Source organism: Diceros bicornis, chromosome 17, assembly GCF_020826845.1.
Source record: "Diceros bicornis minor isolate mBicDic1 chromosome 17, mDicBic1.mat.cur, whole genome shotgun sequence".
Lineage (NCBI taxonomy): Eukaryota > Metazoa > Chordata > Mammalia > Perissodactyla > Rhinocerotidae > Diceros > Diceros bicornis.
In genome coordinates, this window is record NC_080756.1 from 13,122,502 (window position 1) to 13,194,590 (window position 72,089).

General features: G+C 38.1%; 2 protein-coding genes and 1 pseudogene across 2 annotated transcripts; 1 reads left to right on the forward strand and 2 right to left on the reverse strand.

The window, feature by feature from the left end:
• Positions 1-23,603: 23,603 nt before the first annotated feature.
• Positions 23,604-24,533, reverse strand: LOC131415638 (olfactory receptor 6C4). Its single transcript, XM_058557465.1, has one exon. It carries the CDS (start codon positions 24,531-24,533, stop codon positions 23,604-23,606), a length of 930 nt encoding a protein of 309 aa, XP_058413448.1.
• A 17,267-nt stretch (positions 24,534-41,800) lies between these two features.
• LOC131416514 (olfactory receptor 6C4-like) lies at positions 41,801-42,730 on the reverse strand (annotated as a pseudogene).
• Positions 42,731-58,677: 15,947 nt separating this feature from the next.
• LOC131415639 (olfactory receptor 6C2-like) lies at positions 58,678-59,619 on the forward strand. The gene has a single exon (XM_058557466.1). It carries the CDS (start codon positions 58,681-58,683, stop codon positions 59,617-59,619), a length of 939 nt encoding a protein of 312 aa, XP_058413449.1. The 5' UTR covers positions 58,678-58,680.
• The last annotated feature ends 12,470 nt before the right edge of the window (positions 59,620-72,089 follow it).

Consider the following 72,089-nt stretch of genomic DNA (forward strand, 5'->3'; position numbering starts at 1 on the left):
GGGGACACAGCCAATTTACAACTACTCATGGAAAAATTAGCCCTGAGACAGAACTGAAAGCTCGATAAGAGGAACTCCTGCAACAAAGGACAATCCTAATTGAGATGGAAGAGGCAGAAACTCCCTTCTGGAGAGAAAAAAACGCCGCCTTCACAAGCTGCCAGCTTCACGACCTCCCGGGAGCAGCCCAAAGTTATGCAGCCTCCCTGGAGGAGCGGGGCCCTGAGCCGGGAGTGCGCCCACTGTAGGCACTTTGTGGACCCAGCACAATTGAGATGAGTGGCATATCTGACTTTGCCTGCTACTAAAACATTGGGGAGTAACCCCAGAAAAGCTGGTTCACAAAGAAATTAAAAGTGGCTCTTAAAGGGCCCATGCGCAAACTCACCCATTTCAGAAAGCAACCGAAAATGACCAGAAAGAAAGGTGCACAGTGCTTTGGTGAAAAAAGACTCACCTGATAGGCTCAGAGTGCATTGCAGTGACAGGTGAGACCTCTCCAGGGACTGGGACATTGGTGGCAGCCATTATTGTGGCCTGGTGCGGGTGTGCTGACACAGACACGATTGGAGTTCTCCCTGGGGCCTGCTAGCCCAGGGCTGCCCCACTCACTAGAGCACCGATTTAATCCAGCTCAGCCAGGGTAGGCAGCCCACCCCAGGGACTGGCCCCACCCAACAACAAGCCCTCAGGCAATTTGTGGGCCTGCATAGATTGGTGACTGGATTCTCTGCAGCCTGGCAACTGAGCTGACTTCAGCGGGGCAGGGCGTGCACAAGGAGTGGATGGAGAGTGTGGGGCCATGGTGGAGTGTGTGGAGCTCCCGCCATGGAGAGACTGGGTCCACTTCAGGAGGTCGGGGCGCACCCACAGGGCAGGACTGTGTTGACTGTGTGTGTGGACCTGTGGATGGCAGGGCTTGTCAGCTGCAGAAGACTTGTGCTTCTCAAAGACCCACATAGGGGGTTTGCCCCACCTTCCAAAGCCTGAAACAATTGGGTGCTCCCGTGCCTGAGGCCAGGCGCACCCAGCTGCAATCCTCAGAGAGCTGACAAGAGACCTAAAGGCTGGAGGCTTATAGCAATTGTAAGGCCCTGAGCCTAACAACCTGCCACGCTGGGGGCCTACTCACTTAAAAGAAATACTGCAACACAAATGTTGTATTAGAACTTGCAGCCAACTCTGCTCGGGCTCCCCAGACCTGATAAAGAGATTGAAGGGCCCACAACAACTACAAGCAGCTGAGCATTACAACAGCTGGCCAGAAGCATAACTCAGCCTCCCTGGGCGCCTACAGAGAGAGTAAACAGGCCACAACAGAAGGGCACACATAGCCCACATAGGGGTCACCCCTGGAACATTGAGAACTGAGGGAAGCACACTGCAGGCCTCCTAAGGCATCACTTATATAAGGTCACCTATCCAAGAGCAGGAGATGTAGCTGACCTACCTTATACGTAGACACAAGCTCAGAGAAAGAGGCAAAATGAGGAGGCAAAAGAATACATTCCAAGTAAGAGAACAGGACAAACCCCAGAAAAGGAACTAAGTGAACAGAAATGAGCAACCTACCCAACAGAGAGTTCAAACAAGAGTGTTAAGGATGCTCACTGATCTGGGGAGAAGAATGGATGAACTCAGGGAGAATGTCAACAAAGAAATGGAAGATATAAAAAAGAACCAATCAGAAATGAAGAATACAATACTGGAAATGAAAAATTCACTAGAGGGACTCAAAAGCAGAGTAGAGGATACAGAAGAATGGATCTGTGAGCTGGACAAAAGACTAGAAGAAATTACCCAAGCTGAACAGGTAAAAGAGAAAAGAATTAAAAAGAGTGAGGACAGTCTAAGGGACCTCTGGGACAACATCAAGTGCACTAACATCCGTGTTATAGGTGACCCAGAAGGAGAAGAGCGAGACAAGGCGGCAGAGAATCTATTTCAAGAAATAATAGATGAAAACTTCCCTAACCTAAGGAAGGAAACAGACATCCAGGTACGGGAAGCACAGAGAGCCCCAAACAAGATAAACCCAAAGAGGCCCACACCAAGACACATCATAATCAAAAGGTCCAGAATTAAAGATAAAGAGAGAATCCTAAAAGCCACAAGAGAATGTCAAGTTACATACAAAGGAAACCCCATAAGGCTACCAACTGACTTCTCAACAGAAACCTTATAGGCTAGAAGAGAGTGGCATGATATATTTAAAGTGCTAAAAGGAAAAAACTTACAGCCAAGAATACTCTACCCGGCAAGGTTATCACTCAAAATGGAAGGAAAGATTCAAAATTTCCCAGACAAGCAAAAATTAAAAGAGTTTGTCACCAAGAAACCAGTGCTACAAGAAATGTTAAAGGGACTGATTTAAGGGGAAAAAAGAAGACCACAAATAGGAAAAATTATCTATTTCCATGATAAGAGGGTAATGGATAAAAATGCACAAAAAAGAGGTTAGATATGATATCAAAAACATAAAAGGAGGGAGGAGGGGGGTTAAAGAGTAGAGTTTTCAGACAGAGGTCAAAATAAAGAGACCATCAATTCTGTATAGAAGGAGAAAGGAACAGAGAAGGACTGCTAAAACACTGAGAAAAAACAGTTAAAAAATGGCAGTAAGTACATACTTATCAATAGCTACTTTAAAAGTCAAATGGACTAAATGCTCCAATTAAAAGGTGTAGGGTGGCTGATTGGATAAAACAACAAGACCCACATATATGCTGCATACAAGATACACTTCAGACCTAAAGACACCCACAAACTGAAAGTGAAGAGATGGAAAAAGATACTCCATGCAAATGGAAATGAAAAGAAAGGTGGGGTAGCAATACTCATATCAGACAAAATGGACTTTAAAACAAAAACTGTAAAAAGAGACAAAGAAGGGCATTACATAATGATCAAGGGAACAATCCAACAAGAGGATATAACACTTGTAAATATCTATGCACCCAATGTAGGTACACCTAAATATACAAAGCAATTATTAACAGACATAAAAAGAGAAATAGACAGTAACACGATAATAGTAGGGGACTTTAACACACCACTTACACCAATGGATAGATCATCCAAACAGAAGATCAATAAGGAAAGATTGGCCTTAAATGACACACTAGAACAGATGGACCTAGTAGATATATACAGAGCATTCCATCAAAAAACCAAAGAATACATACTCTTTTCAAATGCACATGGAACATTCTCCAGGACTGATCACATATTAAGCCACAAAACAAGTCTCCATAAATTTAAGAAGATTGAAATAATACCAAGCATCTTTTCTGACAACAACAGTATGAAACTAGAAATCAACTATAGGAAGAAAATCAGAAAAGCCACAAATACGTGGAGATTAAACAAAATGCTACTGAACAACGACTGGGTCAACGAAGAAATCAAAGGAGAAAGCAAAAAATAACTGGAGACAAATGAAAATGAAAATACAACATGCCAGAATTTATGGGATACAGCAAAAGCGGTTCTAAGAGGGAAGTTTATAGCAATACAGGCCTATCTCGAAAAACAAGAAAAATCTCAAATAAACAATCTAACAATGCACCTAAAGGAACTGGAAAAGGAGGAACAAACAAAGCCCAAAATCAGTAGAAGAAGGGAAATAATAAAAATCAGAGCAGAAATAAATGAAATAGAGACCAAAAAAAAAAAAAAATAGAAACAATTAATAAAACCAAAAGCTGGTTCTTTGAAAAGATAAACAAAACTGACAAACCTTTAGCTAGACTCACCAAAAAAAAAAGAGAGAAGGCACAAATAAGTAAAATCAGAAATGAAAGAGGAGAAATTACAACAGATACCTCAGAAATACAGATGATTATAAGAGAATACTATGAAAATCTATATGCCAACCAATTCGACAATCTGGAAGAAATGGATAAATTCTTAGAATCATACAACCTTCCAAAACTGGATCAAGAAGAAGTAGAGAATTTGAGTAGACCAATCACCAGTAAGGAGATCGAAACAGAAATCAAAAACCTCCCCAAAAATAAAAGTCTAGGGCCAGATGGCTTCCCTGGTCAATTCTACCAAACATTCAAAGAAGACTTAATACCTATCCTTCTCAAACTCTTCCATAAAATTGAGGAGGGGGGGAAGCTCCCTAACTCATTCTACGAAGCTGACATTACCCTGCTACGAAAACCAGACAAGGACAACACAAAAAAAGAAAATTACAGGCCAATATCACTGATGAACATCGATGCAAAAATCCTCAACAAAATAGTAGCAAATCGCATACAACAATATGTTAAAAAGATTATACACCATGATCAAGTGAGATTTATTCCAGGGATGCAGGGATGGTTCAACATTCGCAAATCAATCAACGTGATACACCACATTAATAAAATGAAGAATAAAAATCACATGATCATCTCAATAGATGCAGAGAGATAGCATTTGACAAGATACAGCATCCATTTATGATAAAAACTCTGAATAAAATGGGTATAGAAGGAAAGTACCTCAACATAATAAAGGCCATATATGACAAACCCACAGCTAATATCATCCTCAATGGTGAAAGACTGAAAGCTATCCCTCTAAGAACAGGAACCAGACAAGGATGCCCACTGTCACCACTCCTATTTAACGTAGTACTGGAAGTCCTAACCAGAGCAATCAGGCAAGAGAAAGAAATAAAAGGGATCCAAATTGGAAAGGAAGAAGTGAAACTGTCACTATTTGCAGATGACATGATTTTATATACAGAAAACCCTAAAGAATCCATCAGAAAACTTTTAGAAGTAATAAACGAATACGGTAAAGTTGCAGGATACAAAATCAACATACAAAAATCAGTTGCATTTCTATACACTAACAAAGAAGTAGCAGAAAGAGAAATTAAGAATACAATGCCATTAACAATTGCAACAAAAAGAATAAAATACCTAGGAATAAACTTATCCAAAGAGGTGAAAGATCTGTACACCGAAAACTATAAAACATTGCTGAAAGAAATTGAAGACGATACAAAGAAATGGAAAGATATTCCGTGCTCTTGGATTGGAATAATTAACATAGTTAAGATGTCCATACTTCCTAAAGCAATCTATAGATTCAATACAATCCCTATCAAAGTTCCAACAACATTTTTCACAGAAATAGAGCAAAGAATCCTAAAATTTATACGGAACAACAAAAGACCCCGAATAGCTAAAGGAATCCTGAGAAAAAAGAACAAAGCTGGAGGTATCACACTCCCTGATTTCAAAATATACTACAAAGCTCTAGTAACCAAAACACATGATACTGGCATGAAAACAGACACACAGATCAATGGAATAGAATCGAAAGCCCAGAAATAAACCCACACATCTATGGACAGCTAATCTTCGACAAAGGAGCCAAGAACATACAATCGAGAAAAGAAAGTCTCTTCAACAAATTGTTTTGGGAAAACTGGATAGCCACATGCAACAAAATGAAAGTAGACCCTTACCTTACACCATACACAAAAAATTACTCCAAATGGATTAAAGACTTGAATGTAAGACCTGAAACTATGAAACTTCTAGAAGAAAACATAGGCAGTACGCTCTTTGACATCGGTCTTAGCAACATATTTTCAAGCACCATGTCTGACCAGGCAAGAGAAACAATAGAAAAAAAAACAAAAACAAATGGGACTACATTAAACTAAAAAACTTCTGCACAGCAAAGGAAACCATCAACAAAATGAAAAGGCAACCTAACAATTGGGAGAAGATATTTGCAAACCATACATCAGATAAGGGGTTAGTCTCCAAAATATATAAAGAACTCATGCATCTCAACAACAAAAAAACTACCAACTCAGCTAAAAAATGGGCAAAAGACCTGAACAGACATTTCTCCAAAGTAGATATACAGATGGCCAACAGACACATGAAAAGATGTTCAAAATCATTAACTATCATGGAAATGCAAATCAAAACTACGAGTTATCACCTCACGCCTGTAAGAATGGCTATAATTAACAAGACAGGAAACAACATGTGTTGAAGAGGATGTGGAGAGAAGGGAACTCTCATACGCTACTGGTGGGAGTGCAAACTGGTGCAGCCACTATGGAAAACAGTATGGAGATTCCTCAAAAAATCAAGGATAGATACCATATGATCCAGCTATTCCACTGCTGGGTATTTATCCAAAGAACTTGAAAACACCAATGTGTAAAGACACATGCACCCCTGTGTTCATTGCAGCATTATTCACAATAGCCAAGACTTGGAAGCAACCTAAGTGCCCATCAAGGGACGAATGGATAAAGAAGATGTGGTATATACACACAATGGAATACTACTCAGCCATAAGAAACGATGAAATCCAGCCATTTGTGACAACATGGATGGACATTGAGGGTATTATGCAAAGTGAAATAAGTCAGAGGAAGAAGTTCAAATACTGGATGATTTCCCTCATTAAGTAGTAGATAATAACAACAATAAACAAACACATAGAGACAGAGCTTGGATTGGTGGTTACCAGAGGGGAAGGGGGGAGGGAGGAGGGCGAAAGGGATAATTTGGCACAAGTGTGTGGTGATGGGTTGTAGTTAGTATTTGGGTGGTGAACATGATGTAATCTATGCAGAAATAGAAGTATAATGATGTACACCTGAAACTTATACAATGTCATAAATCAATGTTACTGCAATAAACAAAAAATTAAAAAAAAAAAAGAAAAGAAAATTTCCACGTATTGCTGCCAAAGATGACGTTGGTGATATAAGGTGTGAGCAGTAGATTTACACAATTTAGGAAAACACCATATTACGAGCCTAAATCCAATATCAGGCAGCAGGATTATTAGGAGACATGACAGACCGAATTTAAAAAATCCTGTAAGTGTGGATTTGAACCTACTAGGGATCCATGTGAACAACCCAGAAAACCAATCTTCTATTCCTGTCCTATTCAATACACTCCTTCAAGGAGTGGAGTGTAATGATCTAGGGTATACTGTAACCAGGTAGCCTGTTGGCGAATCTTCTCGATACTAGTTTCAACCTGGGAAGAAGTATTGATATATGTGCAGCAAGAGATGTCAGCTATGGCGCAGACTCCTTGCTCAGCCAATAGGTAGTCTAATGCCATTCTATTATCTAACACTACTTTAGCTAGAGAATCAAACGATTTCTGTAAGTTTGCAAGAGATCTGGCAGTTTCGTTAGTTAGGATTATCAGGGTGTGAGAAAGATTCCTAAGTACACATTGATGAGCTGCTACACCCCACCAATGTAGGAGGGTGTAACCAAAGAAATATGCATCCCCATCAGGAATATCCCCAGGAAGATCTCGGGCTGTCCTAGTAAAAAGCTTGAGAGAACTAGCCCAGTGCTTACTTTCATTAATAGGATGAACGGAGAAAGAGGTGAACAATGTGGTTAGAAAACATTGCATAGGAGTGGAAGTGTGTCTGATACAATCAGAGGCCCAAGGGGTTTTGCCTATCTTACATACGAAAACATATCCTACGGGGGCACAAAAATAAACTGAATTATTCTTACTAGGGTCTGGTACAACCTGTCCTACTATTAAGGCCACCCCTTCCATCCAGGTTGAGGCTGTGAGTAACAGATCCTGGATATCATATGATTTTGGGACCAGAAATGAGACACTGTTCTAAGCACACATAGGTAAGGCCTCTTCAGGCCCAGGTGGATGTATGTGGAAAGCTGTAGGAGCAAAAATGCCTGTCCCTTCTCCCTTAAAATAGACCTCGATAGTCTCTGTGAGTAAAGGTATAGTGAGACAAGCTAAGTTACCCATGTGTTCCCCAGGGAAATCAACTATTCTTACTCGGTTCATGAGGGTCAAATGTGTGGAATACCAGCGTCCTTCAGGAACTCCAGAGAAATTGATAAGTGGATGCGCTAAAGGATCATTATGCTCTGCCATGGACTGGGCCCTCGGGAGGCAACCCAAAAGTCAGTCAGATGAGAGTTGAAGCCAGAGTCTGGGTGACATGGACTAGAGCATTGTCCTTCCACCCCGAAGAAAGGGAGAGAATGATAGACAAAATTAGCAAGTATATAATCATTTTAAGAGGTATTCCATTTAAAAAGATATTTCAGGTCTTTTAAAGGGTGAGTCATCCACCGATCTATCAGTTCCACCGCCCCTTCAGGGCACTTCTTCACCCTGGTATGATGTGTCCACAGCTTTACTCCTGCCAACTTCAGAGAGGTGTGGGTAGTCAGGAGCACATCATAGAGTCCCTTCCATTTCTCCTCTAGTTGCTGTTCTGGTCCTCATTCCTTCCAGGTTTTCAGGAGGACACGATCTCCAGGTTGACAAGCATGTAACGAAACGTCACAGGAAAGAGGCACCCTAGAGGAGGCAAACCTATGAATAGAGGTTAATATTTGCTTATTTGCTGGACATATTGCTTTATCCTATTTTCTTCCAGTATCTGCAAAGCAGAAAACTTACCTTGTGGTGCTAGGAAGGGTCTCTCATATATTATTTCACATGGGCTTAATTTAAGCGGGCTTCCAGGGGCCACCCTAATTCTGAGTAGGGCAAACAGCAATACCTTGTCCCATTTTAGACTAATTTCTTGACACAATTTTCCAATAGTTTTCTTCAGAGTATGGTTCATCTTTTCCGTTTTCCCCATTGACTGTGGTCTCCATGAGGCATGCAATTTCCATTTTATGTGCAGGGCTTTGCCTACTTGCTGAGTTACCTCAGAGGCAAAGGACAGTCTGTTGTCACTTTGCAGAGATGATGGGAGTCCATACCTAGGGATTATTTCCTTGAGGAAGGCTCGTACCGCTTGAGCGGCTTTCTCTGTCCTTTCAAGAAAGGCTTCTATCCAGCCTGAAAAGGTGTCAATCAAAACTAACGGATATCTGAAGTTTCCTGTAGTCCTAGACATCTGGGTGAAATCAACTTGCCAATCATCCAGAGGACCATTTCCCGCATGTTGTACTCCTTTTTCCAATGCGGGTCTCTCAGCTTTGGGATTATTACAGGTGCATAATTCTCAATTTTGAGTAAGTTGCTGCACAGTCTTTTATAAATAAGGCCCTTTTAGGCATGGGGCTACTGAGTCCATCCAGGCATCCCATGCATAATGAGTACTATCATGCAATTTTCTCATTATGGGTTTAACCAGGGCTTCTGGAAGCAGTATTAGTCCATGGGGGTTTAATCTCCATGTGGAGTTCTTATCCCATCTATCAAAATCCCACTCTTTGCCCTGTTTTCATCTTTCTCTGTATAATGAGGTTTAAATTTGTCCAAATTCAATTTAGGTAGCAGGGCTCCTAAAAAGGAGTCCTTTTTAGCTGCTTTCTTTGCAGCTTTATCAGCTACCTGGTTTCCTCGAGCCACATAGCTGTCTAATTTTTGGTGTCCTGGACAATGCGTGATGGCCACCTTTTCGGTTTTGGCCGCTGCCTGCAACAATGCTAATATCTCGGTTGCATATTTTATGTCCTCATTTCCCGCTGCTAACAATCCTCTTTCCTTCCAGATTGCTCCATGGGCATGCACTGTCATGAAGGCATACTTAGAGTCTGTATAAATATTTACCTTCATTCCATGAGATAGTTGGAGCACTCTAGTCAGGGCGATTAATTCCACTTTTTGAGCTAAAGTGCTAGATGGCAATGCCGCTGCCTCTAGTACCTGCTCCACTGTGACCACTGTGTATGCAACTCTCTGGTGCCCATCTTCCATAAAGCTGCTGCCGTCGGTAAACAAGTCCCAACACGGCTGGGACATGGGCTGGTCAGTGAGATCCATTCGGCTAGAAAAGACTGTTTCTAAGATTTCCAGACAATTATGTTGTAATGGTTCTTTTTCTTGGGCAGGCAATAGAGTGGCTGGATTCAGAGTAGACACAGTCTTTAATCTTATGTTTGGGTTGTCAAGAAGGATGGTCCGGTATCTCCTTAGCCACCCTGCTATTAGCCAGTAGCCTCCTTTTTGTTCTAACAGGGTCAGAACCTGATGTGGGGCATAGACTACACTGGGCTGACCCAAAGTGACTTTTTCCACTTCCTGCAGCAAGTCACAAGTGGCAGCTACTGCTCGCAGACAGGGAGGAGCCATCCCTTCACAGTATGTTCCAGCTATTTAGACAGATATGCTACCGGTTGTGGCACATCGCCCAGCACTTGTATTAGTGCTCCTAGTCCTATTCCTTGTTTTTCATGTACTAGAGTTTAAATTCCTTTTTAAGGTTAGGTAGACCCAAAACAGGGGCTGTCATTAGGTTCTCTTTGAGGGTCTCAAATGCCTTTTGACACTATGTTGTCCAAACTAGAGGCTCTGCGCCTGAGCCTTTCAAACCTTCATATAGGGATTTTGCAATAAGTGCAAAATTAGGGATCCAGATATGACAAAAGCCGGCCATTCCAAGGAATCCCCTTAGTTGCCGTCTGTTTCCAGGGACCTTAAGATTTAGTATGACTTGCTTCCAGTATGCCGTGAGGCTTTGGGTCCCTCTACTCAATTGGAAACCCAAGTAAGTCACTTGTCGTCTGTATATTTGGGCCTTATGTGGTGACATCTTATATCCACAAGCAGTCAAGTGATTTAAAACCAAAATAGTATTGGCCAAACAATGTTCAAAGTCTGGGCTGGCTATAAGAAGATCATCCCCATATCGTAAAAGAATGCCTTGTTCTAGCTGTCAGAGTCTCAACTCTCTTGCCAAGACCTCGCTGAATAAGGTGGGAGAATTCTTAAAACCCTGTGGTAGTACAGTCCAACAGTATCGAGTAGTGACTTTAGTCTCAGGATCTTTCCATTCAAAGGCAAACAATAACTGAGCTTCCTCCTTCAAGGGAATGCAGAAGAAGGCATCCTTTAAGTCCCACACTGAGAACCACCCATAATCCCCTGGGATGGCTGTCAGGAGGGTATATGGGTTTGGTAGAGTGGGATGGATGTCCTGTACAATATCGTTAATGGCCCTCAAATCTTGTACAAACCTGTATTCATTGGTATGAGGCTTCTTTACCGGGAGAATTGGAGTATTGTATGCGGACCAGCACGGCCAAATCAAACCGTGTTCCAGAAATCTGGCCAAGATAGGTTGGATTCCTTCCAAAGCCTCTTTCTTTAGCAGGTATTGCTTCTTTCGGGGACGTCAAGCCCCTTCCTTTAAAGATATCCCTATAGATAATAGCTTTTAAAGCTTGCCCAGGGATCCCATCTGCCCAAACAGTTTTACTCACTTTCTCGTAGATCTCCACAGGAAAAAGATCTTCACTCTGTTGCTCCTCCGCTGTGAGCAAAAACTACAGGTGCAGAGCATGTTCAGAGGGAACCTCTAGGTAGAGCTGTTGCTCTTCTGGGGAAAAGGTTATTTGGGCGTTCAACTTGCAAAGCAAGTCACGTCCCAGGAGAGGTATGGGACAATCAGGCATACACAGAAAACTATACTTTAATGTATGTTCTCCCAATAGGCATTCTAGCAGTTGTAGTAAGGGTGTCATTTGGGGTTGCCCCGATACCCCCACCACAGCTGCTGAGTCTTTGCTCAGTGAGGCCAATTTTGAATTCAAAACTGAGTAAGTGGGTCCCGTATCAGTAAGAAAATCAATCGTGTCCCCACTATCAATCTTGCCCGGGGTTCCTGCGTGGACATCGGAATGGGAGCCCTCAAGGTGGACTGGACCCCGGGCCCCATCACTCGTCATCTGAGCCTGGGGTTCTAGCTGCCATTTGTTTTCTTTGGGGAGCTTTCATCTCCTTCCTTCCCTATACCTTCGGGCATTCCTTTCTCCAACGGCCTTCCTCCGGACAATAAGCATATTGATTCTTTTTGGGTCGGGTTGGCCACTTTGTCCGATAAAGGTCATGTTGACCATACCTAAGTTTTCAGGGGCTTTGGGGACTGTATCAGTATATTTTCTATAAGCCTGGTACACGTGTTCTAGAAAATCTAAGGGATCTTCACCTGGCTTTTGCTGAATCTCCTGTACGTTGTTCAAACTTTTCTGCTTGGGGACTCCCTTCTGGAGGCCGGCCAGAATGCATCTCCTGTAATGGTTTAGGGGAGCTTTTCCGGCCTCCGCATTGGCGTCCCAATTAGGCTCTATAATGGGGATGGCTACCTCAGGATCTGGAGTCTGGTTTGGATCCTCATCATGAAGATGTTGGGCCTCCTCCTTTGCCTTATCTATAACAAGCCTTTGCTCATCTGCAGTTAACAACATATTGAGTAGTGCCTGCACCTCCGCCCAGCATCCCCTGCCCAGGTGGGGCGGTGAGTAGCAGAAATTGTGGTGAAAAGTTCAGCCACCTTCGGGGGGTCCTGTCTATAAGTTGGATTGGAGTTTTTCCAACTCAGCAAATCCAACGTAGAGAAGGGACTATAAGTACAATAATACCCCGCTGGCTGTCCTTGCTGATTTAATCCTCCTATCAGGTATTGCTGCAAAGGAAATTGCCCTGCCCCAGAAGTGTGGGCTCCTTAGCCAAATGTGGTGCCCTGCTGGGTCTTAAAGGGAGAGACCATCCCTGTACCCGAGTCATAGTCAGGTGGATGTGGGGCTGCAGGAGCCACAGCCGTCGCCCCTTCTCCAACCCAGTGTCCCTCCACAGGCAAAGGTGGATGTATGGGCTGCAGAGGGTAAATTGGGACTGGCAGCTGAGACCCAAGTGAGTTGGGATTAAAGGGATTCATAAGATTTATATCAGTAACTTCCTCATCAACCTTTTCCTCAGATGTTTTAGCATCCTCACACACCCGTGCCTTCTGTTTCTTTGCACTATTAATTTAGAGCCTGTCTTTGCAGAATCCTTATTGTGGAGCTGCATAAAGGCTTGCATATAGGGGATTTCATCCCATTTTTCAGACCTTTGACAAAATAATTTCAATTGCAGAATAGTATAAAAATTCAAGGTCCCGTTCAGGGGCCGCCTTTCTTCGAATTCAAGTACATAACATTGGCCAAGCAGTATTGCAATAGAAAATCATTTTTTCCTCAGTTGTTAGCTTATAGCTATAAGTTGACCATTCAGCTAGAATACGTCCCAGGGGACTCTCAGATGGTATAGATATGACACTCCCCATTCTCAAGACAAAAAAAATAACAGATGACACAGACAACTAAACTACACCCAACAAGGACAAACCAACGCCTTTCTGGGTAACACAAACAGGCCAACAACAAAATGAAGACAACGAATACCAAGGGAATCCACCACCACATTTGGAACGAAAAAATCCTAGGCCAAAGGGTCAAATGGAACCCAATGTCCCTGAATGCAAACGGGGAATTGAACGATTCAGATACTCCCCTGTAAACCAAAAACCAAGGCAAACAAATCAAACGGAATCCAGCGTCCTTGAATGCAAATGGGGAATCAAACGATTCAAAAATTCCCCTGTCTCCTTTAACTGTGACTTCCATGCCAACTGGCACCACAAATGATCTTTATGGAGCCAAAAGGAGGAAACCTCCTCAAAAGTATAGAATCAAGGGTCTTGGTGTACACACGGGTAGACTTACTGAATTGGCCGAGGTACAGCAGCATTTCCAAAGTCTGTTTCTTTTCTACAAGAGGGCAGAGTAGAGGTGGCTGTGTCCCTTCAGAGAGAGAAAGAGAGTTTCCCTAGAGTGAAAAGAGCCCTGGCAGCTACTGGGACTGTCCCGTTTTCCTCTGGGGAAGGGGACTTACCACTGGCAGGGGCTCAAGCAGCTCCCAAGGGAACCCCCTTCCCAGCTTCTGCTCACAGCATGAATGGGTTAGCCCTGGTGTGCTGCTGCAGCCAATTGCTCCATCCCTTGGAAGTGGGAAGGAGAGGGAGAGTGCACCCCACTGGGGCATGAGCTGTTCCTGGCTGGCTCGCCAATTTTGTTGCAGAAAAACTGGGACTTTGTTGCTGTAGCCAAATCAATGAACACAATGACAAGGGATTGAGGAAAAGAAAGGGTAATTTATTAATTTGCCAGCAAATGAGGAAGTGGCAGGCTCATGTCTTGAAGACCACTGTCTTCCTGAAGCACTAGAAGTTAGGGTTTTTAAAGGGAAATTCATGGGAAAGAATGTGCTGTCTACCTGACTGTAGACATCTGGTGGGGCAGTTATGCAAGGGTCCCAGACGTTCTGGCACCAGTTCAGCTGTTATCTTCATCTGCAGCAGGAGGTCCTGCATTCCATTAATCAGTCTTCCAGCTGTTATCTTCATCTGCAATAGGAGGTGCTGTGTTCCATCCATCAATCTTCCTGTGTCACCACAAATAGGGCCCTGGGGGAGAAAGGAAACTGCCAAAGACAATTGCAGGCAATAGGGCATAAGGTTTCAATTAAGGAGAAGAGAGTTTACAGGACTTTTTCTGTTTTTCCTCTGTTACACAGATTCTTGGAGATAACCAAAGTTAGAGTTTTTATATTCCTCATTTTCCACTGAAATATTCTATGACAGTGGTTACTTGGTAAAAGCAAGCCATAAGAGCAGCACACATTCAACAGGTGACAAAACCCACCTACTTATAAGAGGGCTGAAAAGTATCATGGATATTTCTGCAAATTAACATTTAGTGTGTGCTTGACTCATGTCTAAGCTAGATTGCAAGATCTTGGCTGGCATCTTATTTCCTACAGGCCTTCCCTGACATTCCTGCCACCAACACCCACTCCAAATAATAATAAACTTCTATTAGGTTGCAAAGAGCGCTACTCATTTCGTGAGGTGAGGGGGCAAACATATGATGCTGCCAAACAAAAAGAGTTTTAAGAGGAGACAAAATTTAATCATAACCAAAGAAAAGAAATGTTTACAGGAATATTTAGAATAAGCAAAGCAGCAAGTTATGATTTTTAGTCACTCTAGATTTTCAAAAATCTAGAACTTTAGAAAATGTTTTAATATGAGGAAAAGAGCACAGAAAGATAATAGGCTCAAGCTGAAAGGGAGTAACAGGAAGCATATATGCCCTCCCAGCTCAAACCTCTAAAAATTCAAGCAAAATATATGAAATCAAAGTTTTTTAGATAACTGACATCAGACAATGAAGGACGGTGATCCCGGAGAGAGGATTACTTAAGCTTAGTTCCTGGAGACAGTGTGGGGTAGGGGGACCCACGTGGAGCCCGCCAGTCTGCCAGAGTTGAGAAGGTGTAGATGGTAGTCCAGGAAGGCTAAAGTTCACAAGACAGAGTACTGAGAGGTGGGAGAGGCACAGAGAGATATCTGGTGATCTACAGATGGCCCATCATGAGCATTCATCTGAGTGCTGATCAGCATATACACGTAAGGAAATTACCCAACTAAGGTAAGAATCACCCAACAGGATTGCAAAGAACAATAATATAAGCCCACAGAAGAATGGAAATGGTTCCTATCACACCAAACAGATTTAAAAATCTCATAGTTTATTGGGTATTATTCAAAAAGATTTGCCTCAGGTTTAGGGAAATAAACCATGAGGCTAAACACTGCTCTGGTCTAGTCTTACACAGAATAATGCAGAACCTGAAAGGAAAAACTGTTCCCAAGTGATTCAAATGATACCAGAACAAACATAAAGAATCTTTGCACGGATCCAAATACATCCAGCCTTCAAGAAGGTAAAATTCATAGTGCCTAATGTGATCAAAACTCACCAGGCATGCAAAGAAGCAGGAAAATACAACCTATAGTGAAGAGAACAATCAGTATAAACAGACCCCAAAATGGCACAGATGATACAACTAAAATAAAATACAGTAATTATAACTGTAATCAGTATAAAACAGTTAAAATTATAATTGTAACTGTGCTCCATGTGTTGAAGAATATAGAAGATTGAACATGTTAAGCAAAAACATTAAAATTATTTAAAAATTCCAAATCAAACTTATAGAGATGAAAACTACACCATCTGAGAGAAATATATATGGAATGGTTTTAATATCATTTAGATATTGCAGAAGAAAAATTTAGTTAACTGGAAGAAATAGCAGTAAAAACTCCCTCTATAAAACATTCAAAGAAAAAACTTTTTAAAAAATTTAAAAAAGCATCAGGGAACTGTGAGACAAATTCAAGAGTCCTGATATATTGTGTAATTATAGTCTCCTTAAAAAAGGAGAAGGGAGGGAAAGAAAAAGTATTTGACGAAATGAGTGAAAATATTTCAAATTATTGTAAAATTCAAAAGGTGGACAACAAAAAATCCACTGATCAGAGATGCTCAACAAACCCTAACCACAATAAATATGAAGCCACAACAATAAAAAACGTTGCTTAAAACTAGTTATAAAAAGAACATCTTAAAAGCTGCTAAAAAATAAAATCTTTTTAAAAAATTACTAATTATTTTTTTTCTTTTTATCCTTTGATCCCCTTCACCCGTTTCTCCTAGCCCCCATTCCTCACTTCTGGCAACCGCCAATCTGACTCTGTGCTCTGTATCTATTAGCTTGTTTTCCTGATTTATTTTTTGCTTAGATTCCACATATAAGAGAGATCATTCAGTATTTGTCTTTTTCTTTCTGACTCATTTCACTTAACAGCAATGCCCTTGCAGTCCATCCATGTTGTCACGAATGGTGAGATTCCATTCTTTACTATGGCTGAATAATAATCCATTGTATATAGGTGTATATATATGTATATATACACACCACAATTTCTTTATCCATTCATCCATTGATGGACACTTAGATTGTTTCCATATCTTGGCTATTGTAAATAATGCTGCAATGAACGTGGGGTGCATATATCTTTTCAAGTTAGTGTTTTCATTTTCTTTGGATAAGTACCCAGAAGTGGAATTACTGGATTGTATTACCTTTTTGAGGAATCTCCATAGTGTTTTCCGTAGTGGCTGCACCAATTTGCATTCCACTCAACAGTGCACAAGTGTTCTCTTTTCTCCACATCTTCGCCAACACTTGTTGTTTCTTGTCTTTTTGATAATAGACATTCTAACAAGTGTGAGGTGATGTCTCATTGTGGTTTTGATTTGCAATTCTCTGATGAGTAGTGATGTTGAGCATCTTTTCATGTACCTGTTGGCTGTCTGTATGTCTTCTTTGGGAAAATGTCTATTCAGATCTTCTGCCCATTTTTAAATTAGATTGTTTTTTTTGCTAATGAGTTGTATGAATTCTTGATATATTTTGGATACTAGCCCTTTATCAGATACAAGATTTGCAAATATTTTCTTCCATTGACATAGGTTACCTTTTCACTTTGTTGATGGTTTCCTTTGCTGTGCAGAAGCTTTTTAGTCTGATGTAATCTCACTTGTTTATTTTTGCTTTTGTTGCTTTTGCTTTTGGTGTCAGAGTCAAGAAATCATCACTGAGACCTAGATCAATGAGCTTACTGCCTATGTTTTCTTCTAGGACTTTAATGGTCTTACATTGAAGTCTTTAATCCATTTTGAGCTAATTTTTGTGTATAGTGTAAGACAGTGTTCAGTTTTGTTCTTTCACACAAGGCTGTCCAGTTGCCCAACATCATTTATTGAAGACTGTTCTTTTCCCATTGTATATTCTTGGCTCCTTTGTCATAAAATAAAAGACCATGTATGCATGGGTTTATTTCTGAGCTCTCTATTCTGTTTCACTTATCTATGGGTCTGTTTTTATGCCACTACCATGCTGTTTTAATTACTATAGCTTTGTAATCTAGTTTGAAATCAGGAGTGTGATGCCTTCAGTTTTGTTCTTCTTTCTCAATATTGCTTTGGCTATTCAGGGTTTTTTTGTGGTTCCATACAAATTTTAGGGTTATTTTTTATTTCTTTGAAAAATGTCATTGGAATTTTGACAGGGATTGCATTGAATCTGTAGATTGCTTTGGGTAGTATGGACATTTTAACAATATTGATTCTTCCAATCAATGAACATGAAATATTTTTCCACTTATTTGTGTCTTCTTCAATTTCCCTCATTTAGATTTTGCAGTTTTCAATATACAGGTCTTTCACCTCATTGGTTAAATTTATTCCTAGGTATTTTTTTTTGATGCAATTGTAAATGGGAGTGTTTTCTTTATTTCTCTTTCTAATAGGTCGTTATTAGTTATAGAAACACAACAGATTTTTGTGTATTGACTTTGTATTCTGCAACTTTACTGAATTTGGTTGTTAATTCTGTTTATTTATTTATTTTTGTGATGAGGATGGGCCCTGAGTTAACATCTGTTGCCAATCTTTCTCTTTTTGCTTGAGGAAGATTGTTTCTGAGCTAACATCTGTACCAGTCTTCCTTTACTTTGTATGTTGGAGGCCACCACAGCATGCCTTGATGAGCATTGTGCAGGTCCGCACCCGGGATCTGAACCCATGGACCCGGGGCCGCCGAAGCAGAGCACATGAACCCAGCCACTATGCCACCAGGCCAGTCCCTCTAACAGTTCTTTGATGGAGGTTTTAGGGTTTTCTGTATATAAAATCATGTCCTCTGCAAATAGTGACAGTTTTACTTCTTTTCCAGTTTGGATGAATTTTATTTCTTTTTCTTGCCTAATTGCTCTGGCTATGACTTCCAATACTATGTTGAATAGAAGTGGTGAGAGTGGTCATACTTGTCTTGTTCGTGATTTTAGAGGAAAGGGTTTCAGCTTTTCACTGCTGAGTATAATGTCAGCTGTGGGCTTGTCATGTATGACCTTTATTCTGTGGAGGTATATTCCCTTTATACTTGCTTCATTGAGAGTTTTAAAAATTTTATCACATAAAAAGAAGAAAATGTAAAAAGGACAGCACACTTCTTGGTAGAAAGAACGAAAGCCAGAATGTTTACGTTTGTGTGCTTTCTCCCGGTCCCATAGAGTCAGGCCAGCTTTGTGCACATGCTGACGAGCCATCTGCAAAGGCTCACTCTCACCACTGTCCCGGGAGTGCACAGGGAGCTAGCCACAGGGTGGGAGGGTCTGCAGTTGAGGCTTGTGGAACATTGGGGTTCCAGTGGATAAGTTGGGGGAACCTGCATGTCAGGAATCCCAAACACTCTTGGGTGGGCATCCTGATGGAGTCCTTGTAGTGGTTAGCAGGATCCACCTCCCTTTGGTATATTGCCTCTGTGCCCTGGCTGTTGCTCTCCTGGCCGCTCATTGCCCCCCCAATCATGCAGTTTGCAGCTCAGATTTCTGGATGGGGCAAGAAAGAAATGTACCTCCTTGGCAGTTCCTGCACAGCTGGGGAAGCTGGGTGCTCCCTCACGCACTCTCTCTTTCCCCTATGTGAGAAATCATGGGCCTAGAAGATCTCTCTTGGCACTGAGCTGTGCTACCTTGCAGGAAGGATGATATGGGCAAAGTGAAACTGTTCCTCTTAGCCTCTTCAAGCATTCAATCTCAGATTTTTTTTTTCCTCCAATGGTCTGCTGGAATTTCTCCACCGGACTCTCAGATTTCCACAAAGGCAGTCTTGTCAATGAGTGGTTGTCAAAATTGGTATTTGTTGAGGGGAAGATGGTAGAAAACCTCTTCCGCCATGTTGATGGTGTCACACATTCCTTTTATTTCCAACCTTTTAATATCCTACTGCTTTAAGTGTGTCTCTTATATACAACACATTGCTAGATTTACTTATTTTTATTTTTAATCCAATTTGAAGATCATTGTCTCTTTTGTTATGGGATTCACTGATACATTCTTTTTATAATTACTATTATAGTAGGACTGATTTCTGCCATCTTATTCTATATATTCCATGTATTCTACCTGTTTTTACTTTATCTTTTTCTATCTTTCATTAGATGAACACTTTTTATTTTGTTGATTTAAAAGTCATAAATTCTATTATATTTTCAGGATGGATACCTTAACTTAAGATTCATTTTTGTCCATTTTTATTTATTGATTTCTTAAACTTATACCTTTACTTCTTTCTTTGATCCCAACAAATAATTATTATTATTATTTTTGTATGTTAATTTGGACTGTCTTCACAACCCCACCATGTATTTGTTTTCTAGAATTTTAGTTCTGGTTATGGATACAGACTTTATCCTTCTTTGAGTCTTACCTTTTAAAAAGATAAAATTATATTTTATATGATTAATATAAATTATATTATCATGTTTATGTTTCATATTATTTGCATCATTCTTCTGAGTTTATTTATCCTCTTATTTGAGTATTTCCTCTAAAAGTGTTTTCAGATTTGACCTCTGTATGACAAACCTTCTGAGGTATTCTTTTAACATCACATTTAAATGTCTGATTTCTTAAGGTGTCTATTTTCCTTATATACCCCATCTCAACATACTCAGAGATATCCATCTTTATTAAAGAAACTGTTATTATTTCTTTCTTTTTTCTTTCCCCTACTCTTCACTTGTAACTCTTATTATCTTGGTTAAATTTGGCATCTGCTCCTGTGTCTACCTACGTCTCCTGTCTACCTACGTATCTAATCTCTTTATTGTTTTCTGTTATCTATTGAATTTCTTTATTGTTTTCTGTTGCTTTATGGGAGAGCTTATTAGATCTCTAATCTCAGAGAGTTTATCACTATTTTTGTTTTGGTTCTATCTCTCCTGGTATTAGCCTCATCTGTTTTGTTCTTTATTTTATTTATTATGTTTTTCAGCACTATTTTTTACTTAGTTATTTTTATTATTTTTTTTCCTTTGTCTTACCAGTATCATTTTTATATTTTTGAGGAAATTATATTTATTTTAAATTCTTGATGTTTCTGTTACGATAATTCTTCTTTGTATCATATGTTGTCTGGTGTGTAATCTGGTCCTCCCTGCCTCCGCAGTGGATATATTCCTCAGATGGGCGGTTATTTTGGTTTCTGAACTCATGACCTCTATAGAGCTTCAACTATACTGTCTAGTGATATCTACGGTCAGAAGCTTAAGCCTTGGTTTGTGACCTTTTGAATGAATTAAAAGAAATGACAAAGATGATCCTCAGGCCAGAGAGCCCAAGTCATTATAGAACTGTTCTTACCTTATTTGGCTTCTTAAAAAAATCTCTTTTTTTTTTTTGAATTTTATTTTAAACTCTTTGTAAAAAATAGCATTGGGAGAGAACTGTCTGTTCAGATTTGTAGTCTGTAAGTCCACAACCTGTAGGGGTTTAGGGAGAGAGGATAGAGGAACAAATGCCCAAGAGTGACAGATCAGCCCTCAGTTGTTTTCTTATCTCCTCACCCTAGCACTGCCTTGATATTATCTTGAGAATACTAGGCAGGTAAAGCTATTTCTTTTGATTCTGGTCTGCAGTGGTGACAGGTCAGATAAATCCCATAGACTTATACATTTAGACACTGAACATTCCAAGAGCTCAGCTGCAGAATCGTAAACTCATTCCTTTGCTTACCTATGACTTGGAGTGTGTTCCTAGTATGTATTAACATAAAACCAGCTTAGACGAACAGTTTCAGAAGAGCATGACATCCTGTTTTTCAAAAGCTCATTTAGAAGTCGATATATTCCTTCCCAAATTCATTTCTAAATGCTTATGTTATGAAAGCGAGTCAAGCCTGGGCTAGTGTTCCTGAACTTTGATTTACACCAAGTAGTCTTCTTCTTGATCGCAACATACTCAGAGATATCCAGGTTGCATGGAGTTGGTGGTAGCCCAGTCCTAACAATCTGCTACCAAGTGTTCTGATTGGCTTTATCTGAAGCCTGGGTAAGACCTTCCCAGATATAGCTATCCAAGGATGCAGCTGGACATAAGAGGAATGGAAATAAGCAGTTCTTGCTGCAAAGGGATTTGAAGTAGAATATCCAACATTTTTACAGTCCCAATTATATCACAACAGTCAATTTAGTACCTAGTCTGAAGAGTTAAGCACCAGTTTTTTGAAAAAGATATTGTCTACCATTATCATACAGTTATAATGGATATCATTTATTAAACACTTAATAAGTAATGGCTTTTTAAATATTTTACACCTACTAACTCATTTAATGCTCAAAACTATCCTATAAGATAGACACTATTGTTACCCACATTTTAGAGTTGAGAAAAGTAAACCTTAGAGAGGTCAGTAACTATCCCAAGGAGACTCTGGTAGAAGGTTCCGAATCTGGGGTTTGAACTAAAGCCTATATTTTTAACCACTGTATGGCATTGTCTTCCACTTCACCATAGGTTTTGGTAGAAATGTGGATTTGGGGGAACTTAATGATTCAGATGTGGCTGTTTAAGAACATTTCTCTATCAATTAATAGATAGTCAATGAATTTGGAATAAATTGAAAGTCATCACTAATCTCTACATTAGCCACCAAAGAAACCCAGATATTCAAAATAGCGATGGCTTTACATAAAAGACCTTTTATTAAAAATATTATACACTCTTCAATATTTTCTGTAGTTCTGGATATTTTTTCTCATGATCAATCCAATACAGCTTGTTCCTTAGATGCCTAAGTAGCATCACTCCACTCAATGTTATTACCACACGTAAAGCATGTGACTACACCAGATGATGTTCCACTTGTACCCCAAACAGTAAACACCATTCTACAGTGCTTTAGGATATAACTAAGCTACGTGCAAGTACTCAGATTTCCAAAATGCCCTTAATTCCACTGAAGTTGAGGCCCTACCACTACCTATTCATATTCCAGTTTTTATTACCTTGAATCCATGTGTGGAGTTCTTGGTATGGTAGTCTATTCCCAGTTGATTACTACGAGTCATTATTTAGAACATTTTAGATATAAAACTATATTGATATTTTATATTCTTTTTCACTTTATGAAACAGACATCCATGGCTTATGTTAAAAACAAAAGCAAAACTTCAGAGAAATGTCAAAAGAATGGAGCCATATCACAGAATCTGTCCTTCTAATATCTAACAAAAGGAAACAAAAAGATGAAAATAAAATCACAATAGAAAAAAAATCACCAGAAAGTACCCAAGAGAGAAAGTAGGAGATCTCAGCCACTAGCTTAAAAAGGTGTCAGCAGTGAAAAGCAACAATAGATCCTGTAGGGGGATTGAGAGACTTCTAACCTTGCCTCTAGAAACCTCTTCTAAGCCTAGCTTCTGAAAATGGACATATAAGTTGACAAACTGTTGAGACTCTTTGCCCCAGTTGGAGAAAAGTAGACCAATGTATATCCTTTTTAATATTGCTCCTTTATGGAAGGATGGCTACTGTTTAAACATAAATGAAAAATGAAGGAGAATAAAATTATTGAAACTGAAAGAAGCACAGTCTCAGGCTCCATGATGAAGAAAAATCCCAACGCTAGAGTTCCTTCAAAACAATGCTGGTAATATCATTTCCTTTCTTAAAACTTCACTTGACTCACCAAGTCCAACTAACTCCATATTTGTAATTAAATATGATCTGGCCTCTCTTCCTCACTCCAAATTCTTACCTTCATAGTCTCCTATATAAGCAATGTGTTTTGCCTCTGAAATTTCAAATCATTTCCAGAACACAGTTAACTCTTTCCAACTGTTCTTTTTATGGATTCTCATTCATCTTTTTCTAATAACATTTATCATGTTATTTTATTTTTGTAAACTTATAACACAAATTTGTAGTCTATACACTTTTTCATCGCACTTGACTGTAGATTCCTAGACATTAGGACATATGCCTTTCATATTTTTATCCTAAAGGGCCAGTTCAGCCACTGAAAAATAGTAGACACTCAATACATATTTATTAAGTGAAATATATTTTCATTGAAATGTATTCTGTTTTTAAATCTTCACTATCTTTTTGATGGTGTCTTTGAATGCTCGCTTCACTTGCTGATTTCTTAGAGTGTAAATGAAGGGGTTTAATAAAGGAGAAATTGAAGTAATGAGCACAGCTATTCCTTTGTTGAAAGCACCTTCCTCTTTTGCAGAAGGATTAATGTACATAAACATGCAGCTGCCATAAGACAGGGAAATGACAATCATGTGTGAGGAACAAGTGGAAAAAGCCTTTGTCCTTTGCTGGGCAGAAGGGATCCTCAGAATGGTCCTGATAATATATGTATAAGAAAGTGTCACCAGCACCAGAGTAACCACTAGAGTCACAACTGCCAAGAAGATGACCATCAATTCTAAGAGGCTTGTGTCTGAGCAGGCAAGCTCCAGGAGGGGCCCATAGTCACAGTAATAGTGATTCAGCACATTGGACGCACAGAAACTCACCTTGCTCATCAGGATGATTGGGGGGAAGATAGCTAGGAATCCCCCCAGCCAGGAGCAGAACACAAGTTGTAGGCAGACTCTGCTGCTCATGATGGTCAGGTAATGCAGGGGTTTGCAGATTGCCACGTAGCGGTCATAGGACATAGAAGCCAGGAGGTAAAACTCTGTTGCTCCAAGAAATATAGCAAAAAAATACTGGGTCAAGCATCTAGCAAAGCTGATGGCTTTATTTCCTGTTATCATGCTGGTCAGAAATCTGGGAATAAAAATGGATGTGAAGGAAATTTCTAAGAAGGAGAAATTCCGGAGGAAGAAGTACATGGGGGTCTGGAGGTGGGGGTCTACTAGAGTGAGTATGATGATGGTCAGATTTCCTAGGACACTTAGCATGTAGGTGAGGAACAGAAAGATGAACATCACAACCTGGACTTCAGGTTGGTTTGTGAGGCCCAACAGAATGAACTCAGTAAACGTGGTCCTGTTTTTCATTGTTGACCTTTAGTAGATCTAAAGGGAAAAGGTGAGAATGAGGAAAACCAAAGTTTGTCAGGGTGGGAGACATAAAGCTGATTGTAATCAACAGGATCAGGTCATATATTACTCTCCATCCCTTTGGCCCAAACCAATGTCCCATTGGACTGGACTCGTTTCCATGGAAGCCCCATATCTTCTATGTAAGTGACCTTATTCTTAAAGGCTTTGTAGTTCCTCAAATCAATCTATTCCGGGACACTTAACAGAATCTATTAGAGAATAATTACTCAGAATTTTTTCAGAGGAATATGTTTTTGAACCTATCCTTTCCTCCCAAAATGTTTATGAAATCTCCACATTTAAGTCACTTTCCTGACTCTCTTAAACTCTCCTGCTTCTGTGCTATTGTTAGAAATATCTCTAGCTGATTCTGTTTTCTGTGCTTTCCTTTCCCTTCCTTGGGCCCTTTTCCCTTTCTGTGCTTCTTTCTCCTCCCTGTTCTAATTGATGCTTCACTGGCTATATACCATAGACCTTCATCTTCATTCCTGTCCAAATTTCTGATTTCTTTATTTCAGAAACCAATAGGAATTTCCCCACACAGATGATACTGAAGTTCTTGATGCATAATTTTTTTTCTGCACCCTCACTTCATTTTTAGGATGGATTTGAAATAGGCCTTTAGGACTTGAAGATCTTTCGTTCAGTCCTATCTCACCGTATGTATATTGTGAGTTTTTTTGTCTAAATGAACAAGGCTTAGGCATGAATAAATCATATTAATTAGCATTTTCTTATATGTTTCTCTGCCACATTCACAGTCTCCTAGGCACTGATTTGGGATACATCTTTGAGAATAGAGATCTTGAGAGATCCACATGCGGCATCTCAGAGTGGATTTTGCTCAAAGTCTTAAAGATTCCTCAGTGGGAAACTCAAAATGACATTTTATCATGCCTCAAACTTTCTGATCCTCTATTCTTGCCATACACAAACCAGGAAGGATGACATCTATGTCTCTAACAATAAAAGTCTTTTACAGATAAGTTGATATTCCCCAAGGAAAGAAGCTTGGATGGTGGTGGTATCCTGTGTGCATCCTTAAATTTTCTGACGAAGAGGCAAAAACAATACAAAGGGCTCCTCTCATTCAAATGGATATGGTTAGAAAAATCATATCCTCACAATCATTCTTGTCAATCTCTCCATTATTCCATACAGCTTTTGGATGCAGCATGTGCTGGATCCACTACAGCCCTCCCTTCCCTGTTTGTACTAACCTGTGGTCTGCATTTCCTCCAGATTTTCACAATTGATTGATTTCACGATCCACATTTATAGAATAATAACATCAGTGACTTTAAAAACATACAGTGCTCACACAATCAACAATCTGAATGACTGCAGTGGGCTGTTTACCTTGTTCCTATGAGGTGAATCAAAGGTGAGATGTGCCATGTGAGTCTCCAAGTAGTGTAAAGTGTAGTATATTTTCTATTGGCTCCCATCCACATTCCTCCCTCCTCTTAATGGAAGTATCCAAGTTTGTGGGGCTTTACTAGGAAGGAAGTATATTACCTTCCATTCTATGAATCCAATCTGGAATCAAGCCATAGTTCCTGAGAGACATTGTCCTTCACATGTGTAATAAAAAACAAAAACAAAGAAACAAACAACCTCCTTGGCCACCCCCCACCTCGCCTCCAGAAATGATAAAATTAGAAGACAGGAATTTAATAGACTAAAATTTCCTTAATATTTCTGTTCTAAGAGAGATTGTTGTGAAGTCCTTAGAAGGCAGGGTATGGGCTTCTTTGCAGTTTCTATGTTAGCCAGAGTGACACAGGTTATATCTGCTCTTTTTAGAGAAGGCACATGGGGATCAATTTCCTGAAGAAGCTAAAGACGCCCTGTGGACCCAAGTTCAAAAGATACAAATAAACCTTAGTTGTTGACAACTTTGAGAACAAGTTGTAAACATACGGCTGAGGAGAGAAGGTCCAGAGAGACCACGACAAGGGTTCCATGAGAGAATCTGCCCCAGCCATGAGGTTTGCGAAGTTGAGAGCAATATAGTGAGACCTCTGAGGATTGGTATGCCTGGCCTAGTCATTGTTCCTGTTATTTCTTCCTTTAATAACTCAATTTGGCCAGTGCTCAAAACTGATATAAATGAATGTCACTTCACAGTGGATTACCACAACCTTAATGCCATGATATCCTCCAGTAAGATCTGCATTTGTATTATTACTGAAATTAATACTCCATCTAATCAGCAACTGGAAAATATTTTGCTGTTATGGATTTGGCTAACATGTCCTATTCCATGCATAGTTCTACAGCCTCTCAGAAGCAATTTGCCTTCATCTTTGAATGAACAATACGTTTTTACTTGCCTCTCCATGGGATATTTCAACAGCCTGCCAATGCACGTTAACTTTGCAGGCAAGATCTTAACCACATCCAACTTATTCTAGGAACACAGATATGACATCATATTGAGAACATCCTCCTGCGTGGAAATTCAAAGAATGCACTCACATTCGATATATAAACACCTGTCACAGAATTTTCCAATCAGGATTGGGCCTTTGCATCCTATAAAAACCAAGGCCCTGCTACTTCAGTAAAATTTCAGTAAAAACATTATTCATCAGCCCAGGAATGATTCACACTTGATGCAGTAAGTAACCAACTCTCACTTTCATCAGCACTTCCTGCTTTAAAGTAGACTCAGCATTTACTGTGATCTTTGGGTTTCAGAGGCAACATGTTCCTCATTTGCAAATTTTATTTAAGTCCATTATGCTGTTACTCAGTTTGAATGGGCCATCCAACAACAAAAGGCTCTAGAATCTGTCAAAATTGCAATAAAACAGGTACTCACATTAGTGTTCCACCCAGAGACTCCTTCACTGTAGAGGCTTCAACAACATCCTCTTAATCCTTCTGGATCAGCCATTATGGCCATAAACTGTTCATGGGTTTCTGATGCAAGAAACTATCTTCCCTGGCTGCACCCCACACACTATTAGGATGGCGACTGTTGGCTGCATACTGGGCCCTTCTTGAGATAAATGCTATCACAAGTCTTGAGTCTGTGACTCTCTGCACCCAGTTGTCCATTATGCCTTGGATCATTGAGGCAGCACCCCACAAATCTGGCATAGCCACAGACACCTCATTATTAAAATGAACTTACAGAGCGTACTCTGGGCCCTCTGGCATATCCTATGTACAGGAAGAAGTGGTTTCCATGTCCTTAGTCCTTTGCTAGAGGCAATGGTGGCTGAAGAGGTCACCCTCTCCCATATCCATTGGCCACCTGGGGAGCCCCTTTGGATCAACTAAGTGATCAGGAAAGGGAATTTGTACTTTATAGATGTCAGTACCACCATCATACATGATGGGGCCACTGAAGAGCTGCTGCATTGCATTTCCTAACTGGGACATCCCTAATCAAGGATGAGACCCAAGGGTGAGGACAGTCACTTTAGCACTAGAGGATGTCTTGGCCAACATTTGGCCCCTTCTGTACATTTTTATAGACTCTTGGGCTGTAGCAAGAGTTGGGCTGTCATCTGGTCTGCCCAGTGGCAACAACAATTCCTTATCCAAGGTGTTCCTGCCCCTCTGTTGGGGTAAAGAACTCTGGGAATTTCTTGCCTCGCAGATACTCAAAATACAAATCAAGGTCACGTGTGTTCTCCACATATGAAAATTCATTTTTCAGAGGCTTATTGCAATGTGAAAGCTAGTAAATTGGCTTGGATTCTGAGATACACACCGGCACAACCTCAGATGGATGCCAGTAACCTTGGCCTGGTGGGCCGAGGAAATATCAAACCATAGAGAGGCCTCTGTTCTAAAGGCCTAAGAAGAATGAAAGGGACTTCCCCTGTTCTCTGCCATGGATAACATAGTGACTAACCAATGCAACTTCTGTGAGAAAAGGTGCCACTGCAAATAATTGATGAGGCTCAGTTCCCTGAAGGCTGTCCCTTAGCCAATGGCAAATAGATTTTATGGGGTCACTGATTCCTTCTAGAAAGGGTACTTACTATTCTCTGACCATGGTAGATACTTATAAGGGAATATTACTCACCTATCCTTCTAGACATGTCACCACTGAAGCCATAATACGAGGCCTGAACAAGACACTTCTTATTACCTTTGGAGTTCCAGACATTATTGATAGTGACCTAGCCACTTATTTCACTTCTTAAAATACACAATGCTGGGGTCTTGAACAAGGCATTCGATGAAACTCCCCTCAGCTCCTCCTCCCCACCTTACCAGCCTCAGGCTGCAGGCCTCATAGAGTGCAATAATGACTTACTGAAAGAAACCTTGCTGAAATTACAGAATAATACACAGTCTTCTAAATGAGTCTCACTGCCATCAGCAACCTTAGTTATGCTCAACTGCTGGCCTTTAGGACCCATTACTTTGTCCTAATCATCAGGCTTACTGGCACCTCCCCATACAAGATATTTCTGTGAAAACAGTCACTCCTGTTTGGCTTTTGGTTTCATTGTTATAGTACCCCACTCTTATATCCACTCATATCCCACTCTCAGGCCTTCCTCCTTACATCACCTGTACTCTGTCTATGTTTTATGTCAATATTTTATTTTGTGCAACAGAACTTTCTTTGGTCTCTCTCAACACCAACATGCTGTTTTCCTACCAATCGCACTCACTTTGCTCAGGATTTTGGGAGTCACATGTATTACCTTGGGCACAGACACCACCACCTCACAAACTCACATTATCAATGCCAACCAGGAAATATCTAAGATACTTTCTAAACACATGCAACAAATAGCCAGTGCTTTGGCTACTTTAAATGAAGGACAGTGCTCTCTGGTGGCCATGGCAGCTGGTAATCAGCTGGCTTTGGATCATTTATTGACTACCCAGGGAGGGATCTTCTTATTGCATATGGATAAACAAGACAGGCAGTTACACTAGTAACCTGACAAATAAGACAAAAAGTCAAAATATTCAATAATATAACCAAGATATCTGAGCAAATGACCCAGACTCCTACTGATATATTTTCCTGGCTCTCCTCAACAGTCTGGGGTAATCAGATTTGGATACTTTTCAAGAGGCAACTCAGACTCATAGTACTCTGCTACATAGGTCCATAGTTTCTCACATTTGGAGTAAACTAAGTCCAAATTCAATAACATGAAACGATGTATTTCAGTCATCACACATGAGGGGTGAATTATGACCAAGAGGAAGACTCCATTTTTGATGTTTGACCACTGAAAGCTTTCAAGGCCAACATTTTTCCCTTTTGCTCCACATCTGGGCAAGCTGACAAGAAAGCCCACTGCTCCCTCCCCTGGTGCTGGGGAGGAGTGCCTGGCCCCACCTTCTAGCCATGAGAAAAGGCAAACCATTAGTTTCGTTCTTGCCATCCCACTGGCTTGCCCTGTTCTCCCTGAAAAGTCCCATTGTGTGAGTTACAAACCTTTTTAAAATCCTCTTGGTGCATATGGAGTCATTGATCTCTACATCCAAACCAACATTGGGTGGAGGGTTGATCCTGCCTTCTACTGGGCAACCGCAAAACACATCCCTTCTTGACTGTTCAAAAAGTGCCCCTAGCAATGATCTCCTCTTTCTCCAGCATCCTCACAAGTTTTCCTTCTCTACTGGATCTTTTCTATTAGCACAGAAATTTGCTGTTATTATTTTTTAACCTTAGAATACTGTCTTCACCTAACCTTACTTTCTAGCTAACTCCACATTTTTTCTACCCTTTAAACCAAAGTTCTTGAAAGTTTTCTCTACTTATTTCCAAATTTTTTTCTGTCCATTTATCATTTATAATGAGATTTGTGATCTATAATTGTGAAATATAACAAGAAATTTCCACATATTATGTGTGTAGTTTAATGAATAATTATAAAAGTGAACCCATTTGTAACCTCCACTCAGGTAAAGAAATAGAATATTACCAGCCCCTAGATGCCCTACATGGGTTCCTTTCTAATCACAGTTCTTCTTTACCCACTAGGTGTAATCATTAGCCTTATTTTTATAATAGAACTTCATTGCTTCCCTTTATAATTTTACTGAGCTTTAAACAATATAATTTAGTTTTGCTTGTTTTTGAACTTTGTACACGTGGAATTATAGTGTATCTATTCTTTCCTATCTTGCCTAATTCACTCAACAGCATGTTTTAAGAATCATCTATGTTATTGCTTTTAGCTGTGGTTCATTCATTTTTTGCTTCTACATAATACTGCATTGTATAAATTTACCATATAAATCATTTGTTCATTTTACTATGGATAGAAATTTAGATTATCCTCTTTTTGGGGAAATTTTGAACGTGCTGACATTAGCATTTTTGTATATGTATGCTAAAGCATGTATGGAGAAGTTTGTTTAGACAATATATCCATATTATTTAGTAGTGCATTTAAAAATTTTCAAACATATTAATATTTTCTGATTATATTTTTGATACTGATTTCTGGCTTAATTACATTGGGTCCAGAGAACAAATTCATGTTTCTGATCTTTTGAAATTTCTTGAGATTTGCATTTTGATCCTGTCATTATAAAAAATTTCTGTTTGTTCTTGAAAAGAAAGTGGATCCTGGATTTGCTGGGTGCAGTATATTTTTCATATTTTCACTAAGTCGAGATTTTAATCTTGTGCCTTAAATCTATATATATTTTTTGTCATGTCCTATTATTGATTTTATGGCTAAAAAAATCCCACCGTGATTATAGATTTAGCTATTTTTTCCTTATATGTCTACCAATTTTTATTTTGTTAATTTTGAGGCCTGGTTGTTAGGTGCATAAAACATGATCAAAGTCTAAAGACAAATCATTATCTTTACCCTCCTCCCTGTCACTAAAGGGAATGTAGGACTTTATCTCCATTTCATACTTCTTAATTAGCATGACATTTTTGTTTCATATTTTTATTCTCTATGTTTTGCTAAAACCCCATAGTATGTGACTATGATTGATTTTGCAGATGTTCACTTAGAGTTACCTGCATATTTACCACTTGACTTGTTATCCATTCTTTCTTTAATCTGATTCCTTCCATTTGAGACCCTAATACAGAGAGATACCTCAGAGAAATCTTGCGTACCCTTTACCAGGTTTCCCCAATTAGTAACATCTTGCAAAACTATAGTATAACCCAGATATTGCCATTACAATCCATTGACCTTTTATAACTTGTTATAGTCTGGTTCTTGTTGTAGTAAATATTTTTCAGTTTTTTCTGTCTGAAAATATCTTTATTTTATCATTTCTTTATTTTTAAAGTAAACCTTTTATTTAAATTTAACATACATAAGAAAAGTACACAAAAAAGAAGTACATAGATTGAGTAAATATCACATCTAAATAACCAGCACACAGAAATTTAATTGTGATGTCTCTTGGTGTGATTTCTTTGGCTTTGTCCTATTTGAGGTTTTCTCAGCTACTTGAGTTTGTGGGTTTATATATTTTTCCAAATTTGAGAAGTTTTCAGTAATTTTTTCTAGGAATACTTTTACAGATCCCCTCTCTTTTCTCCCTCTGGGACTCCAATTTTACCAATGTTGGCTCTTTTCTAATTGTCCCATGGATCCCTGAGGCTTTGTTTATTTTTGAAAAAACCTATTTATCCTCTATTGTTCAGATTGGGTAAATTCTACTCATCTGTCTTCAAGTTCACTGATTCTATCTTAGGTCATCTTTACTCTACTATTCAGACCATCCAATGAGTTTTTAAATTTTCTATTATTGCATTTTTCAGTTTTATAATTCCCATTTAGTTCCTTTTTATAACTTCTATTTCTTTGTGAGATTTTCTACTATTTCATTTATTTCAAGAGAATTTATAATTGCGTTGAAGCATTTTTATGATGGCTGCTCTAAAATCCATGTGAGATAATTTCAACATTTGATTCAACCCAGTGTTGGCTTCTATTGATTGTCTTTTCTCATTCAAGTTGTGGTATTTCTGGTTCTTTGTGTGATGAGCAATTTTTTATTGTATTCTTAATATTTTGGATATTTTATTATCATATTCTGAATCCTTCTCAATATTCTTTTTTAGCAGTCAGTCTCTTTGTTGAGGTGAAGCACAGGCCAGGTGGGTGTGTATGTTCAGCCTCTTGCTCAGCCCCACCAACACCATCCTGACAGAAGTGGAGTGCTATAGCTACATGGCCTTATTGCAGACGAGTGGGTGGAGGTTCAGCTTCTCTCTTGGCCTTGATGACATCTTCACACTGAAAGACGGGCACTGATTCACACTGTCTTTTTGCCTTTTAGTTGGGTGCACACTTAGCCCCCTACTGGACCCTGCTACCAGCAGGGAGGGGCAAGCAGAGAGCTGACTCACACCACTTTGTTGCTGCAGGGTGGGGCCTCCCAGTCCCATGCTAGAAAGAGACCAGGGGAAGTGGGTGAGTGGGAGACCAACTAGCCAACCTCACTCCACTTCATCCCACATCACTGATGGCAGGTGGAGGCGGAGGGTCAGCTCCCCACTTGGCCCTGCTCACACAGGGAAGGGGGAAGTGGAGTAGCCACTCGCCCCACCTCGCACAACATCATTCTGCCTTGTTGCAGACTGAGGGGAGGACAGAGTGCCGACCAGCCCTGTTTTACACTGTCTCGTTCAGTCTCGTTGCTCCCAGGTGAGTGTGGAGTTTCAGCTCCCTATTGGACCCCACTGGCAGCAGGGGTGGAAGAAAGAAGAGTGTAGCCCCAAATAATACCACCTTGTTCAGTCTTATTGTGGCAGTCTCAGTGATGCCAGGTGGGAGTGGAGGCCAGCTCACCACCGGACTCGGCTGTTACTACCTTGCAAGGGGAACCGAAGCGTTGCCTATTTCCACTGGATGGGGAATGAAAGATCAGCCCCACTGATAGCACCCTAGTAGCAAAATTAGAGAGTTATTTGCTTCCACTGAGCAGGTGATGGAAGATTCACCCTACTTGGCCCTGCTGACACTACCTGGTGGAGGAATCAGAGAATCACCTGCTACAGCCGGGTGGGAGAGGGAAGATAGCTACCTTCTCAGTCTTGTCAACATTGCTGGGTGGGCGAATCAGAGCACTGCCACCTGCTTATGCAGAGTGGGAAGGCGGAGTGGAAGATCAACTCCATGCCTGGCTCTGCTGAAACACAGAGGATAGGTGTGCAGTTTTCTCTTGGTGTTTGGCTGGAGTAGGGCAGGCATTGCCCAAAGGTTTTCCATTGTTAAGCTACCCTTTTCCTGGTCCTTTGTCTAGGAGAAACAGGCTTTTCTTGGAGTTTTTTTTTTTATTTCTGTGCCTGTTGGTGGTTCTGGATTGAAAGCTTCTGACGTTCCCTGAGTATACAAGAGACAATTAGAACACCCGGGGGACTCACCATCATGTTGTTCCTCAATTTCTGAGGTCCTTAGGTGGTCTTCCTTCTTCTTTCTACCTGCCAGAGTCTTCTTATACTTGTTTGTTGGGTTATGTCCAGGGTTTTTAGTTGTAAAGATCTGGGAGGAATGCTTCTATTCCAGCTTTGCTGGAACCAGAAGTAATCTTTAGTTTCTAAGGATATTTTCATTGAATACAGATTCTAAGCTGACAGTTTATTTATTTTTGTGTACACTTTTATTTATTTATTTATATTGAGGTGTGATTGACATACAAAAATACTGTGCATATTTAATGTATACATCTTGATGAGTTTGAAGATAAATCCACACTCATAAGCAAAGCCCAAAACTTAACTATCACCTCAAAAAGTATCCTCCCTCCCTGTTTTTTGTGTGCGTGTGATGAGAACATTTAACATAAGATCTACTATCTCAACAAATTTTTAAGTATACAATACAGTTTTGTTAACTATATGCACTATGCTGTACAGTAGGTCTCTATGACTTATTCATCTTCCATAACTGGAACTACACATCCTTTGACAAACACTTCCCCAATTCCCCCTCCTCTCAGCCCCTGGCAACCACAATTCTACTCTCTGTTTCTATGAGTTCAGTTGTTTTAGATTCCACATGTGAGATCATACAGTATTTGCCTTTCTCTGTCTGACTTATCTCATATATATATGTATATATATCTACATCAGATATCAGAGATACATATATACATTATATCCATATATAGATGTATATGAGATACATATTCCAATACCAAAATCAATCATTATTTATTACAGTATTAGTTCATGGCAATTGCATGGGACATTAATTTCAGGCAGAATTAGCAGCTTCCAGCTTAAAGAACTCATCCCTGCCCCAAAACCTAATTTACAGAAGTAAATATTAAAATGTATAAAAGCTCTCATGGGCAGCTTGTCAAGGGACAAATCTAGAAAACGCATGAATTTAATGAATGATAGCAAGTGTGCCTGTCCTAGAAAAAAGTTGCCAAACACATTTCTTGGCTCTACTGTGGATAAGCATGGTCTCTTTAACACTCGACACAAGTTGAGCATATTTTCACAAGTTGTTATACCAAATGTCAAAGCCGTTTAGGTTTTCAGAGTCCAAATTGATGGTGGCCACGGTGAATCCTTGGGACTTCAAATTCTGCCCTTGCAGCAGCATGTTGACCATCCTCTGGTACATTGCCTCTTGAGATGACTTGCTGCTGCTGCCGCCTGCTCTAACACTCTGTGCACTGCTGTTCACTGTTTTCCAGCTCTCAGTTCTCTAAAACCTCATGACAGGCCAACGCTGCTGTTTCTCATACTTAGCTGCTGGTGATCACACACTTGTGGGCCCTTCACTGATTTGCTAACTCATGGTGGTGTGCTGCTCCTGTCTTCAATACTCTGCAGTGGGTCTGAAATCCAGTTCCCTTGGGTTTATTCACTCTCTACTGTGGTCCTGGGGAATAGAGTTCTGGCCTTTGAGGAATCCTAACCTCCTGCACTGGCGGCCCTCCAGAAAAACTATAGTGGAAAGAAGTTCCAATGTTTGTAAGACATAAACTCTCCCCAATTCGATCTATATATTCAAAGCAACCCAGACAAAATCTTTGCATGATTTTTTGTGGATATTGACAAGTTGATTCTAAAACATATACAGAAAGGCAAAGGATCTTGGATAGTCTAAACAATTTTGAAAAAGAATAACCAAATTATAGCACTCACACTATCCAATTTCCAGTCTGAGACACACGATAGAACATTTTTATGTGTGCAGATGTGATCAATGCAGTTCTGCATTGCTGTCCAGTGGGTCATGATCACACACTGAGTTTTCAACAATAGTTGTTTCAATCTCCCTAACCATAGATCTTGTTTTTTATGTTGGATGATCGAGTTGCTAAGTCATCTGTCATAGCACACGCTGCACAACTTTTAAGACTCTGGAGATCACGTATTAAGGACTGCAAGGCAAACAAACTCTAAGACAAGGATTATTATTACAGTTTGCAAGACACTGGTTTCCCATAATCCTAGATTTCCAAATCTGAGCTACAGAAACATGTCTTATCACCTATTTGAATCTACCTTAGATAACTAGGTGTTTTAAAAAATGGATATGGATTTTTCAACCCTGAGAGTATAATTTATCAATGTACAGCACGATGTGTTTACTATAGCACATACATTCCTGTGGTTGAAGTAAATCTAAGGTTGTTTTGCTTCCATCACTGAGATAGCTTGTCCTTAAGTCTAAGTAAAACACAGTGTGAGGAACTCCATGAAGCCCTAGATTCCTTACTGATCAAACATTCCACTGACATTGGCACCATCATTGGAGCTGAGCCTATTGAGGTTCAGATTGATCTGTTTAAATTAAACCTCTTTCCAAATTTTCATAATACCTTCTAAAACCAGAAGCCAAAGAAAGTTTAAGGCCAACTGCGGAAGATGTAATGAAAAGAAATCTCATTATGCACCTTCCTTGCAACATTCTTGTCCTGACAAACAAACATAATACTATTGAGGAAACAATGCAACAAATCCAAAACACAGGGCCAACCAGTGAGGAAGGGGCATACAAGGACTAATTACTTGAACACTGGTCTGTTTGTTTTTATCTCCATCTCTCCAGCTTATCCTACAAAAATTGTATAACTCCACAAAACAAATATGTTCCCCCGTGGATCAAAATCCACGTGAAGGACCCTTGTGGAAATCAGTAGAACACTCTAGGCTTTGGATGTACACTTTCTGAGTCTGCTTACTTTGAAGGGACCAAACATTCTCTTGTTTGCCACAATCCAATCTTCATGAGTTTATGGGAACAATCATAGAAGATTTTCAAAATTTCATCCTACCAACTCTTCCAGTTGACGATGTGTACTGGATACCTGGATCAGTTATTGGTGAGTACCACTGACTTCCTCTTGAGGCATTTCTCTGGACAATAAAACCTACCATATTTGCAGCATCTAAAGTAATCTTTATCTGAGAATAGATAATCCTTGTCTGTGGGTCTCAGGAATTGTTTCTACATATTGGAATATTTTATTTTTTGATTTTATGATATGAAATTTATTCTGAGTCTCAGTTTTTGATTTATTGTTTCTTTTTATAATGTTTTGCCACTGCTGTATTTCTTGCTGGGGTGATATATCCTATTATAATTTTTTTTGAAATTACATCTTATTTGACATTTTAATCCATTAACCAACAGTAAATACAGGATAGCTGTTGAACATGTATAGAACGCCATTTGTATAGATGGGGTAGGGAGATAGAAGGCTTAGGAGTGAGGTCTTTAGAATGAAAGAAGACTCACTAGGATATCTTAATGGACTGAAACATTTGAAAATAAGACATGGAAAATAGCGACAAACAAAAAGGTAATTAAATGTTGCTAAAAAATAAAAAAGCTGTTAAAGAAAAGAATGCAATCATATGACACCACTTGTCTTTCAAGTGAACAGGGAAGAATATTTATATAAGCCCACTGTAAATACTGTTTAAAAATTACCTAATATTAACAATATTAGGAATATGTGGAAATAGGAGATGAGATAAGATAAGAGTGCCAAATCTTCATCTTTCATAACAGGAAATAATGTTTAAAATCAATAATGAGTTCAGAGAACTCGGGTGTAAACAAGACCAACAGAAGAAACAGCTAGAGTAATTGAAAGTGGTAGACTTGAGATATGTTCTGAGGAGAGAGAGGTATTGGTACTATTTGACTCTTTAATCATGCGCACTTACAACTTTGAAAAAATATATTATACATGTAATTGATTGGACCCATCTAAGATATAATTATCTGTCAGGTCTAAGGAAAGGCACATTTGCACATGCAAAGCCTGTCTGAGGCTTTCTATCTGAGAATAAATGCTCAGAGATGTACTTTAACCAAATTAAAATTAAATCACAACGGAGACATAAAGATAGATTAAATTAAAGAGAGGAAAGAGTAGAGAGACTAACATCTCGTGTGTAATATGCAATAGTTAAATTCAAATGGATGATGATAACATGGAATTTGTAATATTTGTTAGGCCAGGGTTTTTGAGACAGAAGATATAATCTGTAAGGGAAAATATATTAAAATCCTTAAACTGAAATTTCTCAATAATTTGAACAAAATTAAGAGTTTGGATGTCAAGAGCATAATGAGGAAATAACTTCTACATTTTTCATCTTGGTGGGAGATGAGAAAGTGCAGGAGTAAAGTTCTTAAAGTAAATCATTCTTCAAGTTCCCTCTCAAAGAGGATAGAGCGTAGTTATATAACGTGAACATAGGAACAGCTCAATTCACCTTCAATTGTTAAGAATGGGAAGGTAATGCTGTCAGAACTGAAAAATATAATAAATCTTACAAAATAACAGGTGAAAAGGGAGAATGATGAGAAATTTGACAAAATTAAGCGAGGAAAGGCAAAATAGAGAAACAACACCAAAGTAAAATGAATAGTAACTATAAATGAAATTAAGGAGAAAACCAGTGTATCTAATGTAAATAAATGTGCTGGGATAAATTTTCCTTCTAAAAGATAGACCACTAGATTAGGTTAAAAAGCAAATTCTAGCTGCATTACTTAAAATTGCGTTTGATTTCAAATAACAGAAATTTCAACTGGTCCTCTTTTTTTGAAAAAAAATAAGGGTTTATTTGTTTTACATTTCAGGATGTTTGGATGGGAGTCAGGGAAGGTATTTGACGACATTAAACAACCATTCCCAATAAAATTAATAGGAGATATTTATGCTTCTGAAAAGGTGATTAATTTGCTTCAGGTCAACTCTCTCACGAAGAACTAGAAAATCATATACCTGTATACACATCTGAAGAGAAAAGAGAGTTACACAGACAATGAGGATCTGTGGGGTTGGTATTGTGGGGATGCCAAAGGGACGCAAGAGGAATCACACGGGCACGTCTCCAGGACAGTGTGGAAACACCATCTTGGATCGATGTGAGGACAAGGCAAAGGACAAAACCTTGAACAGACCAAGAATTAAAATACACCAGAGCTGAGTTTATAAACTGAATTGTCACAGGACTTTACTAAGAAAAAACCTGGATTGGACTTAATTAAAAAATTTTCTACCCAGCAGAAATGGGAACTCAAAAGCTAGGTTCTGTTAAGATAGGAAAATAAATTGCCATTTCTAGACACCTGTTTTGTGGAATAATTAAGAAATATCTTACACATATGAGTTATCTAGAACTCTTATAACAGTACTACAAGGGAGAAAGAGTTCCTATTTTAGAGATGAGGAAACTGAGGGTCTGAATAATGAAGTAGATTGTGCAAGTTGACAGGTGGTAAATGGTAAATTCAGGACTCAAAAGAAGGTCAATGTGACACTGTGCTCTGCTCCTTCCTACCCAAAGTTTGCTGTTTCCCAAACCAAATGAGAAGTCTGCTGCTCTTACAAATCGGAGTGACATTTCCCTTCCACAGCATCCTTGTACGGCAAAAGTGATGCTTTCCAAATCTGGACTTACATTTTACCCATCGCAAAGAAAGGTAGTAGTTTGAGGCAATGAGAGAGCATCTCAGTTTCTATTTTTCCATGATTTTAGCTAATCTTTTTTAAATATTCAAAGTCTCCCATCTGTGAATTTAAAACACAACTGGGGAAACTCTTTAGAAAGAATCACGTGCAAACTGGTGCAGCCACTATGGAAAACAGTATGGAGATTCCTCAAAAAATCAAGGATAGAACTACCATATGATCCAGCTATTCCACTGCTGGGTATTTATCCAAAGAACTTGAAAACACCAATGCATAAAGATACATGCACCCCTGTGTTCATTGCAGCATTATTCACAATAGCCAAGACTTGGAAGCAACCTAAGTGCCCATCAAGGGACGAAAGGATAAAGAAGATGTGGTATATATACACAATGGAATACTACTCAGCCATAAGAAACGATGAAATCCAGCCATTTGTGACAACATGGATGGACATTGATGGTATTATGCAAAGTGAAACAAGTCAGAGGGAGAAGGTAAAATACTGCATGATTTCCTTCATTAAGTAGTAGTTAATAACAACAATAAACAAACACATAGAGACAGAGCTTGGATTGGTGGTTACCAGAGGGGAAGGGGGGAGGGAGGAGGGCGAAAGGGATAATTCGGCACATGTGTGTGGTGATGGGTTGTAATTAGTATTTGGGTGGTGAACATGATATAATCTATGCAGAAATAGAAGTATAATGATGTACACCTGAAATTTATACAATGTTATAAACCAATGTTACCGCAATAAACAAAAAATTAAAACAAACAAACAAAAAAAAGAGTTACGAGACGCTAATTCCAGGGAAAACATCAAACAACAGAGACGGTGGATTACTTTTGTGGAATGTGGCACATTAAACACTCTTACTTGCTAGGCAAAATGTTAAAATTTAATCATTTTACCTATAGCTTCAAGATTTATCTTGTTCTCATTATTTCTTTTAGCATCTACCTTGCATATCTAAAACTTTTATTTCCCTTTAAATTAGGCATGACAATCTTTTCCTTCTCCATATGGCCTCTAGTTTTCTGGCGGTACTAGATTGAAATGATTTTAGACTTCACTTATAAAGGTTTGAAGGAATACCAAAGCTTTATAGACATGATACTGCCAATCCTATTGGCTCTGCTTCTCGCTCTGACAATTCTTAAGCTTTTAATTCCTGACCTCCAGAGGAGCTTTTACTTCTTTTTCTATAACATCTTTTCCTTCCTTCCTTCGTTCGTTCCTTCCTTCCCTCCTTCCTTCCTTCCCTCCTTCTTTCATTCCCTTCCTCCTTCTCCTCCTCCTCCTTCATCTATCTGATGCCTACTATCGGCAGACTTTATTTCAGAATATCCTTGATTTGAAGCTTCTTCTAAGGAGATTTCCTAAGCCTGTGCTCTTAAGCTATTCTGAGAGGGAAGCCAAAACTTTCTCCACTTTATCTCTTGCATTGTTTGCCTACATTTATTGTTAAGCTAACCTTACTCACATTTCACATGTTCTTCCCAAGTTTGAGTCCATTTGCACACTGATAACCAAATACTTCTCGTATGCTTATTTTTTCGTCTGTGGTTTCAAACCAAACCTGATTAAATACAACTTGTTGTGATTATTAATCTTACAAATATTTTCCTCCTGAACCTTCATTTTGATTTATGGCTTTATCAACCATGCAGCCTTCCAAGTTAGAAAACTTCCTCACCTCTATCGTCTATTCACTAAATTGCTTGAATTAAGATTGTAATTGTGTCCCTTCTCTTTACCCTCACGGACCATGATAAGCTCTTTACCATCGTTTGCTTGACTGCCATTCTTGATTAATGGCTTACCACCCATCTCATATATAGGAGTAGATCTATTCTCTGCTCTACTATGTTCCCCTTAAAACGAATGTGATAATATCGCTTCCTTTCTTATAATTTCTCTTGGCTCAATAATGCCTAGCTAACTCCTTAATATGCAATAAATATCTTCATTCTTGGCCTTTTACCTTTCACTCTAAATCCATGTCCTCCTGCTGTTCCTATCACAGACTATGTTTTGCCTCTCACATTTCACCTCACAAGTGAAATGTCTCATGCAATCGGGAGTAAAGTTATTTGTCTCAAATCTTTTTTTATGGAGTCTCATTTGTCCCTCTGTAATATCATATAATATTTGACTATAATTTATTTTTTTTCATATCTCTCTGTGTTACTTGACTGGAGGTTCCTAGAAATTGGGAACCATGTTTCTCTTATTTCTATTCTCAGTGTCCAGCGTATCACTTGAAACACAGTAGACACTTAATACATATGTATTAATGAAAATATTTGTTAAAGTTTTATTGACTAAAAATAATAAATTCTAATTATTAAAACTTTACAATTTTTTTTACTGTGCTCCTAAAAGCTTGCTTCACCTGCTGATTCCTTAGGGTACAAATAAAGGGGTTCAACAAGGGGCTAACTGAGGTCATGAGCAGAGATATTTCCTTGTCGAAGTTACCTCCTTTCTTTGGTGATGGATTAATGTATAGAAAGATGCAGCTGCCATAAGAGAGGGAGATGACAATCATGTGGGAGGAACAAGTGGCAAACGCCTTTGTCCTTTGCTGGGCAGAAGGGATCCTCTGAATGGTCCTGACAATGTATGTATAAGAAAGTGTCACCAGCACCAGAGTAACCACCAGCGTCAGAACAGCTAAGAAGATGACTATTAATTCTAAGAGGCTTGTGTCTGAGCAGGCAACCTCTAGGAGGGGTCTATAGTCACAGAAATAGTGATTCAGCACATTGGAGGCACAGAAATCCACCTGGCTCATCAGGATGAATGGGGGTAAGATGGCTAGGACTCCCCCCAGCCAGGAGCAGAACACGAGTTGTATGCAGACTCTGCTGCTCATGATGGTCAGGTAATGCAGGGGTTTGCAGATGGCCACATAGCGGTCATAGGACATAGAGGCCAGGAGGTAAAACTCTGTTGCCCCAAGGAGTATAACAAAAAAATGCTGAGTTAAGTATCCAGCAAAGCTGATGGCTTTATTTCCTGTTGTCAAGCTGGTCAGAAATCTAGGAATAAAAATGGATGTGAAGGAAACTTCTAAGAAGGAGAAATTTCAAAGGAAGAAATACATAGGAGTCTTGAGGTGGGGGTCTACTAGAGTGAGTATGATGATGGTCAGATTTCTTAGGACACTAAACAAGTAGGCGAGGAACAGAAAGACGAATAGCCAAACCTGGACTTCAGGTTGATTTGTGAGGCCCTGCAAGATAAACTCAGTAAATGTGGTCCCATTTTTCATTGTCGATCTCCAATAGATATAAAGGAAAAAGGGAAGGTCAGTAATGAAAACTGAAGAGTCTCTCAGGGTAGGAGAAACAAAGTTAACCGCAACCAGCAGAATGGGGTCATATTACCCTTCATCCAGCTGGCCCGAACCAGTGTCCCATTGGACCAAGCTTGGCTCTTTGGAAGCCCCAAGTCTCCTATGCAAGTGGCCCTATTCATAAAGCCTTTGTCATTTCCCCTCAAGTAGGCCTACTCCTGGGTTCTTAGCAAAGATATGTCACACAAGAATGACTGTCTGTACTATATTTTCTTATGAAATATTTATAAATTTCCTACATTTAAATAATTTTTATATGACTTCACTTAACTCTTTTACTTCTATGTCTCGGCAGAAATGCTTCAGTCTGTTCCTCTTTCTCTTCTTTCTGTGTTCCCTATTCATTTACTAGTCTCTGATGCTTCACCATAGATCTGTCACTGACCCTCATTTCCTTCGCAGTCTAGCCCCTGGAGTCCTCTATAAGCAACCTGTGGAAATTCTCCCAATATAGGCAATGTTATGGACTCCAAATCCAAAGTTGATTTTTTGCTACATCTTCACATTTTTCAGGATGAATGTCTATTTGGGCTTTAGGATTCTGAGACTTGTTTCAGGACCCTGTCGTTTTATACTTTAAGTCTTTTCCCATACATGGTCAGTGCTTAGCCATCACCAAATCATATTAATAAGTATTAAGCCTTATGCTTCTCTGCCATATTCAGAGTCTTCTGGGCACCGATTTGGCACACCACTAGGAAGAGAGAGCTTGTGGCAGCCACAGGACACATCTCTCAGAGTAGATTTTGCTCAAAGTATTGAAGACTCCTGAATGGTATCTAGGGGTAGAGGTTAGTTATAACCTCAAACTTGTGTGTTTCCACTATGCTTAGAACATAGAGACCAGAAAATAGACACCAGTATGATTGATTACAGTTGTCCTGTGTAGATAAATTGGTGGTCCACCAGGAAGGAAATTTTGATAGTAATATATTTTTGCCGTCTTTAGCCTTATCTGATTATGAAGATTCCTGTGGTAAAGGACATTTTAAGGGATCCTCTAACCCACATGCACAGTTAGAACAATCACATACTTTCAGGTGTCATTGATAATTTTCCCATAACAGCCATATATGAATTTGGAGGGACCAGGTAAGGTTCAACCTTGATCTGGTTTTCTCAGGGTCTGTCACTTCCCTGGTTGCTCTCACCTGTGATTTTTAACAGCACCTTTGCATCTTCTTCCAGAACTTCACAATGGTATAATTTCATGGTCCATGTCCACAGAATGATAGCATCAGTGATTTTGGAAGCTGGAGACATAAAGTGCTCATACTCTTTACAATCTGAATGACTGCAGAGGTCTGTTTACTTTGTTGATTCTAAAAGATGAATCAAAGGTGAGAGGTCACATGCAAGTCTACAAATAGTAAAAAAAATTAGCATGTTTTCTATACACTATCTGACCACACCTGCCATGCTCTTTCATGGAAGTACCCAACCTCATAAGGCTTAACTAAATAAGAAATGAATTATTTCTCTATTAATCCAAATAATTCAAACTAGAATTAAATCTCAGTTCTTGAGAGATAGAGTTCCACCAAAGAGGAGGAAAAAGGCAAACCAAAGAATTTAAAAAGTAGCAGGACCGTATGATTTCCTTCATTAAGTAGTAGATAATAACAACAATAAACAAACACATAGGGACAGAGATTGGATTGGTGGTTACCAGAGGGGAAGGGGGGAGGGAGGAGAGTGAAAGGGATAATTCGGTACGTGTGTGTGGTGATGGGTTGTAATTAGTATTTTGGTGGTGAACATGATGTAATCTATGCAGAAATAGAAGTACAATGATGTACACCTGAAATTTTTACAATGTTATAAACCAATGTTACTGCAATAAACAAAAAATTAAAAAAAAAAAAAGTAGCAGGGATAGAAGTAAAAGAGAGGATTTATCAGACTGACTATCCCCTAAGTTTTCTGATCTGTGATAAATTATGTTGCCGTCCTTAGAAGCCAGGATATGGACTTCTTTGCATATTCTGTGTTAGCAAGAGTGATCCGTGACCCAGAGCTTATCTGCTCCTTTTAGAGTAGGCGCCTGGGGACCAATTTCCTGGAGAAGCTAAAGGTGCCCTGTGGACTCAAGTTTGAAAGGTGCTAATGAACACGAACTGTTCACAACTTTGTGAGCAAGTTGTGAATACATGTCTGAGAGATGAAGGTCCAGGGAGACTATGTTAAAAGTGCAAGGAGAGAATCAGCTACAGCCTAAGAGTCTGAGAGAAGCTGAGAGCAATGGGGTGACACCTCTGAGGATAGTTAGAAAAATTATCACTTGGTCATCACTGAAATATGCTGCTGCATTGGTGACACAGTTTGAGGGTCATCAAAGAGCCCTACATTCTGAAAAGATTTCACAGATTATTTTTCAAGAATCAACACAATCAGGAGTCCTTGCATTTGTAGGCGGGTGGGTGGCCCGATATAGTAATTGCAAACCATCTCTCAAATTCTGATTAAATCATTAATCCACCACCTACCTCAAAATATAAACATATATTATCTAATTTTCTTTCCATTCCTTTCTTCTTGTTCATCACCTGATATTACAAGAATGAAGTACAAAGATCATACTCAAAAAGGGAGAAAATGTGGTTAAAAACTTTGTTTTGGATACAGGTTTATGTTCTCAGAAGATAAAAGATAAAAAAATCAACAGAAATACTAACACCAAGAACATTAACAGCAAGACTGAGGAGAATAATATGAATAACTAATGCTTATATAGTGCTTTCTATTTTTTTAAAAATCAGGGGCTGAGTCTGTTACATGCAATAACTTATTTAATCATCACAGAAATCTTTTGAGGCTGGTCTTATTTTTATCAGCATTTACATAGGAGAAAATTTCAACAGATTAAATTGCTTACATTTATAATTTTCACTTAAGTATGGATCCATAAGAAATATAGTTTAGTGTTGCCTGTTTTTGAACTTTATAAAAATGGAATTACATTGTATTTATTCTTTCCTGTCTTGCTTCTTTTGTTCAATTTTATGTTTAATATTTCTCTGTGTTGTTACTTGTAGCTGCGATGCATTCATTTTCATTATGGTGTTCAATTGTATGAATTTACCACAATTTATTCATTTGTTCAGTTGATAGGATTTTTTTCCATTTGGGGGAAATTATGAAATGTACAACTATACTGACACATGTCTGAAATTTTCTCTGTGAAATATATCTGGGTGTGGAATTGGTCAGTTACTGGTATGTATAACTTCAACATTACTAGTAATGCCAAACTGATTTCAGAGTGGTTATTGTTTGCATATACCATCTACTTTTCACTCTGTTGATGGTGTTTTTTGATGGTAAATTCATACAGTTGAATACCATCATGAAAATGAATGCATCACAGCTACAAGCATCAACACAGATAAATATTAAACATAAAACTGAACAAACAGAGTCTTAATTTTAATACAGTCAAATTTATCAATTGTTTGTTGTATCTAATTTAAGAAATTTTTCCCTGCCCCAAAGCCATGAAAATATTCTCCTATATTATCTTCTTAAATATTAATATTTTGCCTTTTAGGAAAAATTAATATCTAATTTCACTTTTCCCCCATATAAACACCAAATATTCCCAGCACCATTTGTTGATAGGATTGTCCTTTCCCCATTGAAGTTATAACTTCATCATAAATCAGGGGCCCACATATACATGAATCAGTTTCTAGGTTCAATTATCTTCCATTGGTCTATTTGTGAATTCCTGCACCAATACTGTACTTTCTTAACTAACATAGTTTTAGAATAATTATTGACCTCTGGTAGAGTAGTTCCCCTCATTTTGTTATCCTTCTTTTAGAGTGTGTCATTATTTTTGGTCCTTTGTAACTCACCCGAAATTTTCCTTATCACCTTTTACAAAAAAATCTACTGGAATTTTTATTGAGATTGCGTTGAATGTATAGCAAACTTGTGAAAATTGATATCTTTAAGACATTCAGTTTTCTAGCCCATAAATGTGGTACACCTCTCCGCGTATTTAGATCTTTAAAATGTCTCCAAATAAAATTTTATATTTTTCTCCAAGAACTCTTGCATATATTTACTCATAACTACTTGCTTTTTAGATGGTATCTGTTTTTCAGTTTCAAATTCAACTGGCTTGTTTTTGGCATATAGATAGGCAATTGATTTTTATATGTTGATGTTGTATAGAGTAACTTTACTTAAAATTGAAACTAAGATATTAAAACTCTAACGTTCTATTGTTGAGTTTTTAAAATTTGTCTCTATTAATTTTATCCTGAATGTGCAATGAGACGTTCTAGACCAGAGACAGATTTCTTATTAATTACATCTCAGTAAATACTTAGTATATCGGACTGCCTTACCCTGTCTTATCGCAGGAGCTACATGATGACAGCCAGGTCAGGCATCCTATGTGAATAGCTATATGCCCACAGGCAAGGGGTGAGTAAAAATGATTCTTCCCTGCTTATAAAGGGAAAGAAGGCAGCTGGCCCCTCCTCCAGAAAAGGTCTTCTCCTTACTTTAGCCATTTGATATGTAAATAAAATGTCTCCAGGAACCAAATAGCCCCTTGTGTGTCTTAGCTTTTTTAGAGATGTCTCTAAGTTCCTGAGCCTCAGTCCTCCTTGAAACATAAATACCGGAAAATAGTCCTAGTCTTCCTGGCACCTGGGGGTTTAACCTAGGGACCTAGTCCATGGCTGTAACCATTTGACTCTCTAGGGGAGATCAGATATTTTTGGATCAGAGCAATTAACTAGACAAAGGGCTATAGATCTAATTCTCAAGGCAGGTAAAGAGTCTTAGGAATCTACCGCTTTTTACAGGAACAATGAGACACCCAGGGAAATTTTATATCCCCACATTTATCTGTATATTCTTTTAGATTCGTCTACATATATATATCATATATATATGCTTTTCACTCTCTAGTGTTTCTTGATGAATGGAACACTTTAAGTAAAAACATTAAAATTATTAAAAATATTCAAATCAAACTTATAGAGATGAAAACTACACCATCTGAGAAAAACATATGTGGAATAGTTTTAATATCAAGTATTGCAGAAGAAAAATTTAGTTAACTGGAAGAAATAGCAGTAAAATTCTCTCTATAAAACATTGAAAGTAAATACCTTTAAAAAAGCATCAGGGAACTGTAAGACAAATTCAAGAGGCCTGATATATTGTGTAATTAGAGTCTCCTTTAAAAAGGAGAAAGGAGGGATAGAAAAAGTTTTTGAAGAAATGAGTGAAAATATTTCAAAATATTATAAAATCCAAAAAGTGGACGATGTGAATCCACTGATCAGAGATGTTCAACAAACCCTAACCACAAGAAAAACGAAGGCATAACAATAAAAAAATTGCTGGGAACTAGTTATAAACAGAAAAATTTAAAAGCTGCAAAGAATAAAATCTTTAAAAAAATTATTGATTTATTAATCTACTGGTTTTTTTTTGTCTTTTGACCCCCGTCAGCCATTTCTCCCACCTCCTACTCCTCATCTCTGGCAACTACCAATCTGAATCTGTTCCTTCTATGAGCTTGTTTTTTTTTGTTTTGCTTTCTTTTGTTTAGATTACACTTATAAGGGAGATTATAAAGTATTTGTCTTTCTCTGTCTGACATTTCATTTGGCAATAATGTCCTCAAGGTACATCCATGTTGTTGCAAATGGCAAGGTTTCATTCTTTTTTATGGCTGAATAATATTCCATTATATATATATGTATATAATATATATAATACAATTTCTTTTTCCATTCATCTTTCGATAGACACTTAGGTTGTTTTCATATCTTAACTACTGTAAATAATGCTGCAGTCAACATGCGGGCATATATCTCTTCGAGTTAGTGTTTTCATTTTCTTAGGATAAGTACCCAGAAGTGGAATTGCTGGAATGGATGGTAGTTTTATGTTTAATTTTTTGAGGAAACTCCATAGTGTTTTCCATAGTGGCTGCACCAATTTACATTCCCACAGAATGCACACTAGGGTTCCCTTTCCTCTGTGTCCTCACCAACGTCTGTTATCTCTTTTTTTGGTGATAGCCATTCTAACAGGTGTGAGGTGACATGTTAGTGTTGTTTTGATTTGCATTTCCCTGATGATTAGAGATGTTGAGCATCTTTTCATGTACTTGTTGGCCATCTGTATGTCTTCCTTGGAAAAATGTCTATTTAGATCCTCTGCTATTTTTTAATCAGATTGTTTGTTTTATTGGTATTGAGTTGCATGAGTTCTTTATATATTTTGGATATTAGCCCCTTCTCAGATATATGATTTGCAAATATTTTCTCCCATTCAGTAGGATGTCTTTGCACTTCGTTGATGGTTTCCTTTGCTGTGCAGAAGCTTTTTAGTCTGATGTAGTCTCCATTTGTTTATTTTTGCTTTTGTTACTTTTGCTTTTGGTGTCAGATTCAAAAAGTCATTGCCAAGACCTATGACAAGGAGCTTACTACCTATGTTTTCTTCTAGGAGTTTTATGGTTTCAGGTCTTATGTTCAAGTCTTTAATCCATTTTGAGTTAATTTTTGTGTATAGTCTAAGGTAGTGTCCAGTTTTATTCTTTTGCATGCGGCAGTCCAGTTTTCCCAAGACCATTTATTGAAGAGACTCTTCTTTTCCCATTGTATATTCTCGGCTCCTTTGTTATAAATTAATTGACCATACATACATAGGTTTATTTCTGGGCTCTCCATTCCATTCCATTGATCTATGTTTCTGTTTATATGCCAATACCGTACTGTTTTAATTACTATAACTTTGTAATATAGTTGGAAATCAGGGAATGTGATGCCTCCAGTTTTGTTCTTCTTTCCCGATTTTTCTTTGGCTATTCAGGGTTTCTTCTGGTTCCATACAAGTTTTAGGATTATTTGTTCTATTTCTATGAAAAATGCCACTGGAATTTTTACAGAGATTGCATTGAATCTGTAGATTGTTTTGGGTAGTATGGACATTTTAACAATATTGATTCTTCAATCCATGAGCATGAAATATTTTCCCATTTATTTGTGTTTTCTTCAATTTCTTTCATTAATGTTTTGTAGTTTTCAATATACAGGTCTTTCATCTCATTGGTTACATCTATTCCTAGGTATTTTATTTATTTTTTTGATGCAATTGTAAACAGGATTGTTTTGTTTATTTCTCTTTCTGATAGTTCATTATTTGTTATAGAAATGCAACAGAGTTTTGTGTATTGATTTTGTATACTGCAACTTTATTGAATTTGTTTATTAGTTCTAACAGTTTTTTGATGGAGTCTTTAGGGTTTTATATATGTAAAATCATGTCACCTGCAAATAGTGACAGTTTTACTTCTTCTTTTCCAATTTGGATGGGCCTTTTATTTCTTTTTCTTGCCTAATTGCTCTGGCTAGGACTTGCAATATTATGTTGAATAAAAGTGTTGAGAGTGGGCATTCTTGTCTTCTTCCTGATCTTAAAGGAAAGGCTTTCAACTTTTCGCCATTGAGTATGATGTTAGCAGCGGATTTGTCACATATGGCCTTTATTATGTGGAGGTACACTCCCTTTATACTTGCTTCACTGAGAGTTGTTAAAATCTTATTACATAAAAAGAAGAAAATGTAAGAATGACAACACACTTCTTGGCAGAAACAGTGCAAGCCAGAAGACTGTAGAGTGACATCTTTAAAGTAGAGGGGGGGAAATGACAACCCAGAATTCTACAACCAGCAAAAATATTTTTCAAAATTGAAGTTGAAATAGAGACTTTCTGGAAATAGAAAACCTAAAAGACTTCATCACCAGCAGACCTGTCCTCCAAGAAAAGTTAAAGGAAGTCTCTCAGACGGAAATTTCTACCAGATAGAAACATGCACCTACCAGGAATACAGAGCACCAGGAAAGATAACAACTGGGCTAACTATATGAGGTTTTTTCTTATTATTTAAATAAACCAAAATTATAATTGAGAGTTTAAAGCCAAAATAATAAAATATTTTTGGTTTTATAAAACATTTCATATTTTAACATTCTTTTTTTATTGTGGTAAAATATACATAACATAAAATTTACCATTTTAACCAATTTTAAGTATACAGTTAAGTGGCATTAAGAATATTCACATTATTATACAACCATCACCACCATCTATCTCCAGAACTTTTTCATCTTCCCAAACTTAAATTCTGTGGCCATTAAACAATAACTCCCATTCTCCCCTTCCCCCAGCTTCTGGCAACCACCATTCTACTTTCTGTCTCTATGAATTTGACTATTCTAGATATTTCATATAAGCAGACTCATACAATATTTGCCCTTTTGTGTCTGTCTTATCTCACTTAGCAATAATGTCTTCAAGTTTCATCCACGTTGTAGTATGTGTCAGAATGCCATTCCTTTTTAAGGCTGAATAATGTTTTCTTGTATATGTATATACTACATTTTCTTTATTCATTCATTTGTCAATGAACATCTGGGTTGTTTCCGTCTTTTGGTTATAGTGAATAATGCTGCTATGAATATTGGTGTACAAATATTGGTTCAATCTTCTGCTTTCAGTTTTTTTAAGTGTATACCCAGAAGTGGATTTGTTGGATCATATGGTAATTCCATGTTTAATTTTTTGAGGAGATTCCATACTGTTTTCCACAGTGGTTGCACCATTTTACATTCCCAGCAAAGGCAAAAGTGTTACAATTTCTCCACTATTTTGTGAGTTTATAACATATGTAAACTTTAAATATATGAAGACCATAGCACAAAAGCCAGAAGAGAGAGACAAAGGTCACACTTTCACGGTTCTTAATTATATAATGAAGTGGCATATCATCAGTTGAAGGTAAAGTGTGATAAGTTTAACATGTATGCGACAAAGAAATCCAAAAAAAACATAACACAAGTTTATAGCAAATTTGCCAACAAAGGAAATTAACTTCAAAGAAAGCAGAAAAAGAAAAAAAAGAGAGACAAACAACAAATGGGAAAAATAGAAAACAAATAGTACATTAGATTTAAACCCAACTGTATCAATAATCATATTAAATGTAAAAGATTTCGACACCAAACTGAAAAGGCAGAGGTGGTCAGATTAGAAGGAAAAAAAGAGGCAATTCTTTGCTGCCTATAAGAAAGCAACCTTTAATATAAACACAGAAATAGGAAAAAAAGTTTAAAAATGGAAAAGATATACAATGATGACTAATCAAAAGAAGTTGGAGTGGCCATGTCAACATCAGATAAAGTAGATTAGAGCAAAGAATATTAATTGGAATAAAAAGTGTCATTTTTTTTTTTTTTTTTTTTTTTGTGAGGAGATCAGCCCTGTGCTAACATCCGCCAATCCTCCTCTTTTTTTTTTTGCTGAGGAAGACGGCCCTGGGCTAACATCCGTGCCCATCTTCCTCCACTTTATATGGGATGCCGCCACAGCATGGCTTGCCAAGCAGTGCGTCAGTGCGCGCCCGGGATCCGAACCAGCGAACCCCGGGCCGCCGCAGCGGAGCGCGCGCACTTAACCGCTTGCGCCACCGGGCCGGCCCCAAGTGTCATTTTTTTAATGACAAAAGGATCTATTCTTTAAGAAACCATAACTATCCTAAATACATATGCATATAATAAAGAGCTTCAAAATACGTGAAGCAAAAACTGATAAAACTGCAAGGAGAAAAAGAAAAATCCACAAGTATAGTCAGGAATTTCAAGATGCCTGTCTCAATAATTGAATCATTACCCAGAAATTCATGAGGTATACGGGAGACTTAGTCCTATCTATCAACTTGATATAACAGACATTTATAGAACACTCCAACAACAACAACAAAAGCAGAATTGTTCTAAGGTTCACAGATAGTATTTACCAAGACAGACAATATTCAGGGCTCTAAAAGAAGCCTTGTTAAATTCAAAATGACTCAAATTATATAAAGTATGTTATCTGACAAAATGAAATTAAATTAGTAATGAGTAACAAATTTTCCTAAGAAACACCCATCATTGGAAGAAAAATATCAAAATTCATGGGATACAGCTAAAGCAGTATTTATAGAGAAATTTATGGCTCTACAGCGGTGATAGTGATTAAAACAGCAGTGATGTGTAACATTGGCTGTAATCTTAGTCACACTACCATACCAGCTGTAAGGGAGTCTGGGTAGTATTATTCTGAGTACTTTGCACCCTGTATAAAATTTGGGTTCTGTCACTGTGAGTAAGGAAAGAAAAATACCAGAAAGGAAAGTACCAGTCTCTGCCACAGCCAATCAGGATGTTCTTCAAATATTTACTCTAAATATAGAGACATATCTCCTTTTTCCCCAGCTTATCTGTCTGCCAGGGAAATAGTCAGTCACTCTCTGCAATAGTGGTGTGACAGATAGGCATGATGCGACACGGCTCATCAGTGTGAGAAACCTCAGTGGAGGAGTCGTGAGTGGACATAGTGAAGAGGCAGCAGAGACACCCGCTTCAATAGAGGCAGTAGGAACACACCTCTTCTCCATCATTTGACACCAGGATTCAACATGAGCAGCGAGAGCGAGGAATGACATGAAAAAGAGATAGTCAAAGAAAAAGCTTTATTCAAGTTCACTGGACAGTAACAAGCCATAACGAAACAACAAACAAATCCTGGAACCAGAAAATTTTTATCCAGTGCTTGAGATGCAAAACTCTCCATTGCTTCAAATACCAACAGTAGTTTCATTGCCTATGTGAAAAATCATAAGTAGAACGAGAAAGGATGAAAATAAAGGCCAGGTAGCACCAGGATAACATCAGGTTTGAAATTTAAATGCTGGCAAGTCTCTCACGTATCGGGACAAGTAGCTAGGGCAGTAAGGGGGAAGAAGCAGGATCTTTGTATTAGGATAAACTTTTGATCAATGTCTGCACCGCCACTATGGGGCATTCTGGCCAGTCATTTCTCTGCTCTTCAGTTTCATCATCTATAAAATGAAGACAGTTTTTTGTTTTTTTTTACTTTATCTAAGATTTATGTCAAAGATGAATAATATATAATAAAGAAAAACATATAATAAAAACAGAGTGTCTAATTCTAGGAGAAATATAAAGATTTAACAAAGAAATTGGGGGCTGGGCTGGTGGTGTAGTGGTTAAGTTCGTGCGCTCCACTTTGGGGGCCTGAGGTTCACAGATTTGGATCCTGGGTGTGGACCTACGCACCACTCATCAAGCCACGCTGTGGCGACATCCCACATGCAAAGTAGAGGAAGATTGGCACAGGTGTTAGCTCAGGGCCAATCTCCCTTACCAAAAAAAAAAAAATAACCCCCAAAAATCGAAATTGAATTCAATGACATCAGACCACCCTCAATGTCTCTGAGGATATTGTTCCCACTGCTACAAGTGTTTTTACATTGTTGATTAGACTGCCACCAATTCATTACTAATTTTTGAAACTGGGTCGCCAAGGACCAATTTGTTGTTCACTCAGATGTTCCCTGTGCACTGGTAGCCAACTAAACATATAAAAGAAATGTTGCTATTATCAAATTTGCAGGGAAGCTTGCCTCCCTGCCTAGGAAGATCAGATGTGCTCTCTGGCAACACTGGAGAGAAACCTTCCTTATCTCTGCACCATTCTTTTCTTCCTTTGAACTAACAGAGTAACTGGAAAATCTAGTATCAGATGCCATTTTCAACTTGGTGAGGGAAGAGGAGACTGAGACCAGGCTCATTATATCAGGACCATTAAAATCTAGGAGAGTTCTGTCCATTATCAGACTTGCCTGTGAGAGGGTGTACGTGTGTGTGATTGTGTGTGTGGAGACGTGTGTGTTTGAGTGCATCTGTGTGGAGGGTGAGACTGGGGGTTGAGACAGGTGGAATGTGAGAGTGGGAAGAGAAGTACACACGAAACTTCTCACCAACTTAATGCTCCTCAAATTGTGGTTCCCTCAAGGGCCTCTGATAAAGAACTGTTTGAAAAGTAAGTATATAATTGTCATGACATATTTTTCCACATTCTCTAAACATAGGTAGAGGGTGAATATAGTCAATTTTAAAATTTGGAATTCAGTTCATTATAATTGATACTGCAGGAAAATATTCAACAATCATTTCTGACATGTTGTTAGTCTGAAGGAACATGAAATTAGAATTTTCTGCCATGGTCACTTTAGCTTTTGAAAGAGCCAGTCATAACCTCAGTTGAGGAGGCTGTTACTGCCTAAGAGACAGAAAAATAAAAGGTGATGGAAGAGACACCACCACCCAATAATATCCACTAGTGTCACACAAATCAAATAATACCAGTATTACAAATTGCCATCCAGGGAACCTCACCTTATTCTCCATCTGTTATTTAAGTCCTTTTTGCCACTTTTTGGAAGGGAGAGGAGGGTGGGGTGGGGAGCATGCAATATTTACTCTTCTTGAATCTCAGCTATCTAGTCCACGGGGAGCCTCTGTCCCAAATGGAGAATGAATGAGGTTGGTTGCAAAACATAAGTAAGGTCAAAGTGTCTCAAATATGTTTTTTTAGTTCAGTAAATAGGGAGTCTATGAAGGAAAAAACTGAATCTCCATCACTCATCTAGCTCCCAAAGTGACAGTGAGAGGGGCTAGTTTTGCATAGGCTAAGTCCTCAAGGCTAACTGGTGAACGTTAATGGAAGACACTACTTATGGGAGGAATGTGGTAAAATTTATTTAGTGAAATTGTTTCAAACTTTAATTGATCCAAACTCAAAATAAATAAACAACTCTCAATCTCTCAGCGAAATTTCCCCAATATAACAGAGAACGTTGGTATGATTGCTGGTAAGGGACACAATGAAGCAGTCTTACCCCCAAATGATCTGCCACCACAGGCTCACTGCATTATTAGAAGCAGTGTTTGTTTAACGTGCTTCATAAATTAACACACAATGTCGCTGCAAGTTAACACATATTATGTTAGGCATTTTAAAACATTAAATTAATGATCATTCAAATGCTAATGTGATTGGGTTCACCAGTCTTTCCTATCAATATAGAAGAATAAAAGTTTTGATAGGAGAAGCAGGGAATAATTTTTGATCCTAGGAACTTCGTAGGAGAGAGAGAGCTGGAGTTGCAATGTCAATAGCCAGTACAAGGATTTAAACTCTTCTACAATGGAAGGGAGGGTGGAAGGGAGCAAAATTAGCAGGGCAGAAATGAGCCTGACTTATCATTTAGTTTGGCCTATCAGAGTCTTCCCCTGGCAAGTACATGGCAAGATACTACCTCTCCAGTAAGCTATTTCTCCCACGAGCTAAGGGGGGGTGGTTCTCTGCTCCAAAATCGTGCCTGTGAGCTCCCAGCATGCACTTTGATAACTCAGCTTATGGTGACAGATGATGCTGACAACTTGAGTACAAAGAAAAGAACATAGAGAAACTGAATGAACATAGGAAAATAGGAATAGCTACCAATATAACTAAGAGTGATTGCCAAGGAACAAGCATGGAGATGTTATTAGCTCAAGTCTAAAGTTGCATTTTTCAGTTATCTTGTGTTACCATGTCACTGAGTATGCACTAAAATGAGGCATTATCTCTCACTGGTAGCCTGAAAGCTTCTTGAGGGAGCAACTTGTTAATAGTTGGATCTCCAACCTCTATGTTATGCTCTTTAAATAATAGATGCTTATTAAATATTTATTTGAATGAATAAATGTAGGTTATTTACTTGAGCAACAGGAAAAACTGTAACCTAATGGATTTTTGATTCTCTATTCAGAACACACACATTGGGTACAATTGGGACAATTGTTTAAACACATAAAAAATGAGTATTTCCTCTCATGTAGAAGGGTGTAGTGTTTCCCTACCAAACTTGAGTTATGGCTAAATTTGCTCATTTAACAATCTTCCCTAATAAAGCACAAAGACACATTATTGGTTAATATATTAATTTATTATTAACTATGATGTCCCCAGTAAGAATACATTTGCCAGATCCTCTTTTACAGGATGGATACCTGAGAGTAGCTGCTTGAAATCTGAATCTCAATGAGGGGAAGTTTTGACATGAAGGAGAGGGGAATTCCTGAGCCCCTATCTAATGGAATTCCTGAGAAAATGTAGAGTACAAGGAGGCTTGAAACTCCTGGGAAGTGCTGAAATGGACAGCAGTAAATGTCAGTGAGAAAGGTAGGGTAATTTATAATTTGTTTACAAAGATTGGCTTGTATGTGTCCATTTGTTTCTGAATGTTGCTTGGGCAAGTTACATACATCAAAACTCAGAGAACATAAGCAATAGGGTTAGGGAACTGGTTAGTACATTAGCGGGGAGAAGTGATTTGAGGAGGGGAGCAGCAGAAATTGTTCAAAGAAGAGATCACGAAGATATATCCTGAGACAGACGGCTGTGTGCTGCAAAGAGGACAGAGTTGATCAGGCTGACAAAGAAAGCAGATACCATAGATCATTCTCTCTGGGCTCTGTCCATGACCCAAAGCACCACAGCAGGATTAAATCTGATTTATATTAAGGTTCCAGAAAAATTTTCTTTATACCACTTCAGGAAACCCTCTGCCTAAGCAACCCTCAAATTGAAATACTTTCATTAGAAATTAGAAATACTTTCATTTGCCTAAATATAAGGTGAAAATGCAAAGATATATATTTTGTCTCCCTATTTAGATATAATTTGAACTGCAAAGATCAGAACTAACACTTTTAAATGAATGTGCTGCTGTTAAAATTCAGCATAACAACATAAGACAATCAACATAAAATACTGATTAAACATTTGTCCAAGGTACAACACCAAGAGTGAACCATAACGTAAACTATGGACTCTGGGTGATTCTGATGTGTCAGTGTAGGTTCATCAGCTGTAACAAATGTACCATTCTGGTGGGGAATGTTGATAATGGGGTAGGCTATGCATGTGTGGGGGCGGGAAGTATATGGGAAATCTCTGTACCTTCCTCTCAATTTTGCTGTGAAATTGCTCTAAAAAAGTTTTAATGTAAAAACAAAAAAAAAAATACTAATTACCAGATCCTTCTTGGTTTTCAAAATGGAGCATTTCAAGATGGTGTGGAAAAGTAAAGAAAGATGAGGATGAAAGAAAAAAACTTCAAAAACGATATAATTTCCTCCAGGATAAGGACAAATAAAATTTGTACCACAAGGCAATATTGTTGAGAAACTGCAAATCAGACATATAATTTATGTTTTGTTTTGCTGTTACTTGATATCTTTGTAAATATACTTTCTAATCACAGAATTAGAGGCATAAGATCCATATTAGATATTTTCTATAAATGTGTCCTAGTAAGATGTCAAAGACACTGCTTTGTTAACAAATTGATTATTAAGCAGAAGAAGAAAGTGCATTTGAGCTAGCTTGCTGGGATGTTTTCATTCAATTTCTAATACTAACTTCTTTTTTGTTTTATTGCGGTAACACTGGTTTACAACATTATATAAATTTCAGGTGTACATCATTATATTTCGATTTCTGTATAGATTACATCGTGTTCACCACCCAAAGACTAATTACAATCCATCACCACACACATGTGCCTAATCATCCCTTTCACCTCCCTCCCTCCCTCATTCCCCTCTGGTAACCAGCAATCCAATCTCTGTCTCTATGTGATTGTTTTTGTTGTTTTTATCTTCTACTTATGAGGGAGATCATATGGTACTTGACTTTGTCCCTCTGACTTGTTTTGCTTAGCACAATACCCTCAAGGTCCATCCATGTTATCACAAATGGCCAGATTTCATAGTTTCTTATGGCTGAGTATTATTCCATTGTGTATATGTACCACATTTTCTTTATCCGTTCTTCCCTTAAGGGGCAGGTAGGTAGCTTCCAAGTCTTCAATACTAACTTCTTATGACACTTCTCTCTTCAGGTAGAATCGCTCTTGACTCGGCGTGAGGCAGTGATGAGAAATCACACAGCAATAACAACATTCGTCCTGCTGGGATTGACAGATAATCCAAAACTACAAGTTTTGCTTTTTGTATTTTTATTTCTCACCTACATGTTGAGTGTGGCTGGGAACCTCATCATTATCACCCTTACACTTTTGGATTCTCATCTTAAAACTCCCATGTATTTTTTCCTCCGAAATTTCTCTTTCTTAGAAGTCTCATTCACCACCGTCTGTATTCCCAGATTCCTGTATACTATGACAACTGGGGATAATACTGTGACCTATAATGCTTGTGCCACCCAATTATTTTTTATTGTCCTCTTTGCAGCAACAGAATTTTTTCTCCTTGCTGCCATGTCCTACGACCGCTGTGTGGCCATTTGTAAACCCCTGCATTACACAACCATCATGAACAACAGAGTCTGCACTACACTCGTTCTCTGCTGTTGGTTTGCTGGCCTGTTGATGATCCTCCCACCTCTTGGCCTGGGCCTCCAGCTGGAATTCTGTGACTCAAATGTGATTGATCATTTTGGCTGTGATGCATCTCCTATTTTACAGATAACCTGCTCAGACACAGTGTTAATAGAGAGAATTGTTCTGAGTTTCGCTGTGCTGACACTCATTATTACCTTCGTGTGTGTAGTCCTCTCCTACACATACATCATCAAGATCATTCTAAGATTGCCTTCTGCCCAACAAAGGAAGAAGGCTTTTTCCACCTGCTCTTCCCACATGATTGTGGTTTCCATCACCTATGGCAGCTGCATCTTCATCTACATCAAACCTTCTGCAACGGAAGGAGTGGCCATCAATAAAGTGGTGTCTGTGCTCACTACTTCAGTCGCCCCTTTGCTTAATCCATTCATTTATACCCTTCGAAACAAGCAAGTGAAAGATGCCTTTAAAGACACAGCAAAACGACTTGTATTTCTCACAAAGAAGTAAGAGACTCTTGATGTTTTTTGAGGCTAAATTAAATTAAATTTAAATCTGAATAACCCACGAGTGACATTCATGAATTTGCCAAATTAGTTGGTTCCTTCCTATTCTGTAAATTTATCAAGCTAATTTTCCTCCAGGAACACTTTTCTCTTACAATCCAAAAGCCAAATCAAGTTATTTATTTCTCCTTCTTTTATGTTTATTTTATTCAGAATGGTTTCTTCAATTACTGCAGGTTCCAGACTAGATTCCCAAAATGCTCAGTGTCATAAAAAGGGAATGCAAATAAAGTTGTGTTTCTGGCCGTATGGCCTTGTCATGATGTGGAATATAAATTCCCAGAGACCATTTCTCACTTGTTGGGAATGCTTCAATATCCAGCCTCCAACTGTACAAGAGTAATGAAAGATTCTTCACCAAAGCTTAAAAAATGATTTACGAGCTGGCCCCGTACTGGCGGCCCAGGTTTGGATCCTGGGCGCGCACCAACGCACTGCTCGCCTGGCCATGCTGAGGCGGCATTCCACATATAGCAACTGGAAGAATGTGCAACTATGACATACAGCTATCTACTGGGGCTTTGGGAAGAAAAAGGGAAAAAAAGGAGGAGGATTGGCAATAGATATTAGCTCAAGGTTGGTTTTCCTCAGCAAAAAGAGGAGGATTGGCATGGATGTTAGCTCAGGGCTGATCTTCCTCACGCAAAAAAAAAAGTGATTTAGAGAAGTGTGCACTCCACAACTCTTGTTCTCATTTTAAAATGCCCATTTTTCAGGAATGAGTAGAAAGCGTTAATGGGGCAAATCTAAAATTAGTAAAGATAACTATACTCTTTCTTTTAAACCAGTTTACCCACAAAAATGTTTCTACTGGCCTTTCCAGAAATTACTTGTGTGTACTTGATCCTGCAATATGAAAGAACAAGACTTCCAAGTGCTGGATACCTCCCATCGATTTTGTCATTGATGGAGACATAGACTGAAGGCGAATGAGCCCTGAATTTAGGGGCAGGATAACTAAATCTTGGTTAGATAAATTCTCCAATATCCAGACACATTATCTCTTGATTTAAGAAAAATGTTAGATATTAGGAGGATTGATTAACATATCAAAAAAGTTCAGGGCCAGCCCCAGTGGCATAGTGGTTGAGCTCAGTGCACTCTGCTTCAGCAGACTGGATTCAGTTCCTGGGTGCAGACCTACACCGCTTGTCTGTCAGCGGCCATGCTGTGGTGGCAGCTCACATACAAAAAGAGGAAGACTGGTAACAGATGTTAGCTCAGGGTAAATCTTTCTCAGCAAAAAAAATAAAAAAAGTTCATAATTTGGGAAGGACACTCTAAGGGGCATTTGGTGGCTTAGTATAGACTGACCACTGAAGATAAAATCCAGGTATAATGTGAAAAAAATGATAGACTTAGAGAAGAAGGAGAGGGGTGGAAACAGAGGTAAGAGTCGCGCAGGGACGTTGGACCAAATAATTGGAAGTCTTTCTATTAAATGGTGAAAACAGCCTTTTTATTGTTTCCATGTTCTATAGTTGTGAAAGTAAAATTTTATGCCTTAAGAGTACATATGCAACTATTACCTATGTTTATTAAACGTCATCTAGTTGCTCAAATGTACTTTTTGTTTTGATCATATTTTCCATTGTTCACACAAGGTCATGGCCGTAGTATGAGTATAAGCTTCTTTTATGCTTCAAACATATTCAGGGAAATATTCAGAACTCTGTTCTCCATGGCTTTTCTTCTGTTTTCATTTAAAATTTCTAAAACACCAAGAGCCCATAATGATATAAATAAATGATTGAATAAAGTAATAGATGAGGGAGAAGAGACAAATCTCCTGTGTAGAAGTACTCCAAATAATTTATGTAGATTCTCTATCCTAAAGGAAGGAGAAACTTTACAGTGGAGAAACTGACAAACACTACCCCTGTCAGGTGGTCCAGGTCGACATCAACAGTTGTAAGTCATGTTGATAGTATGTATCTTTGACCTGGTGTGATGAAAAGGCCACTTTACTTCTTCTTCCCAATAGCATCAGACAACTTCGAATAGTAGGGGCATCCTGTAAAATACCCGAGCAGTACTCCTTAAAACTGTCAAAGTCGTCAAGTACAAGGAAAGTCTGACAAACTGTCATAGTCAAGAGAAGCCTAAGGATACTTGACAATTAAATGTAATGTGGTATCTTAGATGGGATTGTGGAATAAGAAAATGATTTTATCTGGAAACCAAGGAAATCTGAATAAATTATGGACTTTATTTAATAATAATGTATCAGTATTGGCTCATTAATTGTAACAAATGTGTCATACTAATGCAAGGTATTATAGGGGAAACTGGGCACACAGTATTTGGGAACCATCTATACTATCTTCTCAATTTTTCTGTAAATCTAAAACAGTTTAAAAAAAAAATAAGGTCTGTTAAAAAATAAATACAATCCTCTGGAGAAACAGGAACCCTCACACAGCTGGTGGGAATGCAAACTGGTGCAGCCCTATGGAAAACGGTATGGAGATTCCTCAAAGAATTAAAAATAGAAATACCCTATGATCCAGCTATCCCACTACTGGGAATCTATCCAAGGAACCTGAAATCAACAATCCAGAGAGGCTTATGCTCCCCTACGTTCATTGCAGCATTATTCACTATAGCCAAGAAGTGGAAGCAACCTAAGTGTCCCTCGACTGATGATTGGATCAAGAAGATGTGGTATAAATATATACAATGGAATACTACTCAGCCATAAAAAAAGACAAAATCGTCCCATTTGCAACAATATGAATGGGCCTGGAGTGTATTATGTTAAGTGAAATAAGCCAGAAAGTGAAAGACAAACACCATATGATCTCTCTCATACGTGGAATATAAACCAACACATGGACAGAGAAAACTGTATTGTGGTTACCAGGGGCAATGGGGGAAGGGGGTGGGCACAAGGGGTGAAGGGAGACATATATATGGTGATGGACAAACAAAAATGTACAACCAAAAATTTCACAATGTTATAAACTATTAAAACATCAGTAAAAAATATACAATCCTCAAGTTAAATAACAACTATTTTCTCTATGCTAAGGAAAATCTATGGCTAGTTAAATGATGGATTTGAAAGAAAATTTAAAGCTTTCTTTTGCAGGCTGCTCAATGCAAGGGTGCCATTCAACCCCATTGTTCCATCTCTCATTCTCCTCCTTAGCCTGTGTTTGATGCTCCCATTGCAACTTCCTCACCAGTCTCTCCGGGGTGAATTCTCTTAAACATCGTTTTAACTTTTGTTCTTGAAGATGGCAACAAAGGGTCTTTATTAGTCCCTCAGAACCAGGACCTCCAGGGAACGCATTGTTTGTCAGCACAATTGATCCCTAAGTGGCTGCTCTGAGGAGAGAAAAAAATTTTGTTACTTTGGATGTTTAAAAACCTCCAAAAAGCTAATATGTCTGTTGCTAAGGTAAGCATTTCTCCTAGGAATAAAAAGAGCCCTAGACATTCTCTGGCCTTCAACACATGTTTTGTTCATACTTGAACAAATAGCTGAATGTATATTCAGCATTTTGATATGCAGTTTAGAAAATCCATCAGAGTTAATCTGCCCCAGGGCAACAATACAATATATAAAATATACAACCATAAAAAGTTAACAATACGATAAACAGCACAAGGCAACATATATTGAAGTGCCATATAAGTGGCCTAGATCATGCATGCTCTCAACACAGAAGGGAGATCCCGATGGTCAAGGGAAATAATAATAGGATTTATGTTATGTGCCAGGCCTATGTGCCAGGCATTGTTCTAAGTAATATGTATGGTAATAATAGATTCAATTAAGAAAATTATATGTTGTATATTATTATTATCATCAAGATGTTATTTTTAATAATAACATGCTACCATTATCGTTCTTGTTTTGCAAATAAAGGAACTGAGACATACAGCCTAAGACACATAACTAACAGATAGAAAAGCTGAGATTTGAACCCAGGTAATCTGGATCCACAGTCCACACACACGACCAGAACACAATACTGCTTCCTATTCTGGCAGGCCCTATGAAGAGACAGAACTCTCCTTAGACCCAGAAAAGTTTTAGAAAGATGAAAAAGTAAGCAGAGAGCATATCTTACAAGAAAACTGGATCAAGACTGTGCTTCAAAACTCTTTAGGTAAATCTTTCTACCTGGGCAAAATGTTTCCCATCCACGGCGCAATAGACTCCACATCTCCCCCAAAGACAATGCTCTCATAATCCACCCCTTGTCTGCTGCAGAGGAGAGAGAAAAGGCGATTTTATCTCTCTAACGGTCATCATATTTGATCTATCAGCAGCATTCGATTCAAAAAATCACTCCTTCCTCCTAGGAATGCTTTCTTGCCTAGGCTTTCAGAATACCACATTCTCTTGTTAGTTTTTTATCCATTCACCAGTTGATGGACATTAGGATTGTTTTCAATTTTTGGCTATCATGGTTAAAACTGTTATGAACATTTGTATACAAGTCTTTTGTAGACATATGGTTCATCTATCTGGGATCAATACTTAGGGGTGGGACTGCTAGGTCATATGGTAAATTTATGTTTAACTATAAGACACTGCCAATCTATTTTCCAAAGTAGCTGCTATATTTTGCCTTCCCAAGAATAATGTAGAAAAATTCCCACTGCTTCACATCATCACCAACACCTAAGATTGTTTCGTTTGTTAGTTTTAGCCATTCTCCTAGAATTGTAGTATTATCTCATTGTAATTTTACTTAGCATTTCCTTAGTAGATAATGGCTTTGAGCATGTTACATATGCTTATTTGCTATTCACATATTGTCTTTGGTAAAGTGTTCAAATCTTTTGCCCATTTTGATAGGGTTGTTATTATTGCGTTATTAGAGATCTTTATATATTCTGAATACAAAACACTTGCCAGATAGGTTTTGAAATACTCTGCATCTATGCCATGCATTTTCATTAACATAAAGATGTTTTTTGAAGAGAAAAAAATGTTTAATTTAGATGAAGTACAATTCATCATTGTGTTATCATTTGTGCTCTAAAAAATTTTTGCTTAACCTTCAGTCACAAATATTTCTCCCGTTTTTCTTCTGGAAGTTTTATATTTGTAGCTCCTACATTTACACTTATGATCCACTGTGACTTAATCTTTGCATATATGTGAGCTAAGTATCCAGTTTCTTTTTTTTTATATGGATATCTAATTGTGGTAGCACCTTTTTTCTCATTACTTTACCTTAGCACCCTTGTCAAAAAATCAATTGATCATATATGTATGGGTTATTTCTCAACTCTCTATTATGTTTTATTTTCTATATATCTATACTTATGCCAAAACCACACCGTATTGATTACTGTAGCTTTAGAGTAAGTCTTGAATCAGGAAGTATAAGCCCTCCAATTTCATTCTTATTCAAAATTGTTTTGTTTATCTAGGTCCTTTGCTTTTATGTATACAATTTAAAATCCAGCTTGTCAAATCCTCCTTAAAAACCCTGTTAAGATTTTTATTATGATTGTAATGACTCTATAGATCAATTTGGGGAGAATTGTAATCTTAAGGCTGTTAAGTCTTCCGAACCATGAACATGGCATATCTCTTCATTTATTTAGGTCTCCTGTAATCCCTCCATCAATGATTGGTAGTTTTAAGTATTCAAAAATTGCACAACTTTTGCTAGATTTATCCTTAAGTAATTCATATTTTTATGTAAACTGTACTTTTTTATTTTCGAAATCTAATTATTCATTGGTAGTATACAGAAATGCAATTGATGTTTATATACTGACCTTGTATCTTGTTACTGTCCTAAGCTCACTTATTAGTTTTAATATCTAGTTTATATTTCTCTTTGATTTTCTATATGATGATCACGTCATCTGAAAATAAAAACTGTTTTAATCCTTTATTTCCAATCAGTATAGCTTTTATATTTTCCTGCTTTATTGCACTGATTAGCTCCATTAATACAATGTTGACTAGAAATGGTGAGGCAGACAATCATGTCTTGTTCCTAAATAATAAGGGGAAAGGTGTTCAATCTTTCATCACTGAGTGTGATGATACGGGTGTTTTTTAGATACCTTTATCAAGTCGTTGCTATTGCTATTTATTATTGTAATTTCAGTTTGCCTTTTCTGAAGAATCTCAATAGGAGCTGACTGCCTGACTGTCTCTCTCTCTCCACGAGACTTTACCTCTGAATGTGCTGGAAACTCTTAGTGTATATCAGGAACTCCTGTTTACATATTTATTTATTGTTGACTACTGGAGCTGGTTTCCTAGATACGAATAACATACTCAATCCCTCTTTTTCTGTGTCAGCATGTTATATTCTTGTAATATTTTTGTAAAATAAAAGTAAAACCCAAATATGAAAAAAAAAATCTATTCCTAGTTTGCTGAGAGTTCGAAAATGAATGTGTGTTGCATTTTGTCAGATGCTATTTCTATATATATTAAGAAAATCTTTTCTTTCTTAGTCTGTTAATATGGTGACATTCATTGATTGATTTTTATGTGCTCAATCAACTTGGCATAATTGGGATACACCCCACTTAGATGCAATATATTTTATTTACGTATATTACTAGATTTGGTTTGTTTTAATTTTACAAAAATTTTTTATTTGTATTTATAAAGGATATTGGTCTGTAATATCCTTTTCCTTTAATGTCTATTTGATTTAACAGTAATTATGGCCTTACAAAATGAGTTAGAATGTATTCCCTCATATTCTATTTCCTGGAAGAGTTGTATAGAGTCAGTGTTATTTCTGCCTTAAATGTTCAGTAGCATTCACCAGTGAAGCTGCCTGAAACAGAAATTTTCTGTCTGGGATGGTTTTTAACTATGAATTCCATTTCTTTAATGATCACAGGGCTCTTGGAAGTTATCTATTTATTCTTGGTTAAGATTTGGTAATATATGTCTTTAAAGGGATTTTTCCATTTCATCTCAATTGTTGAAATTATCATCATAAATCTCTCATAATGTATATAGGAGCTGTGGTGATGTACTCTCTTTCGATACTAGCAATTCTCCACCCCGCCCCCCTTTTTTCTCACTTAGTCTCGTTAGAAGTTTTTCAAGTTTATTGTTTACAAATATCCAGCTTTTGTTTTCACTGATTTTTCTCTATAATTTTTCCATTCTATATTTCACTGATTCGTGGTATTATCATTATTACTTGTCTCCGTCTGGTTACTTGGGGTTAACTTGATTTTCTTTGCAACTTTTTAAAGTGAAAAGTTTTATCATTGATTTTAGATCTGTCTTCATTTTCAATATATTAATTTAACGGTTTAATTTCTCACTAAGTAATAGTGTAGCTGTATCCTACAAAGTTTACTTTCATTCTGTTCAAAATACGTTCTTATTTTTCTGTGATATATTTCCAGGATCTATGTGTTATTTGGAAATGTGCTCCTTACTTTCCAAATATTTAAGGATTTTCAATACGTCTTTTTGTTATTGTTTCTAGTTTAACTCCATTGTTTTCAGGCAGCATGCTTTCTACAATTTCAATCTTTTGAGTTGACTGAGACTTGTTTTGTGGCCCAGAATATGATTTATCTTGGTGAATAACTGATATATACTTGAAAAAAATCTACATTCAAGCTGTTGTATAGTGGATTTTTCTATAAATATCAATCTTGTCAATATGATTCAAATTCTTTTATACCTTAACTGATTTTATGTCTACTGGTTCTATCAATTTCTGAGAGAGGGGTGCTGAAGACTCCAACTATATTATGGATTTTCTTTCTTAAATCTACTTTGTCAGATATTTATATAGTCACCCCAACTTGGTTTTGTTTAGTGTTTGCATGGTATCATTAATATATTTTTACTTTACCATATATTTATAGTTTCTTTTCTTAACTGGGTATAGTTGAGCTTGCATTGTTATCCAATCTGGCAATCATTATCTTTTAATTGGAACGTTTAAACAACTTACATTTAATGTAATTATCTATTTATTAAATATCTATTTATAGATATTATAATTTATCTATTTAATGTAATTAATTATCTATATAGTTGGGTTTAGTCTACTGTCTTGCCATTTGTTTTCTATTTGTTTCAAATGTTCTTTTTTTCTTCTTTTATTGCCTTTTTAACTAATTGAATATGTTTTTATGATTCCATCATATCTCCACTAACGGCTTATTATCCCTTCTGCTTTGTTTTAATTTTTCTTTCTTCTTCTTCTTTTTTTTTTTTTGGTGAGGAAGATTAGTCCTGAGCTAACATCTGTTGCCAGTCCTCCTCTTTTTGCTGAGGAAGATTGGCCCTGGGCTAACATTCGTGCCCATCTTCCTTTACTTTATATGTGGGACGCCTGCCACAGCATGGCTTGATGAGCGGTGTGTAGGTCTGCACTCAGGATCCAAACCGGTGAACCCTAGACCGCTGAAGCGGAGCATGCAAACAACCACTAGGCCACTGGGCCAGCCCCCTTACTTTTTCTATTTTTTAAGACATTATTTTTTAGAGTAGTTTTATGTTTACAAGAAAATTGAGAAGGAAGTACAGAGATTAGCCATATACCCTCTGCTCCTACACATGCATAGCCTCCCCTGTTATCAACATCACCCACAAGAATGGTACATTTTTTACCAAAGATGAATCCACATTGACACATCATAATCACCCAAAGTCCATAATTTACCTTAGTGCTCACTGTTGGTGTTGTACATTCTGTAAGTTTGGAAAACATATAATGATATATATCCATCATTATAATATCATACAAAGTATTTTCAGTGCTCTAAAAATCCTCTGTGCTCTGCCTATTCATTGTCTCTCCTCCCATCCCTGGCAACCACTGATCTTTTTATTGTCTCCATAGTTTTCTCTTTTCCAGAATATCATTTAGTTGAATCATACAGTATGCAATCTTTTCATATTGGCTTCTTTCACTTACTGATATACATTTAAGGTTTCTGTTTTAATTTTTAGTTGGTTGCTCTAGGGTTAACACATCTTTAGGGTTAATGCATCTTTTAACTTACAACAGTTTACTTTCAAATAATGTTACACCATTTCAAATACAGTATAAGAATCCTATAACAGTATACTTTCATTTTGCCCCTCCTGTTGTAACGCATTTTATTCTGTATTTTATATAAACCCCCAAGTACATTTGCATTTTAAATGGGCAATTATCTTTAATGAGCTCTTTAAATGAGCAAACAACATCATATACATTTACGCACACACTTACCAATACTCAGTTGCTTCATTATGTGTCTGTGGATTCAAATTTGGTTATGATGGGCCTTGGTAGAGTTTTCTTCATGTTTCTTCTGCTTAGTGTTTATTGACCTTTTTGGCTGTGGTTTTCTTGTTTTCATAAAATTTGGAATATTTTAACCCATTCTTCATCTTTTTTTTTTTTTTTGCTGAGGAAATTTCGCCCTGAACTAACATCGGTTGCTAATTTTCCTCTTTTTGGTTGAGAAAGATTCACCCAGAGCTAACATCTGTGCCAATCTTCCTCTATTTTGCGTGCGGGTCGCCACCGTAGCGTGGTCACTGACAAGTGGTGTAGTCCTGCACCCAGGAATCGAACCCAGGCCGCCAAAGCAGAGTGCGCCAAACTTAACCACTAGGTCAGGGTGCCGGTGCCAAGCTATTATTTCTTTAACTATCTTTTCTTCCCTTGACCCAATTCCCCATGGACTGCAATTACACGGGTTTTAGTCTACTTGAAGTTGTCACATAGCTCACTGATGCTCTGTTTTTTAAAAATTCTCTTTTCTCTCTGTTTAATTTTGGATAGTTTGCATTGGTGTGCCTTCAAGTTTACTGATATTTTCTTTTGTAGAGTGTAATCTGCACTTAAGCTTATCCAGTGTATTCTTTTTTTATTGATGTTTTAATGGTTTCTAACATTGTGAAATTTTGGGTTGTACATTTTTGTTTGTCCATCACCATATATATGACTCCCTTCACCCTTTGTGCCTACCCCCCACCCCCACTGCCCCTGGTAACCACAGTCCGGTTTTCTCTGTCCATGTGTTGGTTTATATTCCACATATGAGTGAGATCATACAGTGTTTGTCTTTCTCTTTCTGGCTTATTTCACTTAACATAATACACTCCAGGCCCATCCATGTTGTTGCAAATGGGATGAATTTGTCTTTTTTTATGGCTGAGTAGTATTCCATTGTATATATATACCACATTTTCTTAATCCAATCGTCAGTCGAGGGACACTTAGGTTGCTTCCACTTCTTGGCTATGGTGAATAATGCTGCAATGAACATATGGGTGCATAAACCTCTTTGGATTGTTGATTTCAGGTGCGTTGGATAGATTCCCAGTAGTGGGATGGCTGGATCATAGGGCATCTCTATTTTTAATTCTTTGAGGAATCTCCATACCGTTTTCCATAGAGGCTGCACCAATTTGCATTCCCACCAGCTGTGTATGAGGGTTGCTGTTTCTCCACATCCTTTCCAACATTTGTGGTTTTTCTCTTGGTGATTATAGCCATTCTAACGGGCGTGAGGTGGTATCTTAGTGTTGTTTTGATTTGCATTTCCCTGATGATTAGTGATGTTGAGCATCTTTTCATGTGCCTATTGGTCATCTGTATATCTTCCTTGGAGAAGTGTCTCTTCATTTCCTCTGCCCATTTTTTGATCAGGTTGTTTGTTTTATTGTTGTTCAGTTGTGTGAATTCTTTATATATTATGGAGATGAACCCCTTGTCAGATGTATGTTTTGCAAATATTCTCTCCCATCTGGTTGGTTGTCTGTTCATCTTGATTCTGGTTTCATTTGTCTTATAAAAGCTCTTTAATCTGTTAAAGTCCCACTTGTTTATTTTTTCTTTAGTTTCCCTAGTCTGGGTAGGCATGTCATCTGAAAAGATTCCTTTAAAACCAATGTCAAATAGTGTGTTGCCTATATTTTCTTCTATGAGTTTTATAGTTTCAGGTCTCACCTTCAGGTCTTTGATCTATTTTGAGTTAATTTTTGTGAATGGCGATAGCACATGGTCCACTTTCATTCTTTTGCATGTGGCTGTCCAGTTTTCCCAATACCATTTATTGAAGAGACTTTCCTTTCTCCATTGCATGTTCTTAGCACCTTTGTCGAAAATTAGCTGTCCGTATATGTGTGGTTTTATTTCTGGGCTTTCAATTCTGTTCCATTGATCTGTGTGTCTGTTTTTGTATCAGTACCATGCTGTTTTGATTACTATTGCTTTGTAGTATGTTTTGAAGTCAGGAATTGTGATGCCTCCTGCTTTGTTCTTTTTTCTTAGGATTTCTTTAGCTATTCGGGGTCTTTTGTTGCCCCACATAAATTTTAGTATTCTTTTTTCTATTTCTGTGAAGAATGTCATTGGGATTCTGATTGGGATTGCATTGAATCTGTAGATTGCTTTAGGTAATATAGACATTTTAACTATGTTTATTCTTTCAATCCACGTGCATGGGATATCTTTCCATTTCTTTATGTCATCATGGATTTCTTTCAATAATGTCTTGTAGTTCTCGTTGTATAGGTCCTTCACCTCCTTGGTAAGATTTATTCCTAGGTAGTTTATTCTTTTTGATGCAATTGTAAATGGTATTATCTTTTTGAGTTCTCTTTCTGTTAGTTCATTATTAGCATACAGAAATGCAACTGATTTTTGTAGATTGATTTTGTACCCTGCAACTTTGCTGTAGTTGTTGATTGTTTCTAATAGTTTTCCAACAGATTCTTTAGGGTTTTCTACATATACAATCATGTCATCTGCAAATAGTGAGAGTTTCAATTCTTCGTTACCTATTTGGATTCCTTTTATTCTTTTTTCTTGCCTAATTGCTCTGGCCAAAACCTCCAGTACTATGTTGAACAGCAGTGGTGAGAGTGGGCAGCCCTGCCTCATTCCTGTTCTCAGAGGAATGGCTTTCAGTCTTTCACCGTTGAGTATGATGTTGGCTGTGTGTTTGTCCTATATGGCCTTTATTATGTTGAGGTACTTTCCTTCTATTCCCATTTCGTTGAGAGTTTTTGTCATAAATGGATGTTGTATCTTGTCAAATGCCTTCTCTGCGTCTATTGAGATGATCATGTGGTTTTTATTCTTTGTTTTGTTGTTGTGATGTATCACGTTGATTGATTTGCAGATGTTGAACCATCCCTGCGTCCCTGGTATAAATCCCACTTGATCATGGTGTATGATCTTTTTAATGTATTGTTGTATTTGGTTTGCCAATATTTTGTTGAGGATTTTTGCATCAATGTTCATCAGCGATATTGGCCTGTAATTTTCTTTCTTTGTATTGTCTTTGTCTGGTTTTGGTATCAGGGTGATGTTGGTCTCGTAGAATGATTTAGGAAGTGTTCCATCTTCCTCTATTTTTTGGAATAGTTTGAGAAGGATGGGTATTAAATCTTCTCTGAATGTTTGGTAAAATTCACTGGAGAAGCCATCTGGTCCTGGACTT

What these genes read in the sequence shown, in the direction of transcription:
- LOC131415638 (XM_058557465.1), bottom strand. Translation starts at nt 24,533, where the DNA reads ATGAAAAACAGGACCACGTTTACTGAGTTCATTCTGTTGGGCCTCACA.
- LOC131415639 (XM_058557466.1), top strand. Translation starts at nt 58,681, where the DNA reads ATGAGAAATCACACAGCAATAACAACATTCGTCCTGCTGGGATTGACA.